This window comes from Ixodes scapularis, unplaced genomic scaffold (genome assembly GCF_016920785.2).
Source record: "Ixodes scapularis isolate PalLabHiFi unplaced genomic scaffold, ASM1692078v2 PGA_scaffold13__105_contigs__length_92229423, whole genome shotgun sequence".
NCBI lineage: Eukaryota > Metazoa > Arthropoda > Arachnida > Ixodida > Ixodidae > Ixodes > Ixodes scapularis.
Window position 1 is genome coordinate 72,501,517 of NW_024609839.1, and position 60,948 is coordinate 72,562,464.

At 45.7% G+C, this 60,948-nt stretch overlaps 1 protein-coding gene across 2 annotated transcripts; it reads left to right on the top strand.

The window, feature by feature from the left end:
- Window positions 1–14,395: 14,395 nt before the first annotated feature.
- LOC115316573 (TBC1 domain family member 19) lies at window positions 14,396–39,184 on the top strand. 2 transcript variants are annotated; one of them, XM_029975968.4, is made up of 17 exons: window positions 14,402–14,595; window positions 22,147–22,219; window positions 23,389–23,492; window positions 24,428–24,502; window positions 26,303–26,366; window positions 31,129–31,237; window positions 31,763–31,814; window positions 31,928–32,012; window positions 34,367–34,479; window positions 34,559–34,633; window positions 34,776–34,838; window positions 35,914–36,046; window positions 36,841–36,950; window positions 37,862–37,953; window positions 38,492–38,607; window positions 38,907–38,977; window positions 39,055–39,167. In XM_029975968.4, the coding sequence occupies exons 1-17, from the start codon at window positions 14,512–14,514 to the stop codon at window positions 39,127–39,129; spliced, it is 1,494 nt and encodes a 497-aa protein (XP_029831828.3). In that variant the 5' UTR covers window positions 14,402–14,511; the 3' UTR covers window positions 39,130–39,167. The 2 variants fall into 2 exon arrangements, with proteins under 2 accessions (XP_040358259.2, XP_029831828.3); XM_040502325.2 differs by lacking the exon at window positions 34,776–34,838 and having other exon boundaries at window positions 14,396–14,595; window positions 39,055–39,184.
- Window positions 39,185–60,948: the final 21,764 nt, after the last annotated feature.

Genomic DNA, 60,948 nt, shown 5'->3' on the forward strand with positions numbered 1-60,948 from the left:
TGTTCGGCGCTTCGGTTCGGGTGGAGCATTTCTGTTCCGTAGCAGTCGTCGCCTGCCAGTCACTACCGGAAGAGAGAAACTGGCGATTCCAGTGACATTGACCGTGCTGAGCGTCAAGAACAAAAAGATGTGGCGGCAAGTTCGCTCGCCAGCTTTCGCATTCCGCTTACACTTCGGTCCTAGCCCAACTTGAGCGTCGTTACGAATCGCTCGGCAGTTCGTCGGCCTTTCAAGGAATAACGCAAGCAGACGCGGTCTTGTTTCGACGGCGGGACGTTTTTTTTTTTTTTTTTTTTTTTTTTTTTCAGTTTAAATTAAACAGCCCCCGGCATTGCAACTCTGAATCGGGAAAAGGAACTTATACCGCCTAAACGTTCGGCAGCCCCATTCGTTCTGTTTGACAGTGGTGGTCGCGCATACTGTTTCGTAGTTCGTGTTTCTTTTTCTTTCACCATAATTAATGGGTGCATTCAGCGTCGACTCGGAGTCATGACTCGAGTCACTCCTTCCACTACACGGGCCACGCGCACTTACACTCTTAGAAAAAAGAAGATAGCAAAAGGAGGTAACAGACCGCTTTTACGACCCTCCCCCCGGCCAGGAGTATATACCAGGGTGTAAGATAGACAGATGGGGAAACGAGAGCCAAATGGAGCGACCGGATTGTGTCCCCCTCGGTTTTCTCTTTTTCTGTGGCGCCATCTATGTGGAGCACCGCGAACTCTCACTCCGGGTGGGCGACTGGTGGTGACCGGCTAAACTGACGGTGATGGTTTCTCGTGGATTTTCAATGGAGGACTGTCGTGCTCTCGGTTTATTTTGCGCACTCTCCCATAGAGTTCCACGCAAATCCGCTTCCGATTTTTTTCCTCTCGCCGCAGCGCCATCTGTCGCAAAGCGGGGGTACCCGCAAGCAGACGAGTACACAATCCGGTCACGGCGCTGCGGTATAGGCTTCTATGGGCCGTTTCCCCGCCTGTCTATGTTACATCCTGGTATATACATATATTCTCTAGTGCAGGGCCGCTGGTAAAATCCGAGACGGGAGATACGTACTTCCGTGTCGGGAAATACAATATCCGCTAAAAAGCATTATTTCGAATTTTATTCCTTTCAGTCACGTTTGAGCGGTGTCTCGATCAACCTTCGCCGGAGAGCACTTTGTAGCATAATATCATTGACCGTATTGGTGCATTAGCTCATTTATTTGAACTCTAACGGCAGCAGCTGTCGTACTCAACTTCCACACACAGACAAACGTGTGTCATGTGTCGGCACGCATACATATATTGAAAACGTAATCTGAACTAAACAAATTTGGTTTCGCTTCCGTATATTTAAGTTAGTTCTACTTCGTAGACAAATGCGTACGTATTGGTGGCGTCTTTTGCTCGCATTAATTATGTAAGAAATTTTTCAAATTAATTATAATTGGTCACAATTTGTTTTACGCATCATTTAGATGCGTGTTTCAGAACATTTAGGGGTTTTTCTCTTCGCACAAATAAAATACTCATCGCCGGACGCTCATTTTTCACCCAAATGTAGCCCTAGCAGTCCGAATTAGACGCCGAAGTTTCGGAGCTAACGCTTGTCTGACTCAAAAGTTGTAAGTGAGTTTCTGAAATTTTCAATGTTAAAATGCCGTCCGACCGCGGTCACTCAAATACATGAAGCTGAACAACGCCAGTTACCAAAAAAAAAAAAAACGGAGAAAAACAGAACCCATTTTCTTATTAAAGTTTTCAAAAAATAACTCTTAACTTTTAATTGAGATGACGGTTAATTAGTTGCGAAACTTCGGAATCTGGTTCAAATCGCTAGCGCATGCATTTGGGCGGAGAATGAGCATTCAGCAATGCGTAATTTATTCTTGGGATAAAAAAATAACCGTAAACTTTTGGTACACTCTGTGTATTCGGCTAAGATTAACGGCAAATAACATTGATACATCTTTCGCTAAATTACCGAAGCATCAAAGGCATGCTGCGAGAGCAGTTATGCGCGCTGCGCGCGAGTGCTAGCGTTTGCAGATCTGGCTATTCTAACGCAAAAAAAAAAAAAAAATGCCATATTGCACGAGTGTTTGTCAGCATTTTATTGCGGTTATTTACTTCGAATCGTCTACGCTCATAAGGCAAATTTATGCAGCGCGCGTGCCTAAGTTCCCAGCATTCGGCTTGGTGCTTGGTAATTTTTCAAAAAAGTATATTTACATGGAGGTTTGTCCGAAACGTCGCGCTCGCAAATCGAGCTGTGCACAGAACAATCTCGTTTTCTAGGTGATGGTATTTGGAATTGACCCTTAAAATGACTTTTTTTTTTTGACGGGAACATTTATTCATTCTTTCAATAAGACGGACTGTCAATCAGAACAAAAGTGTTCCGTGAGAAAAAGCGCGTTTTTGGGGTTTGTTTTCTTGTTACGATGGTAAACACGAAACCCCTATATAACTAAAATGTTTTGTCATCAGAGAGTCACTAAAATTCCATGATGTGACCTCAAGGTTTAGAAAGACTTAGGCTATTCTTTTAACGGCAGAAGTCAAGTGTGTAGTATGCGAAGGTGGAACGTGGTGCATTGAGCCGTTGGCACGTGTCTGGTCACTCAAGCAGTAACAGCGCAGTTTGGGAACCTATTCTAGCCATTTAATTGCGTTATAGTTATGTTAGACAAGAACACGTTTGAACTTTAAAATCCACGACACTTGAAAGCTTCGAAATGCAAGAGGAAATCACTATAATTTAGTATGATCCGTCGACAAAAATTAAGGTGGAAACTTCAGTCAGTGTTTCCTGCCTGTTGCTGCTTATTCCTCATTGTGTGCACCATAGTACTATGAAGCTGACGCTTACGTATGTACAAACGAAATGTGAAGTTTTTTTGTTTTGTTTTTTTGTAAGAGATGTAATAAAAAAATATTCAAGTAACCGCGAGAAAGAAAAACAGATGTATATTCCTTACGTATTCTACTGCCTCTTTCATTTTCCTTTGTGGGCTCCCGTTTACTTGTGCACCGATATTTTTACCAATTGGATGTGCTGTCATTACTGCCACACAAAATAGTTACCGATAAATGCCGACCTGCTCTTAGTGAAAAAAAAACTCTAATTGATTATTTCGAATCGTTCACAAAATTATTCACCATCATCAACACTTTCTAAAGGCACACCATATTCGCAAACATGTAATCAAGATTGGCCACACAGCAATCGCGAGTTGGATCATGCGGGAGAGGCGACACTGGGCGTAGTACTATTTCCTAAATGCTGCAGAAAAAAAAAAACTAAACAAAAGTCAACGTCAAGGGTAAAAAATTTGAAGTCATTCGAAATCTCTCTAAAGTACAAAAATATTTCGTTCAATGTGAAAAAACCTATTCGGGTCATATACAGGACTCATAATTAGACTATGGATACTTAGCTTTTTGCTTTGCCGAATATAAGGAGTATCTGTGCAGCCATCGATGACGCTCTTGCGGTTTTGGAGTGGAGAGAGTAGAATATCCGACCAGCAAGAGTCGTGAAACGAGCCGTGCGAAGAAGAGCTCTCCTTGGCTCTCCGCGTTTCCGGCGTCTTCTCTAGTGTTGCCTAGTGACGACGGTTTTGCAGACATGGCGGCCGCCGCAGCCGAAGCAGACGACGCCAGCGGAGACACACCCGTTCGCCCGCTTCAACTGCAACGGACGTTTCAATGCAAGTACGAACTCCCCCGGTTGATGAATCACTGCTTTCGTTGTTTATTACCCTTAACACCAACAATCGCCACAACACCGTTGTGGCGAAACCGGTCTTAAAATTATGAAAAAGAATCCAAGAGACTGCGATGGGACGATATTGATTGGCGTTGGCATGGTTCTCCGCTAGCTTCTGTATTTCTGGCGTCCTGTCTTGTGTGATCAATTTTACTTTATCTGTAGCGATTGAGCTTAACTTAAATCTTTACTGCTTCCTCTATAAACACCGTCATGTCTGCGATCCATAAATATTGAGCTAGTACCAAGACGCCTGGAGTATTGCGACTAGACATGGTTGAGATGTATTGCGTCTCGACTACGTCTTCAATACTAGTTGTTATAATAACCGTTATTGTGGTGTGTTTGTAAACAGTACTTGATTTAAAGTGGTACACCGTCGGTGAAGTGAAAATATAAAAAGGTTATACAAAGCCATAATTATGCGCATTTTTGGCCGCATTTCTTGTCGAAAAGTACTCATATCATTAACTAATGTAGAGAGCAGATCTGTATAACTCATTAAATTGACGTTAAATTCTTGTTAGCAACGACGTATTCTACGAAATCTAAGGGGAAAAAAGATACCAAATACGACAACACCGCAAAAAAAAAAAAAAATTTAAAAATTATGCTTAGCAGCAGGCGTGAATGAACATCTGCATTGACAACCTTGGATAGCCAAAACGAGCACAATGTTACAATCACCCTCTTTACCGTAACGTGTCCTCATCAGGTCAATGTGGCAGGTCATGGTACGTGGTGCCGAGCAAAGGTGGCGACGATTCTCAAGACTACAATTTCATTTATTCCTGCTCGTGCAATGCTTTCTACGTTCGGAATAGGCCACGACCGAACGGAACACTCGTTTTGTTTCTGTATTTTCATAGTGGAGATGCACACCGGCTGGGCTTCACATGTAGCAAAATATGGTATGCATTGGTTTAATTCATTAGGTTGTATGGCACGCGTTGCTTATAAATCGTCGGCACTTCTCACGTAATTAGTCGTGGCGTGCGCAGTATCCGTTCATTCGTGTATTCTTTTTCATTGCTATTATTTTTAATTTTGTTTTCTGGAGATCTTTATTCTGAACACGCGTTCCTTTCGGAACGGCGCGGTCTGCTGTGTCGGTTCACATGTCACGTTCCCTTTTATTATTCCGAATGTTATCTCGCGATGTTATCTGGGTCGATCACATCGACCGCGAGTAAGCCGGAAGAAATATCCTTGTGTTTTGTGCTCTTTCCCAGTATTTATATTATACTTCTCATCATTTTACTTTCTTTTCACATCGTACTCCTCAACGAGCCTGCCGCGGAAGTGTATTTTACGATGGTATCTCAGTTTGCGTTTTGTTATTTTATTGTTTTGGGCCGTTTAGTATATATATTAAGTTGTTTTTATATTATTTTTGAACGACCATTTAATCGAAATTTGACCAAAAAAAAAAACCTTTCTACAGGTTTTATATACTACAAAATCATATCCATCGGCTCCTGTATGTTTTAAAAGATCGATTAGTCTATATGTTCTTAGAGGCAACTGTACCCCACAAAACGACATTGAGTTTGAACGTGGCCAAGTTTTTGAGGCATTTCTGTTTTTACTCCAAAGATTCAGATGGCAACTAAACGTCAATAACGCCTTGGGGAGAAAGTTAACATTGGTTTGGCCTGAGGCCAAACGAGACTTTCATTACACTTTCTATTCCGTTACCTTCCTTTGACACTAAATTCAAATCTATATTCCGCCTTAAAGGCATCGATTTTAACACGGAATGGTGTTACATGGCTGAAGTCATGAGAAACGCGAAACGTTACGTTTCACTAACACACGAGACATCACGATGTCACTGGACTCTCTGACGTCGAGTTTTGCAGGTATCACGTGACGTCACATGACGTCACAAAATTACGTGAAATCACAGTAACACGTTATGTCATGACGCCAGCTGACGTCACAGTCCCGTGAACTAGTATCACGTTACATCATGACATCACATGACGTCAGAGTCACTTTAAGTCAATATAACGTCACATCGTGGCGTAACAGAGTCACATGAGTTAATAACGTCGTGTGACGTGATGATGCCACGTCACGTCACAAGCATCATGTACCCAGAACATTTTCAATGCATTCTGCGCGTCTCCGAGCTTATCGGATATGACCAACATATGATTAAATTAAGGTATTTAAATGTAATTAGTTAAGCATGTCTCGATAGTAATATATTAATCACACGTCTGTCCAGTTTGTTCTCGCCATACCTTTTGCAATCGATGGTCAAGGGCACACGTGCTTTGCAAACGTGAGCGAAAAATATGCGTAAAATACGAAACATAAATATGGCGCGACCGAACCAGGCTCAATTGATCGGGGTGATGGACCTTGTTCGTCGTCAGCGACGAAAGTAATTTCTCATAGTTAATGGCGTGTGTAAAAAAAAAAAAAAAAAAAATTGTTCATTTTGCGTCGACGGCCCTGAACAATTCAAAAGATGTATGACCTTGAAATATGCGTTGACCTACGTATAAATTATGAGGTAGGTATAAAACAAACGTGGAGACGAATACCGATTCGTTCAATTAGCTTACGTTGTTTGCTGGTGTGACCAAACTACAAATCCAGGTCGTGGTGTTTTCATGCGAACATCTGATATCTGTACATTCACATGCATGTGTATGTCCGGTATGTGCACGTATGCGTGTGCGTGATCGAGGATCTGTTGATACACCTCGAAACTTTGCTTCACGCGCTATAACAACTGTACTGGTAGAAAGCTTAACAAAAGCAATCATAAAAGCGGCACTAGTTACGCTTGCGAACAAGTTTTGTTCATTATTTTGAAGTAGGGTAATACATTATTTTCTTAAAATTACTCGTACGCTTAATTTTATTCCTTTTGAATGTCACAAGATTACGAGTAATCGTTGCGCCAATTGGTCCCAACTATACCGGGTGTTTCTGCGGAGACTTTCGAAAATTGCCGTAACTGTAATCGGCGACAGATTAGAGAGTTTTAGTAGATCGTTCCGATACCTCCGATAGCCCCGATAACGATACTATGCATGCGCAAGGGAGGCGGTGGCGGAATATCGGGTATCGTTATCGGAGTCATGGGAACGATCTACTAAAACTCTCTATTAAGAGTTCAGGGGAAGCTCCTCCCACTTCTCTTCACTTTAGCAGAGAAAATACTGGAGAAAAGGTCGGGCCTCCTCTCCAGCATTCGCTCTGCTAAAATAGAAAGAGTTGGGAAGAGCTTCACCCGAACTCTTAACCTATCACCAACTATACTCCATTCACACTTAAGCATGACGTCATGGTTTGCAAAGAAAGCATACTAATTAGCTTAATTATTACCCAGAGTTGACTCGTTCACTTGTTAATTATTGAAAATAAACACCAAGACAGACTCTTGAACAATTGGCTTGACTCCACCAGAGTTGCTAGAGTATCGGTACGTCGATGATTATTTGATCATTCTTGACGCCGAGAACAGTAATGTTCCAACCACTATTGCCGGTGTTCTATCAAGTTTTAAAAACTGCCTAAAACCACTGGAAATTACTTATGAGCTTCCGGAAGAAAGATCAATCCGATTCCTCAATCTTAGGCTCAATTTACAACACACTCATATATGCTGGAAATATGAGCCAAGGAGTAAAAAACCAATTCTTCCGTACAATTCGGCACATTCAAAGGTAGTAAAAAGAGGGATCGCCAAATTATGTCTAAGTAACTCTCTTCAAAAATCTTGCGAGCATTCTATTTCAATAAGCTTCGATGCCCAAATTTCCAGATTAACATCCGCCGGATATCCCACGTCCTTATTAACATCGATTGCTGAGAGCATCTTGAAAACAAAAAATACGAGATCATATGTCACACCAAGAGTCAGAGAAAGATCTACGAGACCTGTCGTGCTTCCATACTTCCACAGGTTCTCCCATGGCATCAAGAAAATCGCCAACAAGTTCAACATCAATGTCGTCTTTACTGCTCCCAATAAGCTTGGCAACTTGTGTAAACAAGTCAACTCACCTGATTTCCACCGAACAGCATGCTGCACCAAAAACCATCAGAACAGGTTCGTTGAGTGTGCCGATGAAGTGGTGTACTCATTTCCCCTTTCGTGCGGGAAAGTGTACATAGGTCAGACCGTACGATGCCTTAATGATAGGCTCCGGGAACACAACAACAACAGCTCCAGAGCCAACTCAGGGCATCTAGGCATACAGTGCCGGGATTGTGGGTGCGACGTTCGCCTGCCATACTGTACAATTTTAGGTAGGAACAGAAACCAATTAACTCGAGAAATTATCGAAGCAGAACTTATCGCAAGGAACTATAACAACTGTATAAGTACACCATCTTTACACCTGACAGAAAAAGAGAAAACATTTTTAGGCATCTAGGAGATCGGTGCGCGTGATTTGGGAAATTCGGTGGTGCTAGAGGTTGAAGAAGACAAAGTTATATAAAAAGAGTTGTCAGTCAGCGCGGTTTGTTTGAATTTTGCTTTATTTTTCGTGTGTAAGGTGTGAGTGTTGTTTGTTATAGTGCGCTGTGGTGTGCGTAATCATATGGTTTCAATTAGGAACTTACTGGGTGTCATCGAAAACCCCTAAATCAATCAGTTTTTAGGACGACTTATAGCACGTGAGAAGCTCGAGGGCGCGCTCGAGTTTTACCACTCATGCCGCTGGTGCAAAGCTGGCAACGCGAAAAAGAGCGTGATAACAATGCGGAAAGCGAGTCGTCCGCTTCTTGAAAAGGAGTTGGAGTGACTTCAGAATGATGCCGAGCTCTTATTGGCTGCTAGAGAAAACGAAATAGTGGATGGACCTCAAAGCATCTACAATTGATATCTACCCACTATTTTTTTTTTTCGGACGGCCAATAAGAGTTCGGCGTCAGTATGACGTCACAGCAACTCCTGCGCGAGAGGCAGGCTACTTGCTGTCCGTATATCATCCTCGTTTTCGCACCAGATGCACGAATGGTAACTTTAGCGGATCCCCACGATTTCCAAGTGCTTTAAGTCCATCTAAAATTGACTGATTTAGGGGGTTTCGATGACGCTCGGGAAGTTTCTAATTGGAACCACATGCTTATGTCCACTAATTAAAATTTAATTTGTCTATTTTATGTGCTAACTAGTGTTGTTTTTGCTCGTGCTTACTTCACGAGTACCGAACGACTAAACGCCTGCCAAAGATACCATCGCGAGCATGCTGCATGGATTTGAGGCTTGTCGCTGTCTTTTGTCTCTGTCTGTCGTTCTAGTGGGACACGGGCATTAGGGGCTAGCCATGTCCGTATGTCCGTACGATGTCCGGCGTCGGGCGCTCGTGCTCAAGAGCACGGGAGCACGTGCTCCCGTGCTCGTGTAGGGCAAAACAAAAAACCGCATCTCCACGTGGTGAATGATGTTGATTGGGGCGAAGCTCTGGTGGTGCTTGTCTGCGTAGACGGTGGGGGGATCGGTGGCCGAGTGGTCTAGCGCACACCAGCTCGGAGCACGTGGAGCGAAAGCTCGCGCTGCAGAACCCAGGGATCCTGGGTTCGAGCCCCACCCCTGCCCGTTTCGATCTGGATGAGCATCGTACCGGCGTGCGGTCGTGTATCACTACTGCGTGATGCACGTTAAAGACCCCAGGCTAGCGGCTGTACCGCACTGGCTAAATTTCTCATCTACAGCTGGGAGACTCGTCGCCCCTGTGAGGCAGACCAAGTTCTAGGCTGTATAAACACACACACAACCCAATTTTTTTGCGTAGACGGTGAGCCGCAGCATGCCGAGCCTTTCGTTCGTTTTCATCCATGTCAGAAAGAGAATGTGTGGCATGAAACCTGGTTATATACGCATTTGAGCATTTGACCGCAGCGTGACATGGATGAAAACGAACGAAAGGCTCGGCATGCTGCGGCTCACCGTCTACGCAGACAAGCACCACCAGAGCTTCGCCCCAATCAACATCATTCACTACGTTTAGATGCGGTCGTTCTTTTTTTTTTTTTTCGATATTAGGGTTTAAAAACTATTTTCTTTTTGACTAATCTAATTTGTGTACTTAACTTTGAAAAAAAGAAAAAGGAGGTTTAGCGCACAGAGCGAGACTTGTAAAAAAAAAAGGGGGGGGGGGGGGGCACCTTCCATACCTGCTGGTGTACTAGAACATTTCAAAATTCCAGCCATCCGTAAAACACCGGGAAGTGCAATTTCACGGTGCATAAAGCTGTACACTTTTTTTTTTCCGGCGCTAGTAATATATACATTTTTTTATTATTAGTTTATACATCCTTTTAACGCTTTCGGGACTGCTACTGCAGTGTAAAGGTAAACATGCATGTTACAGGTTGCGGGAGTGTAAAGTCATCATCATTGTCATAAACTTTATTCATGCAAAAGTGGGAGGACCTTGCGCTTCCCGGTCGGTGCCTTTAGTCAACTTCTCTTTTTTCCAAACACAGCAGAGCGGTAACTAAAGTCAACACCGACAAAAGAGCTAGCAGTGACTCTTGAACTATAATAACTTGCCTTCATTACAAAGCGTTCGTGTGAATGACGGGGACATTGAAATACAATAAAACGCACACCGAAGTTGTTGTTACTATTTTTTTTTTAGCATTTAGTGACTTTTTGTAAGCTTTCTTCAACGGTGATCGCTCCGAGATGACTAATGCAAGTCCCATAAGCAGCAGACAGAACAAGCTGGTACAACACGGATTTCTCTCATCCAACCAACCGACGCTGTGCGCAATGAACAACACGTCAGCGCAAATATCAATTAAGTCACCCTCCCGCTCATACTCCCGCTTTTACGACGAGGACGTGATCTTCCGCCACCCCGGGAGGGGGCAGAGGGGAGAGGGAGGGGAAGGGGTAGAAGCTGCGGTCGCGAATTTTCCCCGAAGTACTTCCATATTTACCAATGGGCGTGACTCGTTCCCAAAGGTCATGCCCCATCGGAGTCTGTTCGGCCACCGAATTGAAAGAAACGAGAAAGTCGTACGTTCCTTAATTTCCATGAGACCTTCCGTTTCGCGTAAAACAAAACAAAAAAGAACCAAAGTAAAAAGAAAACCGGTGCCCCTCCCAACTAGGGCTCCCAATTTTTCTCATTACTCTGAGTAGCCAGTTCCCCTTATCCAAAAAGCGTGTGCTCGGAGTACGTGGCCTTGAAGTTATGCAATGGCCTTTTTGGCGCTCATGACCCTATTGGGGAGGAGATTCAACCGTCGCGCCCCCAGCGGCTAAGTTGAGAACTAGACCCATGGGAACTACGGCAATTTATTTGTTTCTGCTTCTGACATGGCGATTTGCGGACGTAGCCGAACGCCACGGCACACCAGGGTGTTGGGGTGTTTAGGGATTACTTGGATTGAGGATTGCAGCGTGGGCATAAACGTTCCTCTAACCCGCCATTTTCGATACACACCAATGTTGCCAACCGTGTACAGCGGATTTCGCTAAACCAAGAACACTACACACAGCAACTGCGCGCGAGTCCCCAGCCAAACACTGACACGGCACTCCTGTCCAAACTGTGCCCGCTCTCGATCGAACAAGATGACGTGATTAAAGAATCCAGTAAACCCTGTGTTGAGTAAACACCGAGCTCCGTGGAAGACCTCCTGCACGAAGCGCCCCTTTTCTGGCAAAAAGATGGAACTGTAGGAGGGCGCTTTGTCCAGCTTGTCTTTAGAGTGCCTTCATACACACGCGCGCTTTTGCTTGAGTGGTGACATCTCAGCCATTTTTCCGCCCAATGGTTCTTAAAGGGACCATGAAATGATTTTAAAATCGAATTTCATCCACCGCACGTCGTAAAAGGTGTGAAAAGGAACACAAAAACACAAGACTAGGGAGCCAAAAAAAATTATTTGCTATAGAACTTTTAGAAGAAAACTGGACTCTTTTGCGACATCTTTCCTTCGAAAGCTCTGCCTTTTCACTACGATGCATACGCAGAATCGGTGCACGTCAGCCGAATCCACATCGCCTATTGGGTAAGAGCCTACCTCACCAGCACCGCGATCGTAAACAATAAATAGCCGGCGAATGTTTCCTAAAAGTTTTGTTAAATAATATTCAGATCCACATTTTGTAGCATAATTAGAGATGTGTGGCGAAAATTGCCAAATTTGATAATGCTGAGAGCCAAGCGCCATCTATCGTGTGGTAAACGAAGCAACTACTGCGCGTGCGCAGTAGGGCAGGGCCAAGTTCTGAACGGTTATTTACTTTGGGTTCCTTCCTCTCATAACTCTGACTGACTGAACGTCTATTTTTCTACGTGTTCATCTCGCGCGTGCCGACTTCAAGCAGCAAGAAAGAAATGTACTTAAAACAAACCACGACGAACAAGAACGCTGGATCCACAAACACCCGAGAAGAGCGACAACAGCCGCGAATCCCGCTCCGACGAAACTCTCAGAATATAGGCCTAGCAGGCACTCCGACTCGGCGCAGCGTTGCTTCGTCGCAAGACCGTCTGCCTACGACCGGCTGGCGTACTGAATGGAATATGCCCGCGCCACCCTTGTGGACCCTTCCGTATTATAGTTTGATCGCTGACCTCAATTTTAGGTTAAGAGGTGAGGTCAATCTCTTCCCCTTGTTTTCCGAGGCAGTGTTGACGAACACTCGTCAAAAAGGGACCCTCGTCGATCCTCTCCTTGTTTTGTGTGATATAGAGCTGAAATAAACGCTGTATGGATTACCTTCGTAGCACGGTATGTACACTTTGTTATTGGTATGCCATTTTTATTCTGACAGACCACGTCACTGTCGAGCTGTAACAGTTCGTGGGAGGTATACGTGCAATACCGGTCCAACCTTTCTTTGCCGAGTGTCGCGTCAGTATCGAGTTGCAATTGTAAAAGATCGGTCCCGAAGCGCTTACCAACAGCGCGAATACAGCACTTCATCAAACGCGCGCGTCCGCTCCGAGTGTGAACAGGTATTTACGTGGCTCTTGCTGACAGTTCAAACGTATCTTTTTTAACGTCGGCTCGCTCCTGCATCTCCGAGACCGCGAAAAACGCCGCGGCAAATTGTTCCCATCTGCACTTCCCAACAGGCATACCGGCGTATGGGACTAGTCCCATGCTGTCGCTGTAGCGCAACGTATCTCATTGAATTTCGTTCAGCTGCGATGCGGCGATGAGAGGCGCCGATTCAGAAAATACGTCGGTGACATCGGCGCAGTAAAACCCACCGGCGCACCCCAACTCGCTAACGCTCCCATCTCCTACTGCAGAGAGAACTTCCGGTTCCGGAAACATCGTACGTCACGGCTTGTTTTGCGGTCAAGAAAAAGTCGATATTTCATTGATTTTTTGTGTAGAAGTTAATAAACCGAGACGAAAACGGATGCCTGTTCGGCATTCAGTGAACATTGACGGTTTATTGTAAAAGTTATGTGGAAAAAGTAAAAAAGTCATTTCATGGTCCCTTTAATGCATTTTGAAGTGCGCGCAATCCGGTGTCACACAGCTCGAGCGCGTAGCTTTGGCTAATGCATAGACGCCATTTTACCGCCCAAGCCACGGATTGAGTGCGCGAGAGCGTCACGTGCTGGCACATTCAGGGCAACAATGGATGTCTTCACCCTGAGACAGACAGACATGTAGGCACCCTACTTGTTTTGCACGGGGTTAAATATTTACAGAACCCAACGTCCGTGGACCGACCTGTAGATTTAGGCCCTACCCCTAGACTTCCCGATAAACATCTGTCGATGTCGCAAAATACAAAGATCGGTTGTAACCGAAGAGCACGGGTAAGCAACACTTGGTGCCAAAAATACGAAATCGGCTAAATCCAAAAAACACCCATTGTTTAAAAAAAAGAATTCCAGCTAGGACTGCTTTTGTTGGAACCCTCCCTTTTAGAGTTGAACTCTTGGTTATTCGTAATATTTTTCACCAATAATCATCGTCATTTTTTTCTTTGTTTGCGTTTGTTTGAGAAACAGATTACCGAAATGCATTCTAAAGTAAAAAAAAAAAAAACTAATAAACTGCGAAAAATATCATTTGATTTTGCGATACGTAAACAAGGGAAAGGCTACGGCCAACTCTTTTTCTCCATAATGAAAACCCCCAGACTGGGCACAATTGAAAAAAAGAAAAACAAATCGACAACCAGACAGATCGTCTCAAACTTGCAAAAGCGGGTTTATGGTTCAGGCGGGCGCGAGGGAGTCTGTTGAGATTTGACGTTACGGCCGAAACGTTGCGCAGATTTATTTGTTGACAGTATTTTCTATGCCACCAAAAACAGACCTCTTCGCTGGCCCACCCCTCTCTCAAAACACGGCTACTCGGCTTTTTTGTTTCACATCGTCATATTTATGCAGTTGTCCATTACCCTTCCCCCCGAAGGTTACCAAACCTCCTGGCAAAAAAATAGCTAGGAACATCCTGAACGATCATATAAATGGAACGATGTGAAATAAAATGAGTAGCTGTGTTTTAAAACAGTGCGCGTGGTTGTCTTTTTTTTCTCTCCAGTCTAGGGTTTATTATTATAGAGTTAATTCACCAACTTGCGTACGTTTGCTTGATTTCTTTAACTTTTTTTTTAATTTTTTCACTATTTATCCTCCTTTCTCTATTTTCTCCTAATGGGACGGCGTCGAAACAGCGACCTTATGGGAGAGAGTGGTGAGCGACGGCCTCCTCTCCACCGGCGGCGCTCCAGTCGGGCCGCGCGGTAGTTGAGCAAACCCCGGGTCCAGTGAAGTTCGGACCGCGGGTGGCATGGGATCGACGCCGCTGGCGGAGCGGGTGACCGCGTCCATTCAGCACTCCGACATCGGACACCAGGTGCTTTCGCATCTCAAGGTGAGAGCCCGGCTTTTCGTTGATCCGTTCCAATGGAGTGTGTCAAGCAGCACCAAGAACTGCAGGGTCGTGCGATCCCTTCTCATCCAAGTGCAGCGAATGTGGCGTGACATGGCGCTTTTAATGCGTGTTACGTCGCTCGTTGTGGTTGTTGTTTTTCAAACCTTTGATTCAGCTCTGACTTGTGAAAGCGAATATAGTTGTCGTCCTTGCGCGCTTGATTTCATCGGTTAAATTAATCAGGTGTCACTTTTGCTATGCGTGAATGGTTTGGCCGGGAATAGTAAACGCGGGAAAGGCCGAAATCGCCGTGGCGATGTACTTTAGCTGATCCTTGCTGGACCCCGTCGGATTATAAACCGTCGGCTGCGGGACGGAAAGCAAGTGAAACGGTGCTTCGTTCTTTGGAATAGGTCGCGTGCGAAATTTGTGCAAGCTATCATCATCATCGTGCCATTCCCATACAAAAATGGTCTATGGACGTCTATGGAAAATCCTATGGTGAGCTATCACCTTCTATGGCCCTCTATGGTCAGCCATAAGAAACCATAAAACACGCTATAGCCACCTATAAAAAAATGTATGTCTTCAAAGCTTTAGAATCTCGACCATTCCGATTTCTATACCTGGCTATAGAATAATTTATGACTACGCAGCTATAGACTCGCGACTATTCAATATTCTTTAGCAAGCTATAGACATATGTATGTCCTTGATGCTATAGATTCGCGACTATTGAATGTGCTTTAGCCGGCTATAGAGTGGTGTATGTCCCTAAATCTATAGAGTCGCGACCATTGAATTTTCTTTAGCCGACTCTATAGCATTTTATGTCACCGAAGCTATAGGCCTCTGACCTTTCAATGTTCTTTAGCCGGCTATAGAGTGGTGTATGTCCCTATACCTATAGACTCGCGACCATCGAACTTTCTTTAGCCGTCTCTATAGTGTTTTATGTCACCTAAGCTATAGGCCTCCGACCATTCAACGTGCTTTAGCCGACTATAGAGTGGTGTATTTCCCTAAATCTATAGAATCGCGACCATTGAATTTTCTTTAGCCGTCTCAATAGTGTTCTATGTCACCAAAGCTATAGCCTCCGACCTTACAATGTGCTTTAGCCGGCTATAGAGGGATGTATGTTTCCCGAGCTATAGACTCGCGACCATCCAATTTTTTTAGTCGGCTCAATGGTTTGCGTAAACTATAGGTCCGCGACCATTTTTTTTTTTTTTTTTTTTTTTTTTTTACTGCAGATGTACGAAAGTGGAAGAGAGTCATTCATGCGCTCGATCGGGGCGAGAATTTTTTTCAGCCAAATTAACGGGGCGTACGTCGCCGCGGCTATACGTCCGCGATCAGAAAAGCTTCCTTAGCTGCCTATAGGACTATTGCAGTTTTGCCGGCTGCTTTCCCTGCACATTGCCTTATTTCGGCGTTGACGTCATCTCAATCTTCCGTTTTTTAGCTCTAATTATCTGTCGTTTCCAGTGTATTTTGTAAGTATATGTATTTCATAGCGCGGCTTCTACTTTGTCCATGTACCTGCCATGTTTTTATTTCTTTCTGCCTGCTGTGTTAAATATATTTAATGTTTTTTGAGTATATTTCGTCGTTCTCGACGCGGCGTCAAGAACGCTGCTTACGCCACTACAGAGGTGAGCTTTACTCTTGTCACGACGGTTTATCGCGCTATAAAGCCGTCCATTGGACTCGTATAAAGTCTCGAGAGGGCGGTTTCGAATGCCGGTGCACATGTCATCGGTGTAGGTAGAGCAACGACGTAGCAATCGCGACGCGAGTGCTGACTGCGCCTCGATCTGGCCGGCCGCGCTCGCTCTGTGGAAATGTAAGCTTGGGACTCTCGAGCCCTGTTAGCTTACTGAAGATGCAAGACACTACTTCGTCGTCGCGAATCCTTTGCCCATCGAATGGCTTCGAAGCCGTTCCAGCGCCCGGCGTATACCCTACGCAGTGTCCTCCAACAACCGTTCGCACAGCATCGGAACCCTCCGTCTGCGAGCCCCGGCGGTTCGCCGTCGCGGGGATTATGTTCGCGGAAGTTCATGTTCGCGGTGTTTCATGTTCGCCGCAGGAGTTCATAAAATGCTCCCATTGAAGTCGCGACGATAAATCGTCGGCGCTCGCAGACTGCCAGTAGGCTCCGGGCGGTCGCTGACAGGCGCTGCTGCCTTGGGTACGCCCAGCACTGGAACGTTTTCGCCGGCGTTCGCAGGACAAAGATTCTCAACGACAAAGCAGCGCCCTGCATCATCAGCAAGTTAACGCTGCTCGAGAGTCCCACGCTCACATTTTATCAGAGTGAGGCGCAGTCGTCTCTCACTGCGCTATTGCTGCGTCGTTGCTCTGACTAAACAATTGACAGTTCTCTCGAGACTTCATGAGCGTTAAATCGACGCGTCTATAGCGCGATAGAGTGTCGTGACAACAAAAAAGCTTACCCCGGCAGGGGCGTGAGCAGCGGTGCAATCTCCGTCAACGCCCATGTCGAGAACGGCGAAATATACACAAATAACAGCCGAAAAAAAATTAATATCATTAGGCACGCGCTACCCTAGGTGCGTCCTATTATCTCTCTGTTCTGCGAATTCAACAAATCAGCAAGCGCTGTGGCTAATTTCTCTTCTTTTTCTTTAAATTATGAGACATTAAAGTCATTAGAGCTTCTTGGAGCACACATCCCCACCACGTTTCATCATGGTGCTCAGAGATTGTAATTGATGGCAGTGATATAGACTGAACTCACGGATGAAAAACGTATTACACAAATTTCTTAAACCACGCAATCATAGATTCCACAACGATGCGAAGATTCCCAAAATTTAAGTTTAAAAATGCGAACCTAACAGTGTACACATAATTCAAAAGTGCTTGGTAAAAAAAAAGACATTATATATATATATATATATATATATATATATATATTTATTTATTTATTTATTTATTTATTTGTTTGGTTGTGGACATCCTGCTAAAAAAAAAAAGTATTCGCCATTAATTATTCATTTTAAATTATAATGTGGGCTACAAGGCGTAAAATATGATATCTTCAAACCTCCCTCGTTTTGGGTCACTTCTGGGAAGTGCAGCTTTAGAAAAAAGTCCAAAAGCTGGGGGGGCCTTCATGGAGCTGTCCTGTTCACTCGGTAGTGACAGCAGAGTAGGCGCTATGCGTGTTTGAGGCCAATCACGTCTCCGGTTAGGGTCCCGTGACAACTGTCTCGAAGCTGGTGATAACGCTGGACACGGCACCTGCCTTAAGCCCAAGGCCACACATAGCATCCACTGCACTATCAACCTTGGCTCGAACTGTCAACAGGATATAAGTGACACATTCTCTCGCTGTGTTCATTGTTGGTATGCCCCTGAGGATTAGTCTTTGTGATCGCACCCCCGTTCTGGCCTTGAAGAAGCTCCGCTTTTCAATTTTTCTGTTTTCTCTTTTTCCCTAAGCTAAAAGCATTGTAGAAGGTGCGGACTCGGCGGACCAATCAACCGTAGACTTTTTATCGCTTCACTCCGCTCTCTGTGCGCATGTAACGGAAGGAGCGTGATCACGTGGTTTGACGGATGACGCATTAGCCACTGCCAATCCCGGAATGAGGCTGCTTGCGGACCTAGTTTCGCGTGTCGTGCGGCCCGCGGGGCTGCTGTGGATTTCGCTTCTATGGTAAAAGGTATCCCGATCGAAAAGTCCTACCCGTATGTCGGCAACAAGCGATTTCTTCAAAGAAGCCCAAGACATTCTTGTGATGCTTTCAGTGTTCGGTTCGGCAAATGACAGCTTGTGCTACATCGTGGTGAATCTTCATGGATCCCGTCATTCTCGGTTTTGTGTTTGAGTGGTTGGTCTGCAGTGCCCGTGTCGACGTATATTTCGGATTACATCTTTCAAGTCCGGTATTTTGAACGTAAGTGCGCTGCAACCTACTAGGCGACAATTGACCGTTCTGTAGTGTCTATCTCCTGGCAGTGCCTATCTTCTGACAGCTGGGAGAATAATTTCCCCGTAATTCTAACGCAGTCGCCTGCCATTAGCTCTCTGAAATCATGTGAAAATTGTAGTTAGAATACTGACATTCTTATTCTCCGAGCGTTTTGTGAAAAGACGTTTCATGGACACCTTTGCGTGGAAAGACGTTTCATGGACACACGTTTAGTCGGCACTCGTTACGCGAATTGCACGCTGCAGGGACATTTCGTCGCGCCTGTATTCCTGAAGCGCGTGCTCACCGACTCAGCCCACCTGTTCACGCCACTTCTTGGCAAATTATTAAAAAAAAAAAAACATATTTTGAGTTGTTTATAAACGTCACGTGTTGATGAAACGATCTCGATAAAACGTCTTTTGATAAACTGATTGCAGCGCCAATGAGTGGCGACTGGCATTAGAATTTCGGGGGGAAGGGGGGGGGGGAGAATTCGGCCGGCTGCCGGGGGACTAGACACTACCCAGGAATTGCCTTTGGTTCTTGTTTGCTTTGCAATATTCTCAGTTGTATAACAGCTCAGTAGTACCTCTTCACATAGTAGAGATTGCTTAATGTGTGCTTGTCTACAGAATGGGCTGTGTGTAATAAACTTCTAGGAGATTTGAAAACAATACCTTGTGTCTGTTTACCTGTGCTTTTGCAAACACCTGAGTGAGTGCATTTGTTTTTTGTTGTTGTTTTGTTGAAATGTTAGCTATTTGTTTTAAATGGGGCTATGAAGTTCGGCACGTCTCACAAGTTTTTTTTTTAAAGATGTCCAGTGACAACAAATGATTTGTTTCACATTTCATACGATTGCGGTAAAAAGAAAAACTACAGGCAGCTTTGGCACGATGGCAAAGAGACTCATAAGACGAGCTATAGAATGAGCTATAGCGGACCATGCAAAGAGCCATAGGCGGCTAAAAAAACTATAGGAAAAGCCATAAGCAGCTATAGCACGGTGTCTAAAAAGATCCATAAGGTAAGCCATAGAGATCTCTATAGCAGACCATACAAGAAGCTATAGGCGGCCGTAGCACGATGGGTAGAAGGAACCATAGGACGAACTATAGAATTAGCTATAGCAAACCATACAAAGAGTAATAGGCGGCTAAAGAAAGCACAGGAAAAGCCATCGGCAGCTATAGCACGGTGTCTAAAGCGAACCATAAAGTAAGCCATAGAGATCTCTATAGAAGACCTTACAAGAAGCTATAGACGGCCAAAGGAACCAAAAGAAAAGCCATAGGCAGCTATAGCACGGTGTCTAAAGCGAACCATAAAATAAGCCATAGAGATCTCTATAGAAGACCTTACAAGAAGCTATAGACGGCCAAAGGAACCAAAAGAAAAGCCATAGGCAGCTATAGCACGGTGTCTAAAGCGAACCATAAAGTAAGCCATAGAGATCTCTATAGAAGACCTTACAAGAAGCTATAGACGGCCAAAGGAACCAAAAGAAAAGCCATAGGCAGCTATAGCACGGTGTCTAAAGCGAACCATAAAGTAAGCCATAGAGATCTCTATAGAAGACCTTACAAGAAGCTATAGACGGCCAAAGGAACCAAAAGAAAAGCCATAGGCAGCTATAGCACGGTGTCTAAAGCGAACCATAAAGTAAGCCATAGAGATCTCTATAGAAGACCTTACAAGAAGCTATAGACGGCCAAAGGAACCAAAAGAAAATCCATAGGCAGCTATAGCACGGTGTCTAAAGCGAACCATAAAGTAAGCCATAGAGATCTCTATAGAAGACCTTACAAGAAGCTATAGACGGCCAAAGGAACCAAAAGAAAAGCCATAGGCAGCTATAGCACGGTGTCTAAAGCGAACCATAAAGTAAGCCATAGAGATCTCTATAGAAGACCTTACAAGAAGCTATAGACGGCCAAAGGAACCAAAAGAAAAGCCATAGGCAGCTATAGCACGGTGTCTAAAGCGAACCATAAAGTAAGCCATAGAGATCTCTATAGAAGACCTTACAAGAAGCTATAGACGGCCAAAGGAACCAAAAGAAAAGCCATAGGCGGCTATAGCATCTTTTCTAAAGAGACCCATAGATTAAACCATACAAAATTCGATAGCCAAATTTCTATTGAAAAAGCTATAGACAACCATAGGGTAGACCATAGGAAAAGCTATAGACAGCCATAGAAGCGGTTATAGCAAATTGGGCCAATTTTCTATAGCCGGCCATACAAAGGATTTTCTATAGCCGACCATAGACCATTTTTGTATGGGTTCGACGCCGCGATATTGGTCGAGGGGTTCTACACCTTCTAGTTCTGAACGAGGCTCACCTGCATTTAACGGGACAATGTATGCCTGCACTCAGTGGGTTCCTGTTTAATTTTTGATTCAAAGAAAACAAAAGAAAAGGAATTGGCGGCAACGAGGTCGCAGGATTCGTCACTCGAGCAGTAAACTGGGTTGTCCAGGTTAGTGAAAGGTCTTTATCGAAGGCGTTGCGCGAAGGGTTCGTACTGGACTCGCATCACGTGATCATATTTTAGATCTGGGACTCCCGCTCTACCAAGACCAACTGACTCTTGGGCGAAACTCTCGGTACGGGAACATCCCCCAATATGGCAGGAATTTGATCATTGATCATAAGTACATTAGATGGAGCTCTTTTTTTTTTATTTTTGCAATCGGTCTATTTCTATGGGCTAATGTAGCAATCTCATTGGTTGCCGAGTGATAATAAGGTGCTCGAAACTGGCCGCGACCTGCGTTTGCTGTCAGAAACTGTAGTACATTATTTGTGCTTCGAGGAGCCTTGGGTTGACTTTCTGTTCGCGCCTTGAATACGATCGGTGCATAGCAAAGTCAATAAGCTCAACTAAAATACTTTGATATAGGTTTTGTTGTACTCGTGCATCTAGCCTACCCTTTAAGTCCCTTAGCCTACGGCCGTGAAGACAACTGTAGTCAGTGACAGGATGAGAAACGGTAGGGTGTCTCTCTTAAATGCCCGACCTCTAGAACATGCTCGTTGACCGACGAGCAGTCAGAAAGGAGGAAACGCTCTCTCAATCCCTTCTTTCCATTCCAGAAAGAGAGAAACCCTCCTCTTTCCGGCGAAGAGTATCTGAGACCCGCTCCTGCACTCTAAAAAAAAAAGCCCGTGCGTCTACTTTCCCGCACAACACTCGGAGAGCCAATCTGCACAACTTACGGAGGCAGCTGAGCGAATCACAATGCCGAAACATATGTTTACACCAAAAAAACGCAGTCTGAGTTGTGACATTAATCAATGCAAGCGTGACGTTCTGCATTGCTTAATGTCACAACTCAGATTGCGTTTTTGGTCTAAACATACGTTTCGGCGTCGTCATTCGCTGAGCTGCCTTCGTAAGTTGCGGTGGTTGGCTCTCCGAGTGTTGTGCGTGAAAGTAGACGCACAAACTTTTTTTAGAGTGTGTGTGGAAATGGGGGAGAAGAGTGCGGGAGGGAAGGGGGAAAAGGAAACTGGGAACCGGTTTTCTGCCCGGCAGAAGGCGATTCTGCAGGTCGGCCTTTAAATGTGATTTGTTTGTTTGTTCTTTTTTTCCAGCGGTTTATAACTGAAACACCAGAAGCAGACGGCTCGCTTCTGGAGCTGTTGGAGGAGAAGTTGCAGACCTCAGGTATTAATTACGTAGTCAGCTGTATTTCCGCACGTCACGTACAGCTTTGCAAAGAAACGCATGGTGTGGTTCGTTATGTTCCCTCTTCCTCCTTCATAATTCGATCTTTCGGCAGCAGCAATATGATTGGCTTTAGAGCGATAATCGGATGCTCGGGACTTATCTCGCCTTGTAGTTCTTACTTCGTCTCACCCTATGATGGACTAAAGGCAAATGCTACGGACCGCCAGACCCAATCACGAGCCCCTCAGAAATTGTGCGGTATTTCGCTTCGATCCACGTATCGGATCCCGAGTTTCGGATCACTGATCAGGGGATGGGTGGACAGTGGCCCGAGTCGAAGAGCACTGAGTGATTCAACAATTTTACATCGCAAAGGAAGCCACCACATATAGGCTCTTTGCAGCGTCGAAGCTATAGAAGTGAAGCGGCACTTTTGGATTTCGAGCATTATTCGTCCACCCCTAATCAAAAATAGACGTGTCAGTATAGCGTGGAATGGGTTTGGACCTGGCGGCCCGTGGCTTTGGCCTTTAGTCCACCGTAGGATGAGACAAAGTATAGGCTGTCAGTGCGCCCCCCCCCCCCCCCTTTCTTATCCATACAAGAATAAAAAATTTCCTTTCTTCTGCCCTATATTAGAAAACCCATATGACCTTTTTTTCTTTCTTTTTTAATAGGAATATGCTGGCATAGCCAAACATCTGTGTCTACTTTCACGCCTAGCATGTTCCAAGGGCCATCAGTGCGTTCTACATAAGTATCGTGAATGACAGAGCAGAAGACACGCTTTGACTAAAGCGCAATTTGTCGACGTCATGATGTATTGTTGCTATTAACTATAAATTGCTATCTTTAAATAAGATTGTAATGCCATTGTTTTACTCTTAAGTCGTGGCTACAGAAATGCTGCGGTAGCGTACCCCATTGAGGGAAGACATCTGTGATTGGGTAGCCATATCCGTTTGAATGCCAAGGTGACGCGTCACGGTTGTGACCAATCAATAAGCCGCGTTATGGTAAGAGGGTTGACTTCACAACCGCGAATGCAAGTAACGAGCTTTCTTTTCTTTATTTTTTTTTTTTCGTTCCTTTTATGTCTTGCTATGTTAAAAGGATGCTGTGAATTCGTCACAGTTTTGACAACAGTTTTGGTTTATTTTTTGTAGGGTATCATCAGTCCCTCCAGAACGCTATCTATCACCGCCTGTGCCAAGAGATTGAAAAGTCGGAACTGGGATCGGACGAAGTTCCTTTCCTCGAAGAAGCCCAGGTGGGTCCCTTGCTTCGCAGTTGAAGCAGTGCAACCTCTGGAGAGTACAATATGATTTGAAAGTTTAGTTTGTGCAAAGCGTGGACTTTGTTGTTGCGGATACAATCAATCTAGCTTTCTAACAAATATCTGTCAAGCTAGCGCTCGGGCCAGCAAACCTGTAAGCGCGCGTTCGTCGTTTATTGTGCTCGCACAGTGTCGATACACTTCAGAACAGAAAAGAATTATGTTCGTAGCTTTGAAACTTATCTTAACCACGGTCACTATGATTGAGTAACCACATTCAACACTCAGGCGTTCATACTCACCAGGTTCTTGCCGTAGTGTATTGCGTTTATTTCTATTTGAGGCTGGTAGGGTAGAGCTTGAAGACAAGGACAAAATGGGAAGAACTGGACACCACCGTCCTGCTTTTGACGCTTGCATGATAGCGTCTTCGAGCGCTATCATGCGCCAACTCACCCAACAATCAGCATTGTCCTTGTTCCTGTGCTATTATATGAATATTGAAAGTTACGAAAACATGCTTCAATCTCCCCATGGTTCTTTGGACCATCCATCGTGTGCCGCTTGGCTCCTTTCGTAACGGTGTGTGATGCGATCTACTGGACTACCTTTCATCGGTCTGGTCGTGCACAAACGAGAAGAAAAATAGCAATTTAAAATAAATTTGAAGAGTCACTGGATTTGGGAATGCTGAACAAGGGACAAGTCTAGACGTACCGTCCCTCAAAAGTCCTGTGCCCTCTTTAAAAAAAATGCTGAAGACAGGTACGGCGGACGTTGAGGCCTATACTAATTCTTTGTGGGTTGCAACTGTCCTCTAAGAACGCGTATTGTTGATAGTGTAAATAGATGCTGTTTGTCGCATCGGGATTAAATATGCTGCGAAATTTCATTTTAACGCTTACGCTCTGGTTTGTCTATTCCGGTAGCTAAGGTGGCAAACTAACCTCGTGAGAAGCCTGAAGAGCACGGCAAAAGAGCTCGGACTTCCTCTCTGCCGCAAGGTATTTTGATTCTTATCATCTCAAATCATCTTTCTTGTCCTTAGTGGCAGTTGAGTGCAAGAGTGGCCCCACACTATGCAATATGTTTATGGGCATTTTACCGGCGTAAAACCATTCGTGTTAGTAAGTGAGTAAATGAAGAGCAATAAAAATTTTCACAAATATTTTTCGGTTTAAAGAAGCTATTTTTATTGTTTGTCAATGAAGATTTCATTTTTTAACGAGGAGCTTATTTTTTATGGTTTTAGACTAATTTTGTTTCATCGCAACTAGTGACCTGAAAGCAGCGAAAAAAAACGAGTTTTCTAGTTTTGGCTAAATACTACTTAGAATCACTCCCTAATGTTAATAAACTTGCCTTAGTTTTTCTTTCTAAGCAATGGCAGTCGCCAAAAAAGTTCGAGAAATATGAACATCGTTCATCCCCTCAATTCGGAGCCAGAACAAGCGGCCACGTGGCCTGGTGCCTATCCTATGCCTCCATTCATAGCCACGCACTGGAATTTCCAAAGTAGAAAACGCGTGCCGAGCTCCAGGCATTGTTAGAGTTCAGCTATTCTCATCACCGCAGTGGCTGAACATGAACCACTGCCCAAGTATCCGCCGAGGCACTGATTGTGACGAGCCGAAGTCGAGTTCTCACGTAGCTCTCGCGTCCAATTCATGAGGCGCGCTCGACTGTCGTGGTTTCGCTCCCACAATTACGTCATCAAACTTTGCGAAGGCAAGACTACAAGAAGTAGTCCACTTTTAAGGCTCATTCACGCTGGTCCGTTTTCTTACGTTAAGTTACGTTACGGAATATTACGTTGAAGTCACCGGGACCTCTATGCTTCATATTAAGCGAGGCTACCAGTTCAAGGAGAAAGCACGACACGCGACATTCGAGACAGGAATGTTTCGGTGACTTATACGTAACGTAACTTAACGTCAGAAAATGGGGCAGTGTTGAATGAGCCTTTGTCCTCGCAATTTCACCGCAACAAAGAAGCTTCTGAATCAATGGCGGCTTGTGCGAGCATACTTGGGCTAGACTAGGGTCAGAACGCCTCTGCAAAGGCGTGTATTACAACCCGATGTTGTTTCATGACACCTTAACATTCACTGCGTGACACAGTTTAAAAAAGCACGAAATCCACCACCCGCCCCCCCCCCCCCCTTGTTTTTTTTTTTTTTTTTTTTTTTTTTTTTAATGCGGTGAGTTTGGTTTGTTGCAGTGGATGAGCAGTATCCATCATTCTACCATACCAGCAGTTTTCGCCGTTGTAACAAAAGAACGGAAAAACTGACAATCACGTGTTTGTGCTAAATCTGTTGCTCTCTGTACGCCGAATGTTGATAATTTGGTGAAGAGTAAATCAAACTCCGAAAACCTACATGACCATCTGACTTTCTAGTTATTACTAACGTATTGTCCCTGGCACCTAGTACCTTCATTATGAAAAGACGTGGAAGGTAAACACAGCATTGTTGTTAATGAAAGCGTAAAGCCACTGGCAAGTTGAATGACTTCAACCAAACAATGACGTAAAGAATGAAAGACTTCATCAAACAGCTTCCATTTCTTTCTTTTTCTTTTTTTTATTATTTGTTTTGGGTTTAGGTATGGGAATCTTGTTCATATTCGTGCGACCGAACTTTTATTTGAATTTGTACACCGCACTTTGCATTGTTCTGCCTTTTTTTTTTACGTACTTACTGCAGAGAAAGTAAATGGCAGTTTTGCGTTAAAAAAACATTGAACATTAATTTTGAACGCCTTTTGAATTCTTATGCGGCTCTTTTTTTATATATTTTTAGAGAACTGTAGGTGAACAGAATCTCATCGAAGATCGATGGTTTGACCTAGGCCAAGAAGAAATTGGTAAGTGTTTCCCGCTCGAAAATGTTTTTGTCTCTAACCTCCGATTGAAAGTGATAAATCGAAAATCGAGAGAAACACAAATAAAAAAAATATAAAACGCACAACATGTTTTTTTTTTTTTTTTTTTTCGGTATTGTTTTTTTTGCGGAAAACACTTTCCTTCCCCTTCGTGTGATTGTCTCGTTTTTCGCGAAAATCATTAGTTCGTCATATTCTACGGTGACAGGGCAGAGAAGTTCGTCATGTTTTTCCTTTTTTTTTAACCGCTACTCGTCGGCACCGTTCAAACACGCCCGCTGCCGGCGTGTATGAAGGGAGGTGGCAGATCCTATTATTAACGCAGATCGCCGTTCGCTGCCGATGACCGATCGTACATTAGCCTGATCAGGTCGGTGTCACGGACGGAATACTAAATTTACAAAATTATGTACCCGCCCCCCCCCCCCCTAAACCCTCCCCCCCCCCCCCTTTGCCTATTGTTTCTGTGCCCCAAACCTAAAAAAAAATAAAAAAATAAAAGGCTTCACTCGTGGTTTGGTTATATATATATATATATATATATATACATGTGTCTTTCATTCGCTTTGTGGAGTTTGCTTGCGGGGCACGTTTCTTGTTGTGGAAACTTAAATTATGATTCAGAAATTTTGTTTTGGACGTACCGCAACGCAGACAGACAAGTAGGAATTTTGTGTATCTGCTTTTAACGGGAAACGTTCTTTTGGCTAACTGCTCCGGATTTCCTGAAGCTGTAGCCCGCGACCTCACTTCGTGTCATGTGACCTATACAGAAATGAAGATTCCCCCCCTACATTTAGCGGAAAAATTGACGTCACGTGACCTCAACGCCAGTTCAGTTTCCCCGCTAAATTTAGAGGGAAAACTGGTGTCACATAACTTCAAGGTCACGTGACACGAAGTTTCACGTGACCTCGAAGTTATTTTCTTCTTGAAGTTGCAATTCAAGAATGTAGGGCGATGGTAAGACGGACCAGGGAGGAGGAAGCAGACGGAACACTGCAGATGAGAGGGAGAAACCTCCTCTCTCCAGCGTTCCGTCTGCTTCCTCCTCCCCAGTCATTCTTACCCTCGCCCTACCTTCTTGAATTGCAACGAACTATATCGCTAAACCAAGATCATTTTATGTAGGAACACAATTGCAGGGCAATTTTTTTTATTGACATGTTTTTGTGCATGTCTGATGAAATGTTTGATATGTTACACCGAATCGGTCTTTTTTTTTTTTTTTGTCACGGTGCTTTTAGTATCTCTATACCCTACTCGTGCTTCTTTTGGTGCTACTGACGAAGATGGAATATTGGTTTTACTTAACGGTCGCCCACAACATAAGAAAGGCAAGGTGCGGCGAGTTCCCAGGGTCTAATTAACGGTCATTAGTAATTCAGATGGCGGCACTGGCCGATAAGAATGTCAATGAATGTGTCAATTAGCATGACCACACCCCGTGTTTCTTAAACTTTTCCTGACTATACTAATAGGGATCATCTGTCTCCTTATTGCAACGATACCAAAAATGTCTCAATGTCTCAAAACAGGCCCCGACCGAGTTTCTGCAAGGGTTGACTATATGCGTAAAATTAAATTCATTCGTGCTTCGTCTTCGTTCTTTTTTTTTTTTTTATTTTACATCACTGTTGGCAATTTCCGAGTGAAATTTGTTTGCCAAACAAGACTGTGACGGGAACTAACACCGCAAAATTTAATGAGATGCTCAGTGCCTTCCTTAACCATATCAATTAGGTTTACAATTGTTTTAGAAACTGTAAACCTACGCTCGTCTCTATTGTATGCTCGTACCATGCTTTGGTTTTGCTGTTTTTGTTATGATTTCATAGAAGTGTCAAATCATATTCTCAACCCTCCCTCCTGTAATACCCCGAAACGGGTATTCGAGGTATATTAGTGGAGGAATAAATAAATATATAAATTATATATTACGACCACAAACACCTACACACCAGCTATAGGAACTGGATCCGAAGAGTCTGGTTTGAGCGTATCATATGTTCAAGAACCGCCTCCCCCCCCCCCCCCCCCCCCCCCCCGTTTCTCCGCCCTAAATGTTTTCACATACAGAATTGAAAAGGGGAGTCAAGATATTCGGACCCCGCCTCTGAATCTGTCATTACCATGCATGCGCTTGTTTCACCTTCCAAGAGGACTTCGATAATATTGAACGCAAGAGGAGCTAGGTCACTTTTATCAAGATGCGTTTAGAAGAAAATAATAGTGTTACATATCTTTCACGAGTCTTGCGTCGTCGTCTTCTATGGCAGCGAATGCACTAATGGCTGCAGTGGAAGGGTTTGTTTGCCACACAACGTTAGTTCCCGAGGTGGCCGCTAGGGAGCGCCACTCCTCGATCTCCAATGTATGGATATGTGATGGTGCAGAATACCTCAGAGAGCATGAAAAGTATATAATAGGTAAGGGCAACAGAAATGCAGCTGTAATGAAAAATAGAGCACTTTGGAATTACAACAGTTATGAGGTGGTGAGAGAGATTTGGAAAGGGGTCATGGTGCCTGGCTTGACTTTTGGAAACGCAGTGCTATGCATGAAATCCGAAGTGCATGCGAGACTAGAAATAAAACAGCGCGGAGTAGGTAGGCTGGCTTTGGGGGCACATTGCAAAACGCCAAACCAGGGAGTACAAGGAGACATGGGATGGGCGTCATTTGAGAGCAGGGAAGTGGTGAGCAAGATAGAATTTGAGGATCGGTTGAGGCAAATGGATGGGGAGCAGTGGGCACGAAAGGTTTTCAGCTATTTATACATGAGGAGTGTAGACACAAAGTGGAGACAGCGCACTAGGAAACTAAGAGGAAAGTTTTTGGGCTATAGCGAAGATACGGAAGAGCAAGTCTCAGTTAAGAAGAAAGTTAAGGCCACAGAAAGAGATCGGTGGCTAGAGGGAATGCAGACAAAGACGGCTCTGGAAAGCTATAGATTAAACAAAACAGTTATTGCCAAAGAAAGCATTTATGAGAATTCTAGGGGAAGCTCATTGCTGTTTGAGGCGAGGACGGGTGTTCTGCGAACCAGAACATACAGAGCGAAGTACCAGGAAATAGATACAGTGTGCACTGCTTATGGAGAGGACGAGACGGCTGAGCACTTGATACTCTGCTGTAAAGGGCTTCACCCTATGCCTACCGAAGACAACATAGATTTAATAAAATCATTGGGTTTTACAGGCAGCGAAGGAAGAGTGGATTTCAAGACAGTAGAGATTACCAAGCAAAGATTAAGTGAATGGTGGCAGAAATCGAGAGAAAACGATGCGTTTTATTATTAACTGATGGCAAGGGGGTTTTATAGCCTCACTTTCTTTGCAGTGCGGAGTGAATATCGTTTTCACATTTAAATATTCTAAGCTTAAATGGTAAAACAAAATGGCTAGGTGGCGTACGCTACCGCCCGATCCAGAGGGCTCAGCCGGATTCATCCATCCATCCATCCTTTCCAATGGGATGCGTTTACTTGTGTGTGTGTGTGTCATGTCTAGGGGCGTCGCGAACTTTTGTCGAACCGGATTTTTAGGTCGAACTTTCGGGGTTCGATTGGGTCGAACCGGTTCGACGAACCGTCGAACTTTTCACCAGATTCGACCGGTTCGACTTTGTGGACACTGTGGCCAGACCTTGATACAAGCATGTCTAGGTTTCGAGAATTTTTTTTTTTTTTTTTGTATGCAATGGATTATTTTATTTTATGAACAGTTGCAATTAAAAGAAATCAATTCTTATCACTGAAGAGGGTAATAACGTAATTTTGTGTACTGAATTAACTGAACGAACCAATCAGCGCTGCCCTTGACTCATCTTTTAGCCATAACCATGTAATCCGAAGCAAACTGGCCAGCAAACGAGTCGAACCTCAATCAAAGAGTCGCCGAACTTTTCACTAAAAGTTCGAAAAAGTCGACCCTGGTCGAACTCGAACCGCGGCCGGTTCGCGACACCCCTAGTCATGTCGTCTTTCTAGTCCCAGTGTTGCTTTTTGTAAATGTAATCCTTCGCAGCACAGTTTAATAAAGGTACGGAACGGTACGCGGAGCGCAAGTTCGTCTGCTTTTTGTACGGGGGTTGCGATGGTGTCAGAACGCAGAGCTCTTATTGGCTGATTGAAAAAAGAAATGGTGGGTAGACCTCCAGACATTTGGCACTGAAGTCTACCCACTAGTATTCTAATCAAAACCAATCACAACTCGGCGTCGTTCCGACGTCACTTCAACCCCTGCGCACAGAGAAGCAGACGACTTGCTCTCCGAATAGTCACTGCGAGCCTACGTTTTCTGTTTCCTGTCCTTCTCAGTCACGTGGGTTTCGTATCTGGTATGCGGGACGAAAAAAAATAATAAAGCAATTCAACCTGAACTATGCGAAAGAATATAGTTGAGGCGAAACAAGAATGTGTGACAATCGCGCATTTTTCGTGAACGCCTTCCAACGGCGTGAGAAATCAAAACGACGTTTTAACGCATACCAGAAATGACACGATTCAAGATGGCTGCGCCCTTGTGGAAAAGGTGTATACAAGAAGCGTTAACGTGTTCCCGTTTCCTGTTTTCTGATTCGCTTTTCGGCGTTCTGATTGGTTACTTTCGCGTTCCGCATTGGTTATGGAGCAATAAACAGACGCTCGGAACCGTCCGTTTTCTGCTTTGCTTCGGCTGTCAGTGATCTTTGTTACAAACTTACTTCTTTGGCCTTTCGTTCTGTTCTTCGTCCACCTGCAGAGCTGCTGGCCATTCGACCCATGTACTCACCTCAGGACTTGCTGGATTACCTGCTCTCTACGACGACCCCCAGTGATAAAATAACAGACGACGACGCGGAAAGCTCTAGGTAAAGACATACGCTTTAGGTTGCATTGGAAACGTCTTAAGGAGAAAACCAAACTAGCGAGTCACTCGGACACGTTCGAATCTGCGTAAAGCAAAGGGTTGCTCTTTTCCATTCACGTATCATTTGATCAAACGTGTACATTTTAAGTCTGTCGGAACAATAGAATGAGGCGTCTATAATATGCGTAATTATTGCAGTTATTACACACAGTAGTGACCCCTAAGTAATCACAGTGAAGCGAAGATACAAGTCACCATAGTTCAAAGCAAAATAATCACCCGCTGTACAGACATGTGTAAGGAATTCGACTGTAGTTGATCGCTTCAGCTCAACCCTGACCACCTCTTCCTCCCCTCCCTGCTGAGACAGAAGCCCACGAAGTCTTGCTGAGATTTTATGAAACAGGGTATCGTCCGTATTTATAAGAGTACAATTGTTTCATTGTCCCATTCGAACCATTCTTCACATCATACGTGTTAACGCCCATACTTAGTATTAAAATTTGTAAAACTTTCTTTTCAACAGCATCTGGACTCAGGCCGCAGTATCGCTCAGGACAAAGGACATAACCGAACTGGTTTGTCGTCAGCCCTCGTCTAGCTGAAGTTGTAATCAAATACGCTGCAGTGGTTATAGCAGCAATGATTAACCTCCTTGCACTTTTTTTTTTTTTTTTTTTTTTTTTTCTAGAGAGAAATTTTGAAGGTGCCGATGTTCGAGATCCCGGATTCCTTAGACGTGGACAGCGAGGAGTACGAAGCATTCGCACAACTCAGTAAGTATAAGTGTCATCTCCTATGTGTAGTTTAAGGAAGACGGCCTCAAATAGCGAATCCCAGGATGCAAAAATATATCTTATGTTCATCTTCCAGAAGATGCTAAGCGGTCATATTTTCAGGCACACTACACCACAATACAACTGTCCTTTGATACGACCGTTCTTCGGTGCCACATCTCTTTGGTATATGTAGATTGTAAACTTCTTTCTCCCTGTACCCTGTTCACCCCTAAACTAGTACAGTGTAAGTAACGTGCTCTTTGGTCCAGTAATACGACCACTTTTCGCCACGAGATCACGCTCCCGCTCATACCCACGCCCAAACAGCGGAGTGATTGTGCTATGTGAATGTTTAGACAGCGGGTGGCTAGTCAGCGCCAATGGGCGTCTCGTATCTCCGCTGTAGATGAGAAACTTAGCCAGTGCAGTACAACCGCTAGCCTGGGATCTTCAACGTGCGCCACGCAGATGTAATACACGACCGCAAGCCGCTACGATGCTCATCCAAATCGAAACGGGCAGGGGTGGGGATTAGATCCAGGACAGTTGGGCTCTGCAGCGCTAGCTTTCACTCCGAGCGCTCCGAACTGCGATACGTTATTAGGGAGTTTTCGTAGATCGTTTTCGCCGTCCCGCAAGGCCCTCCGCAACCCGCTACGATAGCGGGAACTCCACAGTCAAGGCTATGGGCGCGCAGGCGCAGTAGCAACTTCTTCGTTGCGGAAGGCTTAGCGGAGGGGGCAACGCGGTCTACGAAAACTCCCTATTAACACAGTCGGTCACCCGTCCCCAAAAGAGCGGTGAACGGGAAACGGTTGGTTGGTCGGGCGAGCGAGTAGCTCCCGCTGTACTATCTCAGGTCTAAACGGATCAATGGCGCAAAGTAAGCCATCAAAGACGCGCTATGGACGCTTGATAGTCGAATCGAACGGGAAGCCTAACAGGCGGTTTCGCGTCCAGCTTTTTGAAGAGCAGTTTAGGAAGCAACGCGCAACCGCGCAATTTTCTGCATCTGAATTGAACGCCGGTAGCAGCTGGGCATCTTCGCCAACTTGACCTCTAACAAGGCTCAGGCTGGCGGCGCCATCTACCGCCAAGTGTTCCCACTGTGACTTTCGTCGGCGACGCAATCAAGTGCGGGCTTTCCAGTATAAAGAACTTTGGATGAAAGGAGTTTTCCGCACGAGGGTTTTTCGCTACAAAGGTGTTTCGATGCACGGGCATTTGTCTAAACGCGCCAAGCTCCCATTGGTTAATTATTATGGTGTATCCTGCAAACCAGCCGTTTTTGTAACACTAACACGTACTTCCCACTAGCATTGTTGGTTTATTTCAAATGAGACTGATATTCCACCGCTAAAGCACAGGGGCGGATTTATGGGTCAGGCTTGGGAGAAGGGGGGGGGGGGGGGGGGTATAGTTTTTTGAGATATGACGTCACGGCCGAAACGTAGCCCATTTCTATTTTGCTGACGCAATATTTGCTGTCATCAAAAAATGACCTCTTGGCTAACGTATATCAATTTTTTCATTAAAAGAAAGTTGACCTTGAAAGGCTTAAGAGGGGGGGGGGCGGTCGCCCCCCCCTCCCCTCGCCCCCTCTCCCCTAAATCCGCACCTGCTAAAGATGTCCGTGTTTTTAAAGGTATTCTATTCGACTTCACATATCCGTTTCTACGAACGAAATAGCAAAGAGTATCTACTACAGGCACCAAGACAAGTATATGTTTCTTTTCTACAAATTATTCGTTTAATGCCAGAGCGATGGCCCTATGAGAGTACGATCACCAATAAAATTGCCACCTGACAAATAGGTTAACTATATCAAAGCTGAGGTAGACTACGTGTTTCTCAATACTGGTACATTTAAGCAGAGGTAAGGTACACCGGGAAACTGAAATGTCCCTATATTTTTCGAAGCTTCAGACTAACGAGTATAATTCTGTTTTGTTTAATTTTTGTCAAACTTTCATAAAAATATGTTTTAGAGTTGAAAACGTCAATATTTTTACTAATTCGCATATATCTTTATCTTAACTATATCTCTTTTTTTAACGTATCACCTGTTCACTATCTTCGTCAAGTGTTAAGATATTTTTATTGCTTTGTTGAAAAGAATAGCAAAATGCCCATCCTTGTTTGATCAAAGAGAAAGATCGTTTGCTTTCGTCGCGTCCAGAAACAACTACTCCACGATTTGAATTTCTGCCTTCTCGATCACTGCTGACTCTGAGACTTACGTCTTCGCCAAAGTCATAAAGACGAAGCAGGGATTGCTAGGGGATAACGTTCTGGCCTGAATGTTTATATAGGTATATGTTGATGACACACAACCCAAACTTTTTTTGCAGTTTATGACACCAACGACGTTCTCGCAGCGAGGGAGTTCTTAAAACGGGGTTGTCCTCAATCCATGAGGAAAGTCTTCTGGTTGAAAGTCCTCGGTGTTTCTTCAGCCGAACGGGTGAGCAACATAGGTAGAGTATTGAAAAGTGTGTCGAGGAGTACGATCTATAGAGCAATTAATTGTACATATTTTACAGAGCGACGTTGAATTCGAGTATTTGAAAGGGAAAATTGTACAATACGAGTTTTTGGTGGACCAGCTGGTCTTAAAGGTATGATTTCTTTCTTCCAGATTCTGTGGGCGGGAATCTGAGTGCATGAATGTATTGACAAACATTTTAATGCTAGGAGTATAGTTTCAACTCCCGCTACGAGCATAACAGTGACATCGCACCTGATCTCTGTCCATTGTAGGACGTTCGCCTAACTGCCATGAATGACGTAGAGTACTTTGTCTTCGACGACACTTTCTACCAGGCAAGGGTTCCAACTTGAAGCTAGAGTAGTGAGTAGGAATGCTAATTCGGTCTGGTGGCTTTGATACTTGAGGGGCCACGAGTTGGCATGGGCACATAACTGCATTGCATGGCATGATTATATGGGTGTGTAAAATAATGGTCCTGACACTATGCGAGGCATCTAAAATTTTATGTAATGTAACTGTAGCCTGGCACAAGTTAAGAATACGCCAAATAACTACCAGCACGTAACAGCCACGACATCAAATTGCTCCGCAGACCAATCAGGAAATGCGGTAGCCACGACAAGTTTGGTGATGTCAGCGCGGCGTGCGCCTTGGTGGCGGACTTTTTGAGCATCGCGGAGGAAGCGTGGCTGGCGGTAAAGAGGATGTGGGAGGAGCTTCCGACGGATTCTTAACTTGTGTCTCACTATAGTGCGACATGCGCTTCAAAGGCATTTTCCACTGATAAGTTAATAGCTCTACATTAATGTCTCAATAATGTGGACATTTCCGTTTCCCCAAACAATCGTTCATAAAGTAAGTTGTCCATAATAAAGAAACGAAATGCATGTAGTTACCCAGTTCGTCCCCGAAACTTCTGTCTGTATAGCGAATTATTTATATTAACTGCGTCCATATAAACGAGGCATGGCTGCATCAAGGGGCAGAAATTACTCAACTCACGCAGTCGTTAGGAAAGGCCTGACCTGTTACTTCAACCAGACAGTTCCCGACTCGGCTTTTTTTTTTTCCTTTCTTTTTTTTTTTTTAGTTAACAAGGTGCTATAACAATTCGTCAAATATGTGGAAATTTATTAAATGTTATAGATTAGTTATGGCGGTCAGCAATCACTCTAGAGTAGCCTGAACAGCTACAGCAGCGACAACTCAAAATAAACTTCAAGCGTATAAGTAATACGTAAAGTAAAACGAAAGTCAAACGTATGAGTAATACGTGAGTAGAAATGAAACTTTAGAGCTTTTAATATGTGTACCATAATTTGTGAAACGGCCATGAGATGAAATTGAGACGTCTGCTAAAAGATTCTGCTTATCGCCAACTCTTATGGTTTCATTATCTCCTCTCAGATAATGTTGGCATTTATTCGTGACACGCAAGTTGCCAAGAGATTACGAGGGAACAAGCCCAAAGAAAGTGGCGACTGCAAAGTACCTCACCTACCGTGCGGAGTTATTCCATTTTATGGTATTTCCTTGTTTGGTGAGTACCTCTAGCTTGTGTTCTACGAGCAGTACTCTCGCTGGAACTCTTTTGGAAGCACGAAACGTGTGTTTGTTCGGCAGCAACTATGGTGCAGTGTGTGTTCACGGGCATTGCCCTGTTCAATTCTTCTTAGCTTGTTCTTTAGGTTGGAAAGCCAAAGGAAAGACAGTAGTTGATAGTCAGCGCTTGTCTTGTGTTATCTTAGTCTTTTGCCCTTGTCCCAGACGCGCTGCTTTTGCTTTTTTTAACATGAGCCAGAGCCTGTTAAAAGCGCATAATTACTGAATATGACTCCCCTTTTTTTTCTTGTGTCTCCGGGTTTTTAGTAATGCATGCCACGAGATCAGTTGCGCATTAACTCTTTGCTGAAAGTATGTATGTGTGTGTGTGTTTTACTTTAGTAAATGGAACTAAATGTCAAAGAATCATTTAGACGCAGTAAGGGCACCTGTAGCGTCAGTTAAAGTTAAAGGCTTTGATTTTTAGCTCTGACATCGAAATGTAAGGCAGATATGTTTTATGTACAATTGAATTGTTCTTACAAAGCACCGATCAACTATACTCCGTCTTACCTTATGATGAACCGTGACAGACTTTAGTAGCCAATTCCTGCAACTGCGCCCCTCTCAAAGGTCAAGTGATTCTCCCACTGCATTGGATTGGCTTCAGTAGCTTTCACCATCGCAAGGTGAAGCGTAATATGAAGTGATTTGTCCCTTTGTCTGAAAAATGCGCTGCGTGCCTCAGAGAAAACGCTTCCGCCGTCTGTTTTGCGAATTTCTTTGTTCCAGTGGCTCCATTGTGCTTCCTATACGAAGACGTCGCCCAGATGTACGCAGTCTTCAGGGAAATGTACTGCCGTTACTTCCACAAGCTCACCACCGTATCCTCTAATCCGCAGGTAGAAACCTCGAGACGCTCCGACATCACCATCATACTCGTCACTACCACCTTCCTCACCACTCTCATCACCGAAACCATCACCATTCTCACCATGTCATCAAAGTCATCGCGATCGTCGTCGTAACTTATCCCTCAGTATAGCCTAGGGGCCTGATATATGTGCTCTGTGAACATAGGTTCGCCAGCAGATCTTCAAAAGAGAACGCCAAGACCTGGCGATAGTTGCAACTCCTAACTGCAGCATTCTTAATGACGAGCATGACAGTCTAAATCATACTTCTCTGGTATCAGAAGTGTAGTGCTTTACTGAAACTAAAAGGATAGTGCACGCGATCTGGTTTATTACTGACATAGTAACATTGGAGCAAGGGAAAGAAGAGACTGTCGAGCACAAAACTCCAAACGCAGCTAAACACGTATTGAACCAAGTAATAGGCCCACGGCCAGCCGAAGTGCACGAATACCTAAAGTACACACCTAACGTTTAAACACGTTTTTGTCAAAAAAAAAGACGCAAAAAAAAAAGTCCGTGCCGAAGTTTGCCAATTGACTGTTCTGACTATACTCTCGCAAGCCTTCTCGAGCGAATTAGATATTAACAGCGCCTGGCGGTCTAAATGCGAAGCCGTGGAAGTACGTTCGAAAACATGTGGTGGAAATGGCCAATACTGTATATTTTATCAGCGGTTGGTTTTAAGGAGGAGTTTTGAAAGGGCGTCTTCTTTTAAACAAAATAAATGTTTTCTTAGTACTAGAAATCACTGCACGGATGTCTTCTTTGACTTTCGCCAATTGTCTTTGACCTAGCGAGTTTCACGTTAATCGTGTGTAGACGTGTTTGTAGTAAGAGCGAACAGAACCAAAAGTTGTCACGAAAGGCATGTAATCATTTTCGTTTCTTTATCACAGGGAATTGTGTCTTTAGCAGTGACCTTCGAGAGGCTTCTTCAGTGCAAAGAGCCAGAGCTCCTGCCCACTCTACGATCGAAAAATATAAACTTGTACGTAGATTTACATTTATTTTATTAAGCACCCTTGACACAATATATCTGCACCTAAAACTAGGATTACGTATTTCCCGTTCTGCAACGATCAACGTCATTCGAATATAATGATGTCTGAGAATGTGAATTTGCAAAGAACAGAAACGGGGGAACGGAATTAGCAAAGAACGGAACGGGAACGGAATTTGCAAAGCTATCGCGTCAGTCTTGAGAAAAATTGTAAATGGAGATTCTCGTGAACAGCCTGATGTGCGTGCGAAGATTTTTCATTGTTTACTGTTTCATAAAATGCTAGTCCTATCAAGATGAGTGAATTATTGATAACTCTGCATAAACTGATGTGCTCCACGGCATCACGGATGATCGAAAGAATACCATGTATTTCATTTGTCACTTCATCTGGACATGTTCTGTAAAAATACAACCACCTATTCTCATTCTTTTTTATATATATATATTTGAAAGGCATTAACATAGCGCTTAATTTCTGCGATAGCAATTTTTACCGTTTTGTGTGTCTATCCCCGGTTTATAGACTGCCGACAGTCTTCCAAATGCTCATGCACTGCTTCTGCCAGCGTCTTCCCGTTAAAGAAGTTCTCAAGCTCTGGGACAGAATTCTGGCCTACGATTCCCTCTACATACTGCCAGGTGTGTCGGTTTAAACTTTTGGTAACTTACTTACGTACCCCTTCGAATGTTTGCAAGTTTCACAAAGAATAAAAGTTATACTGTACATGCGCTTTCGTCTTAGACACGTTAAATTAACACATAACACTTTGTATCTCAATGTAATTCAGATCCTTAGAACAAAAACCCTACTACTGCAGAAGTGTCCATTGAAACCTTTATTAATTAGAGGTCAAATTATTAAACAATAAGTAGCGAGTAAATTTTTTTTATGTATACTTGTGTTGTATGTTCTCATTTATTTGCTTGACTTTTTGCAGTACTCGCAGCCAGTTTGGTGTGTTCAAAGAAAGAAGAAATTTTGAATATGAAAGATCAATCCTGCCTTGAGGTGAGAAGAATCATTTTTCAACAAAATACGGGTCCTTGGAATGTTCTAGTGGTAACGCGCCGTCCTTTTATTTGCAGGACATTTTCTGCAAAATGAACTTCATCGAGATTGTGCCTGCTCTAGAGCATTTTCTAAATCCATTGAGGCTATGACAACCACTTTATTAGTTATTTCAGACCATTAAACTGACCCTGACACGTATAAGCACGAGCTGAACCTTTCGCCCCTTTTTTCGTCTTAACTCCATTATTTCAGCAATGTTTCCTTTGAGTGTGCTTCGTGCGATCGTTCAATATCCATTCTTTCTTCTACTTATGCCACCAGTCAGATAACCGCTACTTATAATAATAATAATAATAAATTACAGACGTTTACGGTTCTCTGTAATGCGAAATTAGAGCGCAGCTCTTGAGGCCTGTTTATTTTGTGATATACCATAGTAAAAGGTTTGAGAGAGAAAAAAAAATGTATATATCATAGACTTCTTCTTTCTTTTTTTCTTTTTTTTTTAAGGTTTTAGGGTAGGCCAAGGATACCGAGGAGGGTACGCTGGGAGGGAGCCCCATAATGCAACGCGCGCGTCGTTTCTTACAACGTGAAATTTTTTTTCGCTAGTTGCTACAGATTTCGTGAAGCCGCATCTCGTGAAGCCGTGGCCTGTGACGTGTCACAATTTCCCCCTCTAAAATTAGCTGGAAAATTTACGTCGCGTGACCTCAAGACCAATTCAGTTTCGCCGCTAAATTTAGCGGGAAAATTGCGTCACATGACTTTGTGTCACGTCACCTTAAAACAAATTCAGTTTCTCCACTGGATTTAGTGGTAAAATTGACGTCACGTGACCTCAATACCAATTCAGTTTCCCCACTAAATTTAGGGGGGAAAATGATGTCACATGACTTCATGTCAAGTGACTGTTACACAATGTGGTTTTCCCCACGAAATTTAGAGGAAAAACTGACGCCACTTGACCTCAACACCAATTCAAATCCTCGCTAAATTTAGCGGGGAAACTGAATTGATGTTGAGGTCATGTGACGTAAGTTTTGTTGCTAAATTTAGCGAGGAAACTGAATGCGCCATGTTCCGTAATGGGACGTCACAGACCTACACACTAATTCAGTTTCTTTGCTAAATTTAACGGGGAACTGGTGTATAGGTCTGTGACGTCCCTTAAAGGGACACTGACAAGATATTTATGATGGCAAGGTTTTCACTTGCACATGACATATGAGAGCCCAACTACTCAGAACACAATTTGCGGCAAGAAAATCGGTTTCTTTCCACCTGAAAAACGCCGATAGAGAACTGGCCGGTTTTGAGTCGCGCTCACTCTCTTTTTTGTGGTCACGTGCCGTTTTCTGTGGTTTAGACACAACCGCCAAATGATTAAAGTGGGTTATCGAAGGTACACACTCAATACTAGGAATGGACAAAAATATGATACCCATCTTTTGCGGCTTCTAAAAGCTGCAAACACGTTAATCGAGAAAAAAAAAATTGCACAGCCACGTTACTTTTGGTAACTATCTCCTTCTCTAAATTTCTTCTTCCTCTCACTCTAGTTTCGATTTCGGTTTCGAGCAGTTGAGTGTTTTAATTTTATTAAAAATATATGTGACGCTGTAGCAAATATTGATTGGGTAGTCTTCGGTCACCATAATGAATCGCTTGGTAAAAAAAAAAAATTAAAAAATATTTGGGGAAAGGGGGGGGGGGGGGGGTCAGTGTCCCTTTATGGCAACGCGCGCGGTTACGCCGACGGCGACACCGACGCCGCTAAACGCGGAAACGGACGCCTAAGAGCTGCGCTCTAACAGTAGTAATAATATTAATAAGAATGTTGATGATGATGATGGTGGTGATTTTATTCAGGGAAATTGATGCAAAGATTTCAGGCCCAGAAAAGCAAACACTGCTTGCCTGTCTTTGTTACCCCCAACGTCCCAACGCCTCTTTCTTCTCGATGTACTCATAGACTTACACGCGGCTTTGATGCTGCACCGCTGATGCGCTGCTGCTGTCGACACATCGCATTAGAGAGCCTACAGGCTGAAGAGTGGTGCCATCTGAAATCGCGGGGAGTGTTTGCAATTTAATGGCGCACGCCTCCCACACCGCTTCGTCCAAAGTGCGCATGCACTGCGTTGTCGCGTGGTGAGGAGGAAAGACGGCGAAAAGGCGGAGACGTTCACAAACGATCAGCGCGTTCGTTACTTCATCGCAGCTCGTATATGGCAAACGCGGCCCATAAACCACGTGACCACCCGATCGAGCAGTTGGAAATGTTTCTGTAACACAGGCTTTCTCTGTGGCTCACGCGCGGACACTTCACCTCTCTCAAATCTGGTTTCTGCGCACGCGCAATGCCCACTCCTGCTGCGAGCAAACGCGGGCACGTTTGCTGTGGTTTCACAGTTTCCGCTTTAGCGGGGAATGTATCTTCGCGATTGGCGGTGTTTTGTTCGTGTGTCTGGCAACTTTATAGATCCTGCTCTCCGATAGATCCTGCTCATTTCTATATATGTGCTGGATAATCTAACATAGAAAGCACGTGTCCAAATATAGTCTGATATGATATGTCACTTTTATCAGCCATCACCAACACGTGGCACAGTTCTTGAAAAATTGATAAAGAAAAAAGATTTCCCAGCCTTCGTAGACGGCTTTTTTTTTCTGCGAAGCCCGTCTTTTGTATGATATACTGCCATAAGACCACGAACCATTATTGCACTTGATGCACTTTATGTAGAAACCTATGTTTTGCATGACATTCCACGCTGCCGGACAGTGTTTATTTATTTCAATATGCTCAGGACCCAGCGCGCGTTACAAAGTTTGGTACAAGGAACTCTGAAATGTACATTGTTCAGAACAAAAGAAACGAAACAAATTAACGAAGTGCACGTTTACAAAGTGTTTCAGTGATGGCGGTTTTGAAAGATAACACCTCCTCAATAGAGGGGATGAAGGGCTGAAGGCGGTTTGACTGTGAGCTGGCCTTGGGTAGGAAGGAACGTAAAATCATACTTGTGCCTCAATAGCGAATGGACGGAAAGACACACAAAACCGGCCAAGAACTGCTGAGCTGGATAGAGAGCATAGGGTTGGTGATGGTAAATGGAACATTGAAATGCAATGGAAGATCACATGGGCTGTCCGGGAACGCATAGACATCGTTTCATGTATCCAGTTCTATACGAAATCTTGGCGGACATGATAATAGACGAAACCGGCACGACGATCCTTGGAAGTGGCTACCGTAAGAATCGTCGTGCCGGTGATCTTAATATTTCGACAACAATTGGGGGAAGGGGGGGGGGGGGGGGGGGGGGGGGGGGCAATGTGTTTACACACACCTCAGAGTCGGAATTGATATTGTTGACGCGTACAGCGTACTCATTATAGGAAGTATTCACTGGCGGCCATAGCTGTGTGCGCGACACTGCTGAGCGCGTGCTGATGGCGAGCTTCCACAGTTCTTTTGTAACGTGCATTCCGCACCCTCAAGATTGCCGGTCTTAGCAGCCTATTAATGTGGGCCCGTTCTGAGCATGCGCTCTAGACAGCACCCACAAATATGGCGCCCAGTGAATACTCCTTATAAAATAGATCAATTGATCAATCGAGGAAGAAGGTAACAAAGCTTACGCGTGAATAAAGGCAAATAAAAACGCCAGGGGCCGGCGCTTTGTTTTCGGGTGGAGAGGGTCCCGTGGTGCGCCGCTGGCGCGGTTTTGGTCGCCGGTGCCACCGGCAAGGGCTCGCCGGCAATTGACTACCCGAATTCGCCATTAGGGTATTGGCACTCTCTTCCCCGACATTGTTGTGGGCACCGTCATCTTCGCTCCCATGCAGAGCAGACGCAACTGCCGATCGTCATGATTCAAAAGTGAGACTTCCTCAGCATTAGATTCGGTATTGGGAAGGTCATGTGATATTGCTTTGCTCTGTCGCGAACTGTTTCAACATTTGTGGAAGGCGGAAAAGCGTTTCCTGTGATATCATATAAAGCTTCAGATAATTGGTAACCATAATTTTACGACACAATATGGCCAAGTGTCATTACTCTGTTATTGGCTGAAGCTGAGCATGTTGGTTCATTGCTTGCGAATGGGGCCAGCTGAACATGGAAAACACACAGAGAAAAAATATAACATTCGCACCGCTGGACTAGCAACATTTAATGATGCCTCTTTTTCCTTTCCTGCTAATCCTCGATTCCGGTTTTCTTTTTCTTTACACTTAGATTTTTTAATTCTTTACACTTGATTTACGTTTTCTTTTTCTTTACACTTAATTCGAAATTTCTCTTCCTTAAACGCATTGTCCTTTTTGCCTTCCAAATGTTCTCATCCCTTTTCTTCTGTCTCCCTTGAACGGTCTTCCTCTTCCTTTACCCTTGCCTGGACCTCATGTCACTCCGCAGGAAAATCTTCTCGGAGTTGTGTAGTGCAACGGAAGGGGCACTGACGCAGTCCTCGCCTTTTTCTTCAATGGCTAGGGCTTCCAGTAGTTCACGGGCGAGTTTATTTTTATGTCGCCCCACGATGCTTACGTTGCACAGGGTTGCCCCGCATTGGCATGCGCGACAATGGGCTGCAAGGTGTCCTGCTGCTGTCACGTTTCGTAGAGATGTGGCATGTTCTCTGGTTCTATCGTTGATACAGCGCCCTGTCTGCCCAATATAACACCTTCCACGTGTTAATGGAATGTTATAAATGACCTCTTTTTGACATTGGGCGTACCTTGTTTTGTGTGCGATGTTACATGCCTCTTGCTGCCTACGTTGGTTTTCGTTTACCCTGCCGCACATAGAATACCCTTTGTTTGGCGCAGAGCTTATCACTTGGACCCCTTGCCGGCCTGCGATCTTTTTTAGCCGGTGAGTGATGCCATGGAGATATGATGCCACCACTATGGGACTTGCATTATTTTTCTTTGTTGTTCGCTCGATGCCTTCCTGTCCGCGCTTCAACTTCTGGGAGATCTTTTCGCATATTGATACCAGTAGCGTTTCCGAATATCCAGCATCAAGAAGCCTGGATATCTGAGTGTCAAAACTCTTCTGGATCTGGTGTTCGCAAGACTTTTTTAAGGCAGATGTTAGTTCCGTGGTAACGACCCCACGTTTCACGTTCTTTGAGTGTCCGGATTCGAATGGAAGGAACCCTTTGCAGGATCGAGCTTGGTATCGCCAGCAGACGTGGTCTTCTTTAAAGTCTAAGGCTAGATCGAGGAACCTGATAGATTTGTTTACGGGTAGTTCATGAGTGAACTCAAGTCCTGAGCAGCTCTGTTCAAAGCACCTCATGACATACTCGCGGCAATCGTGGTCTTGTTCTTCTATTTTCGTGTTACAAAGTATTAAAAAATCATCAACGTAGCGGAAGATGACTTCAACCCGGGGATCTTTCATGCTTCGTTGGATAGCAAGTCCGCACGATGCGAGAAACACATCGCTGAGATAAGGAGCTACGCGAGACCCGATGCAAACGCCCCTTTTCTGCACATACTGCTGATCTTGATAGGACACCACCGTCGCCTTCAGGTAAGTACTAAGCAATTCCAAAAAGCTGTCGAGGGACATGCCAGCCGCACTTTGGAATGATGCGAGACCTTGCTGTTCAATTGTTTCTCGAAGTATGTTTAGGAGGCCTGCATGGGGAATGGAGTAATACATATATTTTATGTCAAGGGAAAATCCAGAGGCGATGTTAGAGCCATTATCTTGCAGAAAGGAAATCACACTTTCTGAGTTTGGAACCTTGAAAGGGTCTTGTACCTGCACTTGGGACAGTTGTTTGGCCAGAAATGTTGACACTTGTGCTTGCCATATATTTCTCTCTGATATAATTGCCCGGAACGGAATCTCCTCTTTATGTGGGGATTCCTACAGTGGAGGAATTGCGGAACAAAGATCTAAAACTATGCGTACCAAACAAGGAGGGAGGGTTCGTCGTCCTCGATAAAGGAAATTACGGAGAAAGAGCTGATCAGGCCATTACAGAGAATTTCATTCCAGTGGATAAAAAAAGAACTACATCAACAAAAAAAGCCATCCTGAAGATACTAGAAAATAACCAGCTAGGCAGTCTCGTCACAAAAGTTAAAGGATCGAAGGATAACCAACTGTCGGTTTTTTTCTCAGCCAAGACACATAAAGAGGGGATTCCGTTCCGGGCAATTATATCAGAGAGAAATACATGGCAAGCACAAGTGTCAACATTTCTGGCCAAACAACTGTCCCAAGTGCAGGTACAAGACCCTTTCAAGGTTCCAAACTCAGAAAGTGTGATTTCCTTTCTGCAAGAAAATGGCTCTAACATCGCCTCTGGATTTTCCCTTGACATAAAAGATATGTATTACTCCATTCCCCATGCAGGCCTCCTAAACATACTTCGAGAAACAATTGAACAGCAAGGTCTCGCATCATTCCAAAGTGCGGCTGGCATGTCCCTCGACAGCTTTTTGGAATTGCTTAGTACTTAACTGAAGGCGACGGTGGTGTCCTATCAAGATCAGCCGTATGTGCAGAAAAGGGGCGTTTGCATCGGGTCTCGCGTAGCTCTTTACCTCAGCGATGTGTTTCTCGTATCGTGCGGACTTGCTATCCAACGAAGCATGAAAGATCCCCGGGTTGAAGTCATCTTCCGCTACGTTGATGATTTTTTAATACTTTGTAACACGAAAATAGAAGAACAAGACCACGATTGCCGCGAGTATGTCATGAGGTGCTTTGAACAGAGCTGCTCAGGACTTGAGTTCACTCATGAACTACCCGTAAACAAATCTATCAGGTTCCTCGATCTAGCCTTGGACTTTAAAGAAGACCACGTCTGCTGGCGATACCAAGCTCGATCCTGCAAAGGGTTCCTTCCATTCGAATCCGGACACTCAAAGAACGTGAAACGTGGGGTCGCCACCACGGAACTAACATCTGCCTTAAAGAAGTCTTGCGAACACCAGATCCAGAAGAGTTTTGACACTCAGATATCCAGGCTACTTGATGCTGGATATCCGGAAACGCTACTGGTATCAATATGCGAAAAGATCTCCCAGAAGTTGAAGCGCGGACAGGAAAGCATCGAGCGAACAACAAAGAAAAAGAATGCAAGTCTCATAGTGGTAGCACCATATCTCCATGGCATCACTCACCGGCTAAAAAAGATCGCAGGCCGGCAAGGGGTCCAAGTGATAAGCTCTGCTTATCACTTGGAACACACATAGAAACAAAGGGTATTCTATGTGCGGCAGGGTAAACGAAAACCAACGTGGGCACCAAGAGGCATGTAACATCGCACACAAAACAAGGTACGCCCAGTGTCAAAAAGAGGTCATTTATAACATTCCATTAACATGTGGAAGGTGTTATATTGGGCAGACAGGGCGCTGTATCAATGATAGAACCAGAGAACATGCCACATCTCTACGAAACGTGACAGCAGCAGGACACCTTGCAGCCCATTGTCGCGCATGCCAATGCGGGGCAACCCTGTGCAACGTAAGCATCGTGGGGCGACATAAAAATAAACTCGCCCGTGAACTACTCGAAGCCCTAGCCATTGAAGAAAAAGGCGAGGACTGCGTCAGTGCCCCTTCCGTTGCACTACACAACTCCGAGAAGATTTTCCTGCGGAGTGACATGAGGTCCAGGCAAAGGTAAAGGAATAGGAAGACCGTTCAAGGGAGACAGAAGAAAAGGGATGAGAACATTTGGAAGGCAAAAAGGACAATGCGTTTAAGGAAGAGAAATTTCGAATTAAGTGTAAAGAAAAAGAAAACGTAAATCAAGTGTAAAGAATTAAAAAATCTAAGTGTAAAGAAAAAGAAAACCGGAATCGAGGATTAGCAGAAAAGGAAAAAGAGGCATCATTAAATGTTGCTAGTCCAGCGGTGCGAATGTTATATTTTTTCTCTGTGTGTTTTCCATGTTCAGCTGGCCCCATTCGCAAGTCATTACTCTGAAGCGTAGCTTATTTAGTGGCACTACGGTGAACAGAGTATAGCAAGCACGTGCAATTGCAAGCCTGCCAACGTTGATTTCTCGCGTATAGCTGCGCGTGCTTGCACACGTGGAGCACCAGGCGAGACCCCATAAGATGGTGCCACTTATCAAACCAAGCTTCATTGCCAAACATGAGAAGAAGAGAAGAGGACGAAACAAAGACAGCAACAAGAGTCTCGAGGGTCTGTCTGCCTCCTGCGTCATTCTATTTGTGCGGCCCCAGTGCCGCAAGATCCCGTTCATCAGGCCGTCATGCAGATGTGTCGATGCAGCCGGCTGGTGTTCGCGCTCACCTTGCTCTGGCCCATCTACGCATCCTTCAAGTCCATCGAAGCTCAAGACAGCGCTCAGTCCGAGCGCTGGCTCAAGCACTGGGTCGTGTTGGGCATCTACCTGCTCACCGACACCATGGTGGGAGGCTCGGATTCGGGAGCCTTGTACGACGTCGTGAAGATCGGGCTCCTGATCTGGATACACGTGCGTAGTATACGAACGTCAATCAGAGTTGTTGTATACACTGGGTCGGGTGATAAAAGCTAGGCAATCGATTGGCTCGGTGATCACGTAGCCTCCGCCGCTCTATCACTTGATCGGTGAACCGGTTATTCGCAACTCTAGTGTGCTTATACTCGGTTTTACGTTAGAGTTTTAGGGAACCGTTTACGCACATCCGATACGGTGCGATGGGCCCTCCAGTACGAACTGCGCATGCGCTGTCGCAGAAGACTCCCACGTGCGCAGTTCGTACCGGAGGGCCCATCGTACCATATCGGATGTGCAAACACGGTCCTTTAAAGTTCCCCATTAGGAAGTTTTACGGAACCGTCTTTGCACATCCGATACGGTACGATGGGCCCTCCGGTACGAACTGCGCATGCCCTGTCGCAGAAGACTCCCACGTGCGCAGTTCGTACCGGAGGGCCCATCGTACCATATCGGATGTGCAAACACGGTCCTTTAAAGTTCCCTATTAGGAAGTTTTACGGAACCGTCTTTGCACATCCGATACGGTACGATGGGCCCTCCGGTACGAACTGCGCATGCGCTGTCGCAGAAGACTCCCACGTGCGCCGTTCGTACCGGAGGGCCCATCGTACCATATCGGATGTGCAAACACGGTCCTTTAAAGTTCCCTATTAGGAAGTTTTACGGAACCGTCTTTGCACATCCGATACGGTACGATGGGCCCTCCGGTACGAACTGCGCATGCGCTGTCGCAGAAGACTCCCACGTGCGCCGTTCGTACCGGAGGGCCCATCGTACCATATCGGATGTGCAAACACGGTCCTTTAAAGTTCCCTATTAGGAAGTTTTACGGAACCGTCTTTGCACATCCGATACGGTACGATGGGCCCTCCGGTACGAACTGCGCATGCGCTGTCGCAGAAGACTCCCACGTGCGCAGTTCGTACCGGAGGGTCCATCGTACCATATCGGATGTGCAAACACGGTCCTTTAAAGTTCCCTATTAGGAAGTTTTACGGAACCGTCTTTGCACATCCGATACGGTACGATGGGCCCTCCGGTACGAACTGCGCATGCGCTGTCGCAGAAGACTCCCACGTGCGCAGTTCGTACCGGAGGGCCCATCGTACCATATCGGATGTGCAAACACGGTCCTTTAAAGTTCCCTATTAGGAAGTTTTACGGAACCGTCTTTGCACATCCGATAGGGTACGATGGGCCCTCCGGTACGAACTGCGCATGCGCTGTCGCAGAAGACTCCCACGTGCGCAGTTCGTACCGGAGGGCCCATCGTACCATATCGGATGTGCAAACACGGTCCTTTAAAGTTCCCTATCAGGAAGTTTTACGGAACCGTCTTTGCACATCCGATACGGTACGATGGGCCCTCCGGTACGAACTGCGCATGCGCTGTCGCAGAAGACTCCCACGTGCGCAGTTGGTACCGGAGGGCCCATCGTACCATATCGGATGTGCAAACACGGTCCTTTAAAGTTCCCTATTAGGAAGTTTTACGGAACCGTCTTTGCACATCCGATACGGTACGATGGGCCCTCCGGTACGAACTGCGCATGCGCTGTCGCAGAAGACTCCCACGTGCGCAGTTTGTACCGGAGGGCCCATCGTACCATATCGGATGTGCAAACACGGTCCTTTAAAGTTCCCTATTAGAAAGTTTTACGGAACCGTCTTTGCACATCCGATACGGTACGATGGGCCCTCCGGTACGAACTGCGCATGCGCTATACCGCAGAAGACTCCCACGTGCGCAGTTCGTACCGGAGGGTCCATCGTACCATATCGGATGTGCAAACACGGTCCTTTAAAGTTCCCTATTAGGAAGTTTTACGGAACCGTCTTTGCACATCCGATACGGTACGATGGGCCCTCCGGTACGAACTGCGCATGCGCTGTCGCAGAAGACTCCCACGTGCGCAGTTCGTACCGGAGGGCCCATCGTACCATATCGGATGTGCAAACACGGTCCTTTAAAGTTCCCTATTAGGAAGTTTTACGGAACCGTCTTTGCACATCCGATACGGTACGATGGGCCCTCCGGTACGAACTGCGCATGCGCTGTCGCAGAAGACTCCCACGTGCGCAGTTCGTACCGGAGGGCCCATCGTACCATATCGGATGTGCAAACACGGTCCTTTAAAGTTCCCTATTAGGAAGTTTTACGGAACCGTCTTTGCACAATCGATACGGTACGATGGGCCCTCCGGTACGAACTGCGCATGCGCTGTCGCAGAAGACTCCCACGTGCGCAGTTTGTACCGGAGGGCCCATCGTACCATATCGGATGTGCAAACACGGTCCTTTAAAGTTCCCTATTAGGAAGTTTTACGGAACCGTCTTTGCACATTCGATACGGTACGATGGGCCCTCCGGTACGAACTGCGCATGCGCTGTCGCAGAAGACTCCCACGTGCGCAGTTGGTACCGGAGGGCCCATCGTACCATATCGGATGTGCAAACACGGTCCTTTAAAGTTCCCTATTAGGAAGTTTTACGGAACCGTCTTTGCACATCCGATACGGTACGATGGGCCCTCCGGTACGAACTGCGCATGCGCTATACCGCAGAAGACTCGCATATGCGCAGTTCGTACCGGAGGGTCCATCGTACCATATCGGATGTGCAAACACGGTCCTTTAAAGTTCCCTATTAGGAAGTTTTACGGAACCGTCTTTGCACATCCGATACGGTACGATGGGCCCTCCGGTACGAACTGCGCATGCGCTGTCGCAGAAGACTCCCACGTGCGCAGTTCGTACCGGAGGGCCCATCGTACCATATCGGATGTGCAAACACGGTCCTTTAAAGTTCCCTATTAGGAAGTTTTACGGAACCGTCTTTGCACATCCGATACGGTACGATGGGCCCTCCGGTACGAACTGCGCATGCGCTGTCGCAGAAGACTCCCACGTGCGCAGTTCGTACCGGAGGGCCCATCGTACCATATCGGATGTGCAAACACGGTCCTTTAAAGTTCCCTATTAGGAAGTTTTACGGAACCGTCTTTGCACATCCGATACGGTACGATGGGCCCTCCGGTACGAACTGCGCATGCGCTGTCGCAGAAGACTCCCACGTGCGCAGTTTGTACCGGAGGGCCCATCGTATCATATCGGATGTGCGAACACGGTCCTTTAAAGTTCCCTATTAGGAAGTTTTACGGAACCGTCTTTGCACATCCGATACGGTACGATGGGCCCTCCGGTACGAACTGCGCATGCGCTGTCGCAGAAGACTCCCACGTGCGCAGTTCGTACCGGAGGGCCCATCGTACCATATCGGATGTGCAAACACGGTCCTTTAAAGTTCCCTATTAGGAAGTTTTACGGAACCGTCTTTGCACATCCGATACGGTACGATGGGCCCTCCGGTACGAACTGCGCATGCGCTGTCGCAGAAGGCTCCCACGTGCGCAGTTTGTACCGGAGGGCCCATCGTACCATATCGGATGTGCAAACACGGTCCTTTAAAGTTCCCTATTAGGAAGTTTTACGGAACCGTCTTTGCACATCCGATACGGTACGATGGGCCCTCCGGTACGAACTGCGCATGCGCTGTCGCAGAAGACTCCCACGTGCGCAGTTTGTACCGGAGGGCCCATCGCACCATATCGGATGTGCAAACACGGTCCTTTAAAGTTCCCTATTAGGAAGTTTTACGGAACCGTCTTTGCACATCCGATACGGTACGATGGGCCCTCCGGTACGAACTGCGCATGCGCTGTCGCAGAAGACTCCCACGTGCGCAGTTTGTACCGGAGGGCCCATCGTACCATATCGGATGTGCAAACACGGTCCTTTAAAGTTCCCTATTAGGAAGTTTTACGGAACCGTCTTTGCACATCCGATACGGTACGATGGGCCCTCCGGTACGAACTGCGCATGCGCTGTCGCAGAAGACTCCCACGTGCGCAGTTCGTACCGGAGGGCCCATCGTACCATATCGGATGTGCAAACACGGTCCTTTAAAGGTCCCTATTAGGAAGTTTTACGGAACCGTCTTTGCACATCCGATACGGTACGATGGGCCCTCCGGTACGAACTGCGCATGCGCTGTCGCAGAAGACTCCCACGTGCGCAGTTCGTACCGGAGGGCCCATCGTACCATATCGGATGTGCAAACACGGTCCTTTAAAGGAGCTACGCAACAATTTTTGTACTCTGCGCAAATACCGCTTAAAACGGATCCCTAACGTTAATGACCTATGAAACACGCGTTCGTTTTTCACCCCACGCAATAGAAGTCCCAGAAAAAAATTAAAGAAAAACGAGCAGCGTTCACCCCCTCAACTCGCAGCCAGAACAAGCGGCCACGTGATCTGGAGCCGATTATATGCCGCCAGTGTTGATCATAGCCACGCGCTGGGGTTGGCAAAGCGCAGGACACGCGCTGAGTTCCAGACATTGTTATGGCTCGGCTGTTGTCGTCGTTGCAGCGATTGGACACGGGTCACAACCCGAATGCTTCTCGAGCTAGCAATTGTCACGAGCCCAAGTCGAGTGCCCACGCAATGCTCGGGTCCAATCTATGAACCGCATTCAAATATCGTCACTTGGGTGTTCTGCGATCCCCGAGTTACGTCATCAAATTTTGCAAAGGAGAGATTGAATGAAAATGATCGCTTTTGTCCTTGAAATTACACCGCAACAAAGGAGTTTCTTGGCCAATGGCGTTGCGTGTGAGTATCCTTGAGTCCCAGGTGTGCCAGTAAGCTCGTGTAGAGAGAAAAACATCCCAATTGAATATCGTTGCACAGCTCCTTTAAAGTTCCCTATTAGGAAGTTTTACGGAACCGTCTTTGCACATCCGATACGGTACGATGGGCCCTCCGGTACGAACTGCGCATGCGCTGTCGCAGAAGACTCCCACGTGCGCAGTTTGTACCGGAGGGCTCATCGTACCATATCGGATGTGCAAACACGGTCCTTTAAAGTTCCCTATGAGGAAGTTTTACGGAACCGTCTTTGCACATCCGATACGGTACGATGGGCCCTCCGGTACGAACTGCGCATGCGCTGTCGCAGAAGACTCCCACGTGCGCAGTTTGTACCGGAGGGCCCATCGTACCATATCAGATGTGCAAACACAGTCCTTTAAAGTTCCCTATTAGGAAGTTTTACGGAACCGTCTTTGCACATCCGATACGGTACGATGGGCCCTCCGGTACGAACTGCGCATGCGCTATACCGCAGAAGACTCGCATATGCGAAATTCGTACCGGGGCCCATCGTATACCGTATCGGATGTGCAAAAACGGTTCCCTAAAACTCCCTAATGACGATGAGCGCCGTGACGATAGACTTCTAGCGTTGCTTGATTGGATCCATCGGATCGTATAGCGTCGACTGCGGTTAGACCGGATATAAAACTCGAATAAATGGATGCATGATAACGGCTGCACCCTTTATAATGGACGGTAGCTCGCGCCACCTAGCGGAAGACTGCATCTGTAAACGTTGTAAAATTCGGACTACGAATTTTACAGTGTTTCCAAGTGATTGATCGAGGCCACCTGGTTTACGGGTCGCATTCCAATATAAGCTGCGAGGGGGTAGTGACAGCGTTGATCATCAGCAAGCGTCTCCGCTTCTCCGCCCGCTTTCCTCCCCGCCATGCAAAAACGCATTGCATAATGCCATAAGTGCTTGCCACCGAAATGCACAAGAGGCGTCTGCCATTCAATTTTAAACGCTCTCCGTCGTTTGGGTCGATCCCTTACTTAAATCTGGGCTCTTAAAACTCCAGCGGAGGCGGCGCCATCCAGCGGAAAAGGCGTGAAGGGGAGAAGCGTTGAAGCTGCCGCCTACACAAGTGTGCAACAAAAAAAATGAGACGTTTACGAATCTCCTTAATGCGAAATCAGAGCGCAGCTCCTGAAGAGGAGGAGGGGAGGGTACGCCCCTCCTGCTCCTCCGTACCCTTCCCTCCCCCACAGTTTCCCCGCTAAATTTAGCTGAAAACTTTACGCCACGTGACGTCAACACCAATTCAGTTTCCCCGCAAGATTTAGCGGGGAAAATGACGTCACATGACTTGGTGTCGCGTCACCTATGAACCAATTCAGTTTCTGCGCTAGACTTCGCGGGAAACTGATGTCACGTCACCTCAACACCAATTCATTTTTTCGCTAAATTTACTGAAGAATTGAGCTGGTGTTGAAGTCACGTGACGTCGTCTCCCGCTAAATCTAGCAGAGAAACTGAATTAGTCCGCTATATCAAGCAGAGAGACTGAATTTCCCCGCTAAATCTAGCGGAGAAACTGAATTTCCCTGCTAAATTTATCGGGGAATTGAATGGGTGTTGAGGTCACGTGACGTCAATTTTCCCGCTAAATGTAGCGCGGTTGCGCCGACGCCGACGCTGTGAAACCTGGAAACGGGCGCCTAAGAGCTGTGCTGTAAAACTGGCGTAGAATGGCGGCCTAAGTGTGAAACAGAGGAAAGACTATTAAATGCACGCTGGTGGAGTTGCCAATAGTTCAGACACCATGCCTGAAGACTAGTGAATCCCCAACAATCGCCATGTGCACGGTAAACACGTTGAAGATCGACAAAGCGGCAAACTTGTTCGCCTTGGCGTCGTCGTCTGCTGGCCTTCACTCGTGAGGCGCTGAAACCCACGCTGGCGACTATGCTGACGCCAGTTAGGTAGCGCTGCGTGGACCTACAAGTGAAGAAGTAACTAATTTAACAAACGCACTGGGATTTAGGAATAGTGTTGGAAAAATAGACGCGGGGAAAGTTGCAGATAACCAAGAAGAGATTATATGAATAAGTCGGGGGAAGGATGAATATTTTTTTATTCCCTTCCGGGCGACCCGTAGAGTGGAAGGAGTTTGCACCCGGTTGCATAGAGGCGCCTCCGTCATACGGGTCTCATGTAGTTTCGAATAATAAATCTTTAGATAAATGACTGTTTGTTAAATAAGTGTTAGAAGAAAAAAAAAGCACTGACTATAGGTGGCGCAAGCCGCCGCCCGATTAAAAGGGTCCAGCCTCATATCCATCCATCCGTCCATTGACGACGTTTGGGGGGAAGGGCCGGGATTTCGTCTTGTACACCCTCAGAAACAATGGGTGTAGTCTTACACCCCTTGCCCCGTATAATACACCCCAAAAACTCCAGTTCGACGTACAGCGTACTGGCGTCGAACCCACGGTACCAACTTTCACGAGCGGTTTGATAGCCGTGTGGTACAACTTATTAAAAAAAGCTAACGTACGTGTTACTTACAAGTTACTACCAAAAATATATACATATAGTTTTTTTTTTTTTCTTGCCTTTACTGCAAACCACCAGTGCGTGTTTTTGTCTTTCTTTGGTTTTTGATACATATTTTAGCTGTTTAATAAGTAATATCGCGCCGTTATCAAGCCCCTCGAAAACGTTAAGGCCGTCAGTTCGACGGCGGTCTGCTGTACGTCGAACTTAAGTTTTGGGATGTGTCATATAAGACAAAGAGTGTAAGACTACACTCTTCTTTTTTGAGGGTATAGGTGGTATTGAGATAGTACAAGTTCCCACTGCTGCCATGTTCGTGCATCGTACGAAATGACATTTGGTACGCTGCACGATCGAAAATCCGTTTGCTGCCAGTTGCTTCCTCGATATTTCTCATGGGCCAGAAAGGCTGTGCGCTCCTTAATACAGACCGTTAGTGGAGCTGGCAAACAACTGTTTGTTTGTTTTTACAGTTTTCGTGTTTCTCTTTGTCTTGAAGGTCCACGCCAACCAATCGTCGCCTATCGTGTACGACAATTTTCTCCGCCCTCAAATGACAAGATTGGAGACGGTCATCAACGGCCTATTAGAGAAGCACATCATCCTAAACTAAACAAAATATTCCGCATAAATAAATCGTGACATTACAAAAACGGTGCCAGCTTCCAATTTTTACTGCCCTTCATTTACAACTTTACAACAACAACAAAAAATTATAGTGAGTTCTTTGCAGGGCACAGTGCTGCCAGGATTCGCACTGCGCACAAAAAAATTGAAAGCGTGCGTATGCTAAGAAAATCTCCTTGGGATATTTACTTCTTTAGTTGATGCAAGAACACTTAATATTAATCGTGACTGCAAGACTTTGAAAGTGCAACTTGCCCATAACTTAATTTCTTATAGTTCCAATAGATCATATGCGAAATGCACAGCGCCATCTATACTCCGTTCACTGAGACTACGGTGCGAGCTACGTGCTGGCCGGACCAATCAGCCGCCTCTCCCTTATCACCTGACCCGGCTCTCCGCGCGTGGGTATGGCAGTGAGCGCGATGACGTGGCGAAATAGAGAAGTATTGATTGTCCAACGAGGACGTAACTTCCACCCCAGTCTCAGGTTAGGGGTGCACGGAGTATAGTGCATGGGGCGCCGAAGAACATAGCATCCACGGTCTAACCAAATTAACCAATCGGCTTCGGCGTTGGCAGAGGCCAGAGAGAGAAAGCGTAGTTCTGAAGAATCCTTCACTCGCAGAAGCACTCGCGCAGAGAATGCGCCTTCGAAAACCAGGCGCCCGCGCCCGCACCTTAGACGGCACTCGAAGCCATATTTCGAGCGGAAGTGCACGTTCGTTATGTTGGTTGCGGCGAGAAACCAGCGACTGGCGGGGCGACAAGCACGTACATGCTCAAGAAGAGCGTAATACTATACTAACCCTTAGCTTACAGGTGTGGGTGATATCCATGACGGTGAGCAGTACACTCTAAGAAAAAAATGGAGGAGAAAGGCGGTAACGGCGCATTTTCCTCCCTTCTACTGACGCGCCCCCAAGAGGACACGAGAAGAAGGGAGGAACGAGACGTTTTTCTCCTTCTCCAGGCAGACGGGAGAAAACTTCTACCTCCCGGCTCATCATCTTTCGGTTTCGTTTTTCTAGCACGTCGCACTCGTTGTTTAATGAAAGTTATTGAGTTGATTGTGCTTCATCGGCAGTGAAGTCCGTCTGTAATTCCGTCTCCCAGTCCAAATCTGCAAAGCATTTCGGTTGCATTGACGTTTTTACCATTAGTTTGATCAAACGAGCAAACGAAGCTGCTATAAACAGCGCAGTTCCGGAGCAGTGTCAGCAGCGCTACGTACACTGGGCTAAGATGGCCATCTCTGGATTGCGGAACCCGCACGGAACAATGCGGACTGTCCACAGTGGATGTGGCGACGTTGACGACGTTACGGAAATCGCGGAAACAGCGTCCAAGACAGGCAAGTTTTGCTGCCGCGGGTGCCTGGGTGCCTTCTGTGCTGAGTTCGGTTCTGTTTTCCAATGCCGAGTGCCAACCGGCAGTAAACGTGTTTCTGTATTTCTGCGTGTCAGCAACATAGCAGCAACATCGCGATGGCAGTGTTGTACGTTGTGAACAGAATACTGGAACTATCGCCGATATGACCGTGAGTTCGCGTATCAGTGGTGTAACAACAAGATGAGATCGTAAACCGTCGGGCATTGATGCCGCTGGTCGGGTCGTGGTCGGAGGGGGCGGGGTGTCGCAGGTTGACATTCCGCTTCACATTAAATAGTTTAAGTTTAAAAGTTTAACACATCCACATGGCGTCGATCCTTCATCGGTATCCAAGCGTGCGAAGGCACAGAGACACAGCATTTCGGCGTGCTAAGGGAGCTTTGAACACGCCGCGAGACCGGCGAAACTTTCTTTCGACGAGTTGTGCCGTTTTCCTGCGGAACGGCGCTTTCGTAAAACTTTCCTCGTGTTCTGGACGGCAAGCATCACGGCTCACACAGGATATTAAAGAACGTCTTCGACGAATGACGACGTACGAGTAGAAAACGTGTCTTTAGCACGCTGCCGCCGGCCTCTGCAACGCTAGCAAGACGAGGAAAAAAACTGCATGCAAGATGGCCGTCCGGTGGCGCCAGTGTTGCCAGACCTTCGATCAATTTTGCATGTGGTCTTAAACAGGGGGGTGAAGGTGGGTGAGGAGGAGTGGCAAATCTCGTGCGCCGACATCCTGGGTCCCGAGTGAAAGATAGCGAAAGAGAGCGACAGAACACGAGAGACAAAAACCAAAGTTGCCAGCTGAAGGACGACAGTCGCAATGGGAATTGCGAAGACTGAAAACTCTCAGCAATATAAACAGCGATAATTTAACGTTGTAAACTAAACTCTGAGCTATTCTAACGCTTATAAAAAGCAGCATACCCATTACGCTGCATTAACTTCCCTTCTGTCAAAATCTCGGAAATCTGGTAGTTGCGCCGTTTCGTATTCCCGGGGCGCGGCCACCCGCGAAGCCGGTTATCTGGTTTAGTTTAGTGTTGACGGGAGGCCGTACATCTGCGCGCTATGCAAAAAGAAAGCTTCGAAAGGAACGCGAATATCTTTCCACCGGTAAGTTCGTGGATTGTTGAAGTTTATGAAACTGCTCTGATGATATAATTTTATTTGTGAAATCGAAGGTAGTTGGTAACCATGTGTGGGACCCCGAGGGTCTGCCTGCAAGCTCCGCCGCTTGCGGCAGCCAGAATGCGTGGGAAAATGGCGGATCTTTTCCTCTATAGTATGTATGATCGCTATGGTCTTAAATGACAGCATTTTATGCAAAAGCATGTGAGTTTTTTGTTCGTTGTTTTATGCGAGCGTAGGGAGCTGCAGAAAAATGCATCGTAGATTTTAAGAATCGACTGAATGCCGTCGCGTAGTTATCCTTCAATTGCGCTTCACATGAGCACTTCGTAGAAGCGATACGAAGTGATATAAACTAGAAACATGGCTTATTTTCGCAGTATGCATGCTCCCGTTATGTTCACCATGACAAGAAGTAACTTCGCGCACTACAAGTTGGGTAAAACGCCGTTCACACACTTGCAACCGAGGAGAGAGACAAGACCGCGTTTTAAGCCTTTTGCGAGGGCGTAGGACCAGATGCGCTGCTGCGGAGCAGGTCCTATGCCGTCGCAAGCGGCTAAAAAAAGTTATTGTTTCTCTTTGTCCTACTCGGTTGCAAGAGTGTGAACGGCGCTTAAAGGCCCGTTGACACACTTGCAACCGAGTAGGACCGGGGGAGACAATACCGGTTTTAATGCGAAAGCATTAACTGGTCCCATGGAGCGAAGCTGGCGTTATCTGATCTCTGTAGCAGCGAAAAACGGCACCTAAAAACCGATTGGCTGAGGGCAACGGCACCTAAATTCCCATTGGCTCAGAGAAACGCCACGTCAGTTCCCATTGGCTGAGCGAAACGGCGCCTAAATTCCCATTGGCTGCAAAGTGGACGGGCCTCAAAAATAAAACACAGAAAAGCACAGCGACGCAGATGCTTCGTCACGGAAGCCGTCGTGAAGCCGGCGAAGTTCGCCGCGCCTGCGCAGTAGGAAAGCGTGATGTCACCGCCGGAGCGCCGTGTGAAAAAGGAAGACGTGGTGCGCTGCATGTAGGAATGCTTTCGCATTCCTACACGTAAGTAGTCTTAAGTGTCTCTGCCGAGTTTTTTTAAGCCACTTGCGACGGCGTAGGATTGTATGCCCAGCTGCGGAGCAGGTCCTGAGCCCTTGAAAGAGGCTTCAAAAGTCGTCTCGTCTGAGCCGGTCCTGCTCGGCTGCAAGTGTGTGAACGAGTCTTTATGGCCGAATCCGCCGATTTCGGCGGAGCAGCTTTTGTTGGGATTTCGAGGCAGATATGGAAGCGGTGCTGCTTCAGAACGACGAATGGAAGTCGTACGTCGTACTGAGATGCATTTGCTCTGACGGGGAAACATCCGGGATACGGATGTTTCCCCGTCAGAGCGTAGGATGATGGGTATGGGTCATATATTTTATATTTATGTAAAGAACTATCTATGAAACTTGAAAGCCTTGGGAGGAGCAATGAGCTACATTTTAACGTTTTAGCTCATTTTTGTTCCGGAGATATAAAATTTCAATGCTCGAGGCGTGGATATTGCCAAGGTTTTACTAAGCTACTTTGTACAGTCGTCGATTTCACACCGAGGCACTTACGGAGTGATAATTTTTTCTACTTATTTTATGAAAAGGTTACACCATATAGACAAAATATAAAAAAATACAATAGAACATTTATATACAAAAAGAAAAGCTATGAAACACGTCAAGTATCCACGTTTTAGAGACGCGTTCACAAATTGTTTACTAACGATCTACTTTATGTAAAATAACGCAAGTCGTATCGCCATGAGTATCTTTAGGTCAGTTTTAAGCATATATAAAAATTATATGCTTTGCCATTCTTTTAGTTATTAATGCACAAATGCAGAGGATTTCCCTGAATGTTGCAAAATTGCACGTCAATATATGAAAAAAAACTCCATCTTTTATTTTTTTCTCTCTTTAATTATTTGCATTGTCTTGAACTGACTTTTGATTGGAAAACATCGAGTGACCTATTACCTCCAAAAGGAAAGAACTACAACGCACGAACACCGCATATCTTGCTAACGACAGCCGAGATAAGCTCCTTGTGAAGACTCCTCAGAGATGGACTTCCTGTGGGCGTGGGTGGACGGTGTTTCAATCCAGACGCATCCACGCTCGAAACTTCAAACGCTGTGAGTCGGCGTAGGGGTATGGCCCTAAAACAACGCGGAAATCTGTCCAAAGCCCTATTTCTCAGATTCCCCAAGCAGTGACGAACAGTAGCTTCGTTCTATTTGCCTGCACTTCCTGCACCTGTGCAGAAAAGTGTTGGGCGGTGTACTTCCGGTCATATTTCAATACACATAACGAATGCACGCCGCCCTACATTTTTCTGCACCGGTGCAGGTAAATCGAACGAAGCTAGTGTGTGTAGTGAGAGAGTGCAGGCGAGCTGGTAATCAATCGTCATCTTGTGTTGTGTCATGTGTGTTGACGAGAGCATAGAGGCGCTACTGATGAGGACTCTTCAGAGAGGGCTTCCCTTGGGCGGGAGTGGATGGTGTTTTAATCCAGACGCATCCCCGCTCGGAACCTCAAACGCTGTTGGTCGGCATATGGGTTTGTTCCTAAAACAACGCGGAAATCTGTCGGAGCCCGTATTTCTCAGATTCTTCAAGCAGCAACGAACACTGCGTGTGTTAACGAGAGCACAGATACGCTAGTTAAAAAAGTCAAATTGGGGGTTTTACGTGCCAACCCAACGACGGGCATCTGGCACGTCCCAGTGGAGGACTGAGGGTTAATTTGGACCACCTGGGGATCTTTTGACGTGCAACCGAAAGCTCGGTTACACGGCGCCTTCTCCGCAATTCAAGGGAACCGATCATCCGCCTGCGGGTGATCGTAGTTCGAATGAAAAGGGCAGACGATTCTGCAGAAGGTCGAGATCGCCGAGCACGAATGAGACGGCAATTTCTACGCGTTTCCTTCCCTTTTTCCAAGCAGCCATCTCATTCGTGCTCGGCGATCTTGACTTCTGCAGAATCATCTCCCAGTTTCATTCGAACTACGCTCTGCAGGCGCGTGATAACAGCGGTTCCCTTGAATTGAGACGGCTTCCCCCGTCCACTCCGCATGGACTCGCCCTAA

Bases quoted from the DNA above. Each gene is read 5' to 3' on its own strand.
- LOC115316573 (XM_029975968.4), top strand. From the start codon at position 14,512: ATGGGATCGACGCCGCTGGCGGAGCGGGTGACCGCGTCCATTCAGCAC. The intron at 32,013-34,366 runs GTAAGTATAAGT...CTTTTTTTGCAG, and splicing joins CGAAGCATTCGCACAACTCA to TTTATGACACCAACGACGTT. The intron at 34,634-34,775 runs GTATGATTTCTT...TGTCCATTGTAG, and splicing joins TGGACCAGCTGGTCTTAAAG to GACGTTCGCCTAACTGCCAT.